This window comes from Lithobates pipiens, unplaced genomic scaffold (genome assembly GCF_037356315.1).
Source record: "Lithobates pipiens isolate NorthernLeopardFrog02 unplaced genomic scaffold, aLitPip1_a1.2 Scaffold_1, whole genome shotgun sequence".
NCBI classification, from domain to species: domain Eukaryota; kingdom Metazoa; phylum Chordata; class Amphibia; order Anura; family Ranidae; genus Lithobates; species Lithobates pipiens.
In genome coordinates, this window is record NW_027507685.1 from 64,643,581 (window position 1) to 64,715,669 (window position 72,089).

Here is a 72,089-nt window from a genome sequence, read left to right on the forward strand (position 1 = left end):
TACAATCATGTTTTTTTCAAAAACTGTCCATTTTGATTTTTGGTCAAGTGCAATCTGAATTTTTGGTTTTGGTCCAGAATTTAAATTTTGGTGCACCACTACTTTAAATAATGTAAACTGTGTATATAGGTGGTTTATATGTGTTTTATTGCACCTTTCCACTTCCCAGAAAAAATAAATGCAGATATTGCTTGTCCAAAATGTGTGCATAAATGCACCTTGGTGCTTCCAAAGTGTAATTAAAGCCATATGTGAAAAGGCAAGCATTTTTAAGTGCAGAAGTACGAATGAATCTTAAGAAGAAACCTCTGCTTTTCTCTCGTTACGCCGGGTTCACATATGTGCAGTGCAATTCCCAGAATGGAGTCCGGTGTGTCCCTGTTCACCAGTTCAGGTACAAATCAGGTCCAAATTTTTGACTGAATTCACACCTGAACCGGACCCAACAACACACAGGACTTTTTTGGAATATGGACCGCGGTCGTCCCAGACCTGTGTGAACCAGCTCCATTGTGAGCGTGGCACACTCGCATGTCATGCAAATTGGATGCAGGAAACCCACATCCAATTTGCAGATATGTGAACCCAGCCTTAGGAAATTCAAGGAAAGAAAAAGAACTCATAACATCCTCTCTGAACTCCAAATTTAACAGAAGAAACCGTTCCCACCCGCAGTTTTGTAGATTAACATTTATTAAGCAGGTACAGTGCTCTATTCTGAGATAATCTAAGTTCTATTTCTGGACTAGAAGCATGAAGATGTGTGCACTAACTATTGGAAACCCATCTGCATGTTTTTGATCATGTGATCATCATAACTGCCAAACCAACCTGCTGGCTTCAGTCGTCACTGAACTCCATTCCAGACAGAGGCATAGTGACAGCATAAACTGGCAGGCTGCAGTGTAATCAAAAATAATGTCCTATTTAAAAAGTTTAAATAATTTGAATAAAGATGCTATATGAAAAAAAAAATCCGTACCCATTTTTTATCTTATAAAATAAAAAAAAATGAGGGGTATTAACCACTTGCTTACTGGGCACTTAAACCCCCCTCCTGCCCAGACCAATTTTCAGCTTTCAGCGCTGATGCATTTTAATGACTTAATTGCGTAGTCATACAACACTGTACCCAAATGAAAACTTTAGCATCTTTTTCCCACAAATAGAGTTTTGTTTTGGTGGTAAACAAACAAAAAAATTGAAAATTTTGAAAAAAAATCATGTTTCATAGTTTGTTATAAAATTTTTGCAAATAGGTAATTTTTCTTCTTATTGATATGCGCTGATGAGGCAGCACTGGTGGGCACTGATAGGCACAGTTAAGGTAGCACTGATAGGCACAGATAAGGCAGCACTGATGGGGACAGATAAGGCGGTACTGATGGGCACAGATAAGGCAGCACTGATGGCCACTGATAAGATGGCAATGATGGGCCCTGATGGGTCGCACTGCTGGCCACTGATAGGTGGCACTGATGAGCACTGGTAGGTGACACTGATGGGCACTGATAGGTGGCACTAATGTGCAGCACTGTTGTTGAGGCACTGATTGTGGGCACTGATAGGTGGCACTCCGGGCACTGATGGGTGGGGCTTGTGGCCACTGGTAGGCAAAACTGTTGCCTACTGCTAGGTGGTACTGTCAGGGGGCACAGGTGGGCACTGAGGAGCTGGTGGCAGCTCGCCGTGATCGGGTCTGATGTCGGGTCAGCCGTCAGTGATCGTCTTTTTTTTTTTCTCACACTGTCAGTGCGAGGATAAAAAATTGCTGATTACCGGCTCTGTTAACATCACTTGATCAGCTTTCATTGGCTGAGAGCTGATCACGTTGTAAGGGGTCATGATACTTTGATCTGTGATCCAGCGAGTCTGATCACAGAGCACGCCGCGTGCTCCCTGCAGGGGGCGCGCAGGCCGCTCGGGTACGGGAGGATGTCAATAGACGTCCTCCCGGCAAACAGGTATGTGCTATAGCCGTCACTTGGCTATAGCGTGGATCTGAAGAAGTTAAAATAATGTAACAAATAAAATGTAATGTTCTTTAAACAGTGTTAAAATTCTTTAGGTGCAGATATTTATCATACAATTATTATTGAAGATAACCAAATGTATACTCATGCTGCTAAATTTGGCCTGGGAAGCTATGCTTTAATGGTTATGAAAGTGTTAAGCAGTTAAGAATGTAGGCAAATTGTTAGTTACAAAAAAAGTTACAGTATTGCACTGGTAACCGACAATTGTAGGGGATTCCCTGTGCACCTGCATAGCATCACATCGTAAAGTGTTTGCAATCTTTTAAACTACATCTAAAAGCAAAAAAAAACTCACTTTGGGATAGAACAAATTTAAAATGTGCTAGTGTTTTATTAATTTGTTTGTTTATTTGTGGTTGACTTTGTCCAGTTGGGGGGATTTCACCTCACTTTTCTCAGACACAAAACAAAGGCAAATTAATCCTTCTGTTGCCCCTCTTATAAGATTTACCATCACTTCCTGTTTTGGGGAACAGTAACATTTTGGATTTCCTATCACTTTCTGTTCAGGTGAAAATGATCACCCAGAAAAACAGAATGCATTAGCAGCAGCAATAAAAACCTCACAGAATCTCTAACCTTTTCCACTTTATTCATAACTAACTAACTAACATTTCTTTTTTTTTGTGATATATTATTAAGCTGTATTTCTTTTCTTTTTAATAACTAAAACAAAATACCACATACTTAATACATTTCTTTTCTGGTTTCTAACATTCTGTGGTCATCAAACTAGAGAAGGTCCATAATATTTAGATTGCTATGTATGTGCTTTGGTGGTTTCCATATCACCTGGAGTACTGAATGTAACCCACTGGTAAATATACTCTCACACATGGGGCTTGGCAACAGAAAAAGGTTGTGGCTTCACGTTGCAGTTCTCTGTACTTCCTTTTTATGTTTTGCTTCTGTTTGTAACTTGTACATTATCTTTCTTACAAACACGATGCACGATGCAGCTCTGACACCTCTGCACTGTAAAGGTAAGGTTTACATTCATTTTTTCATTTTCATGGTCAAATACACTGAAAGGGTACATTTTATGGAAGCTTTTATATCTAGGAACATAAATAGCATTATTATAATTCACACACACAATCTGCAAATTATTGCAAATCAAAAAAATAAAATAAAATGTTTTGTTTTTAAAATATATATTAATTTAAAATCAGATATTCATTTTCACATGCATAGCTCCCAACTGTCCCTGATTTCGAGGGACTGTCCCTGATTTGGAGCAATGCCCCTCGTTCCTCCTCATTTGCCCCTCATTTTGGTCTGATCTATTAGTTGTATATAAAATGCACTTTTTATTTTTCAAAAGGTGTTTCCCAGTGCTAAACCTTTCATACAAATTCTAAATTGCTGCATTTGTAAATATTAAAAGCCAATATAAAGGAAGAGTAGTGGTAAAAAAAAAAGCCCTTGTGGATTTAATGAACCTTTTATTTATTTATTTTTTTGGTTAATTCTCCTTTAAGGTGGTGTGGCAGGGGGCTTGTTCTAAGCCTACATACATTTGTTAGTAGGTGTCCCTCATTCCCATCTCAAAATGTTGGGAGCTATGCACATGGGTTTCAATAATTTGTAGTCTAGCTCTATAAATCTGAATGTTCTTGAAGTTTGTAAATGTACGTTGTAAAGGTTCCCACACATTTACTTCATGGAATTCTGTGACAACTGTGTCCTTTGAGTTGGCACTGCTGTGTCACACCTTTCACAGAGCCTGCCTTCTGTTCTACAGAGGTGCGGAGAGGAGGAAATTCAGGAGGCAGGGTAAGTACAAGATTATTGCAGACATCAAGGTACCATGGGATATGTAGTCCTTAGAAAGTGAAAGTAAGTAGCAGAAGAGAAGCTGCAAAGCATGATGGGAATCCAGGAAATTGTGGAAAGAGATGACCAGCAGACAGGCAGCAGTTATCAAATGTCAGGAGATTTTTCAAGTAAATGAATTCTGGACTGTCTAGTATAACTATTGTTTCAAAGGCTATATGGCCTATAGCAGAATGACAGCTCCATTGTCCTGACTGGACGTTATATGATGTCTTTCAAGACTGGGGGCGCACAGCGTGGCAATCGGTGGTGCAGTGTATCACCCACACACATCGCATCTGTGATCACAGTAAAGAACCTATGACGTAGGCTCTTTACCATGTGATCAGCTGTGTCACATGGTAAAGAGATACATTCAATGAGTTGTCCATACAGGTCTACACTGTTCATTGACCTGTTGCATAATAATTTTCCCTTCTGGTCAGAACGTTTATGTAGCTCACCTATGTAAACTCAGTAGTACAGTCAGCTGGCACAGCAAAAGGAGATGTAAACACAGCTGATGTTCCTCTTTCCTCACCTCCTGAAGGAACAAGTCTCTGGTCTGTTGTAGGTGTTGGAGAGGGCCAGGGAGAGCTTTAGAGAATTTTCCATCATGATTTCAAAGTGGTCCTGTTATTAAAATCCACATATTAATAAGACATGTGTCAGCATTGCCAGTTCAATTTATATCTTGAGCAAAAGCTACCTTTTTTTCCTGTGAAAATAACTACTACAACAAATATTAACCCAAACAACAATCACTAACCCAAAAAGCTAAGCCTAGGTTAAGATCACTTTAGCTAGTACTTTATGAGTGTTTCAAGCCATTAAAGTCTGCAGTAATGCCTGGTACATGCTGACAGCTCCGGATCGGTAATGGTCCAATGTTAGTACAGCAGTCTCCCCCTCTGAGCTGTTGTCTAGGACCCCTTTCACACCACACCGCCCTTTGCGTCGGCGGTAAAACGCCACAACCTGGAAGCTGATTTTGTACTCTCCAGTTTTAGAAAATGAACCCATAAGTTCCCATCAGGTATCCTCATCTTGTGATTAACCACAGGCAGGTGAGATCAGTAGCAATAGACAGTTTGCTATTGGCTATGGAATCTGCCTACTGTCAGCGTCACTGCTGTGAAGCTGACAGCATCCTTGACAAGCAGTAAAACGAGGAGAGGGAGTAGTGGTGGCAAACATGCCACTTTGCTGTAAAGTGTACAGAGATAGGCTTAGAGCTTAACCACTTCAGCCCCAAAAGATTTGGCTGCTGAATGACCGGGCCATTTTTTGCGATTCGGCACTGCGTCGCTTTGACTGACAATTGCGCGATCGTATGACGTTACACCCAAACAAAATTGACGTAATTTTTTTCCCACAAACAGAGCTTTCTTTTGGTGGTATTTGACTGCCACTGCAGTTTTTATTTTTTGCGTTATAAACAAAAAAAGAGTGACAATTTTGAAAAAAACACAATATTTTGTACTTTTTGCTATAATAAATATCCCCATTTATAAAAAAAATTCTCAGTTTAGGTCGATATGTATTCTTCTACATATTTTTGGTAAAAAAAAAAAAAACAACTCAATAAACATATATTGATTGGTTTATGCGCAAAAGTTATAGCATCTACAAAATAGAGGATAGATTTATAGCATTTTTATTATTATTATTTTTTACTAGTAATGGCAGCGATCTGCGATTTATATCAGGACTGTGACATTACAGCAGACATATCAGACACTTTTGACACATTTTTGGGACCATTGGCATTTATACAGTGATCAGTGCTATAAAAATGCACTGATCACTGTAAAAATGTAACTGGCGGGGAAGGGGTTAACACTAGGGGGCGATCAAGGGGTTAACTGTTTTCCCTGCTACATGTTTCTAACAGTAGGGGGAGGGGACTGACTAGAGGAAATGACAGACCGTGGTTCCTAGCTATTAGAAACACACGATCTGCCTCTCTTCACAGAGCAGAACAGGCATTTGTGTGTTTACACACACACTTCCGTGTTCTGCCTCTCATGCCCGCGACTACTCGTGGCCGGCGGTCATGGCGATCGTCGGCCAAGAGCATCGGCACCCCTGCAGTGCAGCGGCACCAGCGCGCCTGCTATCCCGATCCCACGAGCCGACATATAGCTGCGACGGTTCGCGGGATCGTGCCAATCTGCCACAGTAAAATGAGGGCGGCTGGTCGGCAAGCGGTTAAATACCTCCAGTTTTTTTTTTTTCATTTAGACCCCTTTCACACCACACCACACCTTGCGTCGGCGGTAAAACGCCGCTATTTTTAGCGGCGTTTTACCGCCGGATTTGCGGCGCATTTCGGCCGCTAGCGGGGCGCTTTTACCCCCCGCTAGCGGCTGCGAAAGGGTTAAAACCGCCGGCAATACGCCGCAATAGCGGCGTTTTGCCGGTGGCATTACAGCGCTGCCCCATTGATTTCAATGGGCGGCAGCGGTGGAGGAGCGGTAAATACGCCGCTCCTTCACCGCTCCAAAGAAGCTGCTGGCAGGACTTTTTTCTGACGTCCTGCCAGCGCACCGCTGTAGTGTGAAAGCCCTCGGGGCTTTCACACTACACACAATGGTGCAGCTTCTTTAGGGCGTTTTGCAGGCGCTATTTCTAACGCTATAGCGCCTGCAAAACGCCCTGGTGTGAAAGGGGTCTTAGTGTGGCCATAGCACCACTTTGTAAAAGCTGCAGTAACCATTAGAAATTGTTTCTATTTACAAAAATATAAAAACTAACATCTCAGTTGGTATACATAATAACATCTGTTATCCATACATAGATTTTTGGCACGAGGCTCTTCTATAGTAATCCTATTTTATCACACAACAAATGTTGGTTGACAGTTAATACCTAAGAACCACATTCATAGTAACACTTGCGAGTCATAAAACGTATGATGTGCAACTGACAACACAGAGCGAAATTCTCCTTCATGTTAAGATAACAAGATAAGACAGCTTTTGAGGTTAAGACGTTTATTATAACCACAAGCATAATCTGATGACGAAGTTAGAAAAATGTTTTGACTTGACTACGCAATTAGGCTGAAAAATATGTGTTATTTCTCAAAAATGTGCAGATATTTATATTGTATGCATTTAGAAGCAATCTGCTAAGACAGCTGGAACCAGTTCCAGTTAAAGACTACTGAATATTTTTACAGCTTTTGCTTTTTCATATTAAAACATTAAAACTTTTTTCTTCCAGTTGCAAAATGTCCCCTTGTGTACTGCACATAGACAAACTTGTGTGTTGCCCATTCAGGGCCAAGTACAGGTTTGTTTAATAGCCTGCCCCTTTGCTACCTATTTCCTTCTAGACACGTGCACACTGAAATATTTTGTTTTGGAATTTCATTTTCGTCCGAAAAATACATGTAGCTCTGGCTCCTGAAGAGCATGCGCTATGTGTTTTTGTCATTTAACTTTACCCTTGAACCACAGTTTGGTTTTGGGTTTAACCCCTTTCCGCCGAGCGTACGCAGATGTGCGTACTCGGCTTCCGAGGGGTATACCGGGATGATGCCCGCACCTGCAGGCATCATCCCGGTACCATTTTTTTCAGCAGGCGATTGGCTATCCAGCCATAACAACCGATGCGGCTAAAAGCCGCTTGGCTGTTATGCCGGAGGAGCGGAAGGGGACAACCCCCTCCCGCCGCCTTCCGCCGCTGTTACCGGTGCTCCCGCTCGATCGGGAGCACCGATTCCATGTCCGCTGCCTCCAGCTGCTGGGGAGGAACTGGAACGAAGCTGTAATCGGCTTCGTTCCAGTCTCCTCATAGTAAACACGGAAGCGACGTCATGACGTCACTTCCCGTTTACTCGGCTGCCAATGGCGCCGGTTTTAAAAATATATACAGTATTCAGAATCGCCGTTTTCGGCGATCTGAATACATTGAAGTGTAAAGGAGGGGTGGGGGGTCCGATCCCTCCATAAAGAGTACCTGTCACCACCTATTACTGTCACAAGGGATGTTTACATTCCTTGTGACAGCAATAAAAGTGATCAAATTTTTTTTTTTTAAACAATTTAGTCATTTTAAAATAAATAAAACAAAATAAAAATAAAAAACATTTTTTTAACGCGCCCGCCGTCCCCGCGAGCTTGCGAAGCAAAGAAAACGCATATGGAAGTCGCGCCCGCGTATGTAAACTGTGTTCAAATCACACATGTGAGGTATCGCCGCGATCGTCAGAGCGAGAGCAATAATTCTAGCACTAGACTTCCTCTAACCTGGTAACCGTAAAAACAAATTTAAACTGTCGCCTATTGAGATTTTTAGGTACCGTACTTTGTCGTCAATCCACAAGTGCGTGCAATTTGGCTAATTTTACTGTTTTTTTTTTTAATTCATGAAAGTATTCCTTTTCCCAAAAAGTTGCGTTTAAAACACCGCCGCGCAAAATACAGTGTGACATAAAATATTGCAGCAATCGCCGTTTTATTCTCTAGAGTCTCTGCTAAAAAAATATATATAAGGTTTGGGGGATCCAAGTAATTTTCTAGCAAAAAATATGGATTTTAACTTGTAAACACCAAATGCCAAAAATATGCTTAGTCATGAAAGGTTAGTTAATTATCCTAAATTTAGACCTCAGCACCAGTCTAGCTGGACTGCCGGGTCCACTGTGACACTGTGATCATGGCAGGGTGCAGAACACAGTCTAGTTGGGTGCATTAAGGTTATTGTCTCTCGGAACCAGCCCAGTGGGAGTGTCACTCTTGCTGTGCTTAAGGTGCGGATGTCACGTGTTTCGGGGTTCCGGTCCAGAAGTATGTTCTTACTGCTTAGTCCTGGTCCTCCTGACAAACCCCCAGGACTCTCATGGCCTGGGGTGTGGATCCACCCGATCACACATCTCGAGGCTGGCTAGCCCAAGGCAAAGAAACTGAAGGAAGGGTTTGGAGGTGGTCTGGTGCCATCTCAGTTAGTGGAGAGGCCCAACAACTGTGAAGTTATCCAGGGGAGGACTCTTCAGGAGAAGACCACGCAAGGGTTGGCTTCCCAACAAGAGCCTGGACAAGTTGAAAGACCCAAGTGAATCCAATCTCGTGTGGTATCGCTGGACTGGCTGCAAGATACTGGTACCATACTAGGGTTCTACAAACTTTCAGTTTCACTAACGTGTTCTATAGCAATGTCTGTGGCAGAGACTTGTTCTTGATTTAAACACCTTGTTGGCTGTTAGGCCTGGTGAGAGAAGGATTATCCAATAAGGGTGAGGATCCAGTTGTGAATGGCTATTCTCTGGATTTTCTATCAGTGAAAGACTTTCTTTCTATTTAAGTTATAGATAAGAGTACCTGGACTTTCCTACCCAAACCCTCTAACCCTACATTGAGAGACTGTGTTGTTAACTATTTTTCGCAAATAAAAATCCCTTTATGTGGATCTGGCAAAGGTAACGGTAAGCCCAATTAATTCAGCCGCTCCTTCGGGGGTCAGTGCTACATACATTTATTTAGTTACTCCCAAAATTTGTTTTTATTTATTTTTGTTTTTCGTTAAAAATTGCATTAGTCCGAAAATCCTAATTAATTAAGGTTGAATCTGTCATTGAAGGCTCATAGTGTCTGTCGAATGTTCAAAGAAGATTCGACGGAGCAGCTAAACTGTATGACTGTATAGTTTAGCTGCTCCATCGAATCATCTTAGAACTTTCAACAGGCACTATAAGCTAAAGATTCAACGTTTGTATGTTTTTCACTGCTTTGTTAAATTTTTGTCGTTCATGTTGAATGTATATAGTTCAAACAGAAAATGGACTGGTGATAGTGATCACTGATCAGACAGTTAATAAGATAGGGTATATAGAATCTATATAGAATCTCAATCTATACTATAGAACCTATAATAATAAACCCCCCCCCCCCCCCCAAAACACGGGCAGCCTCTGAAGCTATCACAACACTAGTATCACTATCAAGTTCACAACACAACAGCAGCAGATTATTATGAAAAAGTTAAGTTGAACTGTAGCTTCCTTCACTATTGTTCTGCTGCTGTGCTTATACTTAATTGCTAAATAATTCAGGTTCTCTGACAAACGGACCTGCTAAGATTGACTGTTTTCTCAAATGATTCAGTGTGTGTGTCTCTCTCTGCTAGCAATCGTAAGTGAAAGTAAGTTGGCTGTACGTGTGTACTTAGTTCTAGCTATTTTACTGCTCCTCCTCTTTGGTTACAATCAACCAATAACATTCATCATCATCATTATTTTTATTTTACTTCCCCCACCCAATTCCAGCAGCGATCTTTTCTCTCTATGACAAATCTTTTCTCTCTATGTCAAATCTTTTCTCTCTATGTAGAATAATCCTGGACTAATAGAGTTAAGGTTAGGCACATTCGACCACAGGTTAGATAGACACAGATTGTTATTGTCAGCATCATATCGAATCTCCTATCTATATCGAACTGTTGTCACAACGAAAACGAAAATAAAGCCTTTGTTTATGTCGGATCTTTCGTTTTTCGGATTCTGCACTTTTTAACAAACGATAGCCAAAATACCTGAAATTCGGATGAAAATGCATTCGGACGAAAACGAATGCACATGTCTATTTCCTTCCCATAACTCCCATGGGGTCTCATGTGCACACTGGAACCTCATGAAATACACACAATTTTTGAGTATGGTGAGCATATAGGTTTCTTCACTCTAGTCCACAATGCAGTCCTTGCCTTGCAGAATAACAAGGCCATTAGTCAACTGTGAATGTGGGGGTGGTTTGCTTTTGATAGGCATCACATTATGGTATTAAGTCTATGATTTACCAGGATTCCCAAATTCTTCTTCCACGGGCTTCAACAGATCCAAGGCTAAGATTTGGGCAGGGTTAAATATACCATAGTGCCCGCATTCTCCACCAAAAAAAGAAATAAATAAAAAACTATACCATAGGGCACTCACAGGTGAGGATTAGGGGGTTTAGCACCAAGCATCATCATTTACAAAATGTTATTATTTTTTCTCTGTTTCATTGTAATTTTATAATTTTGTGTGTATCTATTTGTGTATATATACCCTTAAATAAAAACAGTAAGAGGAAACAATGGCAGGGGCTGTTGACAGAAAGCAAACATTTCTTAAAACGTAACTTCAGTAATTCATTTAATCTTTCCATCTATTAAATCTTCTGCCCTTGTTGTTTTAACTTTGGATAGTAAAACATTTTTTTTTCTGCCAGTAAATACTTTATACAGGCCACTTCCTGTTTCTTCTCTGGTCATTAGCCTAGGTTTATGACATCATGCACAGCTCTCTCTCACGCTGGCGGGGGGGGGGGGGGGGGGGGTCATACAAGGGCCAATGAGAGCTGCAGAGCTGGAGGAGTGCCTCTGTGTGTCTGTGTAAATCCAGGAAGTGAACAGACAGCAGCTTCAGCTGCCCACAGTTAAAATGGTTGCAGCCAGACTCAGTGGAGGGAGATTTCTGCAGAATATTTGGCACGTAGAGAATCACAGTATATATAAAATAATATGCGAAGTGGTTGGAGGGAAGCTTCTGAATGGCAAAAATTATGTAAGCAGAATGCGGTTCCTGTTTAAAAGAGAAGTATATATATTTTTTTTGCCCATTTATAATTACCTAGGTAGATGCAGTATTGATCTGATGCAGCATCTGTCCCTCTGCGCCTCTGCACTGAGAACTCGAGCGATCGAACATGACCGATGGCTTCGTCCTCACAGATCCCTGAGTGGAGAGCTGCTGACTGTCAATTATCAGCTCTCCTCTCTGCTCCTCTGCTCTCACTGAAACGCTGGGCTGTGGAGGGGCGGGGAGTGGCCATCTCAGTGGCTCACTGAGAGGCAGAGATATGCATTAGTCCAGGCAACTGGTGGATCCAGACTTTATTGTCAGGATGATGCGGTGCCTGGACTGATCTCTGCGAAGTCAGCAGAGAGTGGACTTCAGACTGCTCTCTGCTGAAAATGGGTCACAGAAGTGCAAAATGAATTGCACTCCTGTGACCCATAGGAGAAACCCAGCCAAACAAGCTCAGCCTGGACTTCTCCTTTAAGATTTAGTTCAGGTTACTTAAAATCTTAACTTTTTTTCTTTTTACATTTTATCTACTCTTTTGGGACATGTAGCAAATAGTATTTTCCCTTCAATTAGTACATTCTTGCTTCAGCTTTTGCAAAAACCTAGCGACAGAAGGGGGAGCATGTAAAAAGGCTGTCATATTTCATATGTGTATAGGGTTGTATGATACCTAATTACTGTACATCCTTAGCCTTGGGAACGTCAATGTAATTTTCCTAATGCCGTGTACACACGATCAGAGTTTTGGTTGGAAAAAGCTCTGATGGTTTTTCTGATGGAATTCTGACGGAATTTCGCTCAAGCTGTCTTGCATACACACGGTCACACCAAATTCCGACTGTCAAGAACGCGGTGGCGTACACCACGTACAACGGGACTAGAAAAGGGAAGTTCAATAGCCAGTAGCCAATAGCTTCCGTCTCGTAGTTGAATCTGAGCATGCGTGAGTTTTTGCGCGTCGGAATTGCATACACGCGATCGGAATTTCCGATAGAAACTTTCTCCATCGGAAAAAGTGAGAACCTGCTCTCAATCTTTTGCTGGCGGAAATTCGGCCAGCAAAATTCTGATGGAGCATACACATGGTCGCATTTTCTGACAAAAAGCTCTCATCAGTCTTTTACTGGCTGAAATTCCGACCGTGTGTACGTGGCATTATATGTTTTTTCCTAGGAGCATCGGCGGCATCTAGTTGCCCAGCCACGTAGTGCCACGATCAAACTTTGTTTTCTGTGGGACTAATGCCCCGTACACACGGTTGGAAATTCCGACAGAAAAGGTCAGATCGGATCATATTGTCAGAAAATCCAACCGTGTGTGGGCTCAATCGGACTTTTTCCATCGGTAATTCCGACAGAAAAAAATTGAGAGCAGGATCTCAAATTTTCCAACAACAAAATCCAATCAGACTTTTTCCGATCCTTTGTAGAGAATTCCGATCGGACAAAGTGCCATGCATGCTCAGATCAAAGTATGAGAGCAAAGCTATTGGCTACTAGCCTGAACGTACAAACTTCATCACGTTCCGAACTATTGGATTTTCCGACAACTTTGTCCAACCGTGTGTATGTAATACCAGTTTCGGACAAAATCCGTCAGAAAAAAATCTGACAGACCGTGTGTACGGGGGCTTACTTTGTTCTCTAGAACAATGGTCATCAACCCTGTCCTCAGGGCCAACTAACAGGCCAGGTTTTATGTATTACCTTGGGGAGATGCAGACTAGAATACTGCAATCACTGAGCAGCAAATGATATCACCTGTGATGTATTTCAGTTATCTTGCAAACCTGGCCTGTTAGTGGGCCCTGAGGACAAGGTTGATGACCACTGCTCTAGAACAACTGATATAAGGTTAGGTGTATGACAGCTGGGCAGAATTATGTTTTATTAATATTATTATTATGTATTTATGTAATACCATAATCTGCTGTACTACTGTACGAAGTAATACATATAAAAAGGAGGTTATTCTAGGTAAAAAGGTAAATAAAATGTTGAGTTGGTTGTAGCCCAAACATTTTACATGTCATCAGAAAAAAAAAACAATATTTAGATATTTCCACCATGTAGAGACAGATGGGGTGGCCAGTGGTTGATCATCCCCCCTTTTTTTTTTTAACTGTTTCAAAGCCAGAAAGGCCTTGTGTAATGTGTAAAATCTCTTTGGTTCACAGAATATTGAAAGTTACAAGAGTTTAGAATGGAAACCACCAACCACGAAAGGCTAAGTTTGTGAGAAGGTAAATGTTAAAGCTCCTTTGTACTAATCAACTGATTTGTGTCAACTTTTATTTTCTTTACCAAAGATGTACCCAGCATATCTGGCACCCGGAGCATATCATTTTTAACACCCACCCGTATACATCAAAATGATTTCCAGTAATAATCATGAAATGAATCAGAATGCATGCTGTACAGAAGTATGGATGCAACTTTATGCAAAGATACTGAACTTACCAAATCATTCTGCCCAGTGTTCAGTGGTTGTGTGTAAAGATAATCACCCCAGTATTGATGGTCAGGGCCACTGATAGGGGGGACCACCAGTCCTATTTAGGGGGCCAGAGCACACAGGGGGGCCCACACAGGGAGGGCGATTAATGATTGCAGACAGTGGCATAACTAGAACCTTCAGGGCCCCGATGCAGGAAACCATGGTGGGCCGCGGGCCCCCCCCCCCCGACCTTCGGACAGGGCTCTTTTCTCCAAGCCCAATGGTGGAACACCAGGGCCCAGTCCCAAGTGGGTGGCTGCATATAAAGGAACAGATTTAAAAAACATCAATTACAGCCACTGTGCCCATCAAACGCCACTACTGTGCCCATCAAATGTCACTACTGTGCCCATCAAACTCTGCCGCTGTGCCATCAAACTCTGACGTTGTGCCCATCAAGCTCTGCCGCTGTGCCCATCAAATGCCACCGCTGTGCCCATCAAATGCTGCCAGTGTACCCATCAAATGCCACCACTGTGCCCATCAAATGCCGCTACTGTGCACATCAAATGCTGTTGGTGTGCCCATCAAATGCTGCCACTGTGAATCCCCACCGCCCGCTCGCTGTCTGCCCGCCATTTACCCTGTCTTGGTGGGGCAGTGGGTAATGAGCTCAACCAAAACACAGAAAAGACAATTAAATTAGATGTAACGTTTTTGTTACATATTAGCACTGCTGATCTCTTGCATCCTCCTTCTGTCTACATACATGTACACTTGCAACAGCTGCATGCCATTTTCAGGGTGGGTTTCCTTAGAATGACATAAATAAATCATAACTGTGCAATGTGTGACTGGGTGACAATGTATGTAGGAGCACAACTGGGAGAAAGAAAGAACATTGACTGTAAAACACAAACCAGTTTTATATGGTTCACTTATATAATATAAAGTGTGTGTGTGTATATATATATATATATATATATATATATATATATATATATATATATATATATATAGTATCTCACAAAAGTGAGTAAATCCTACACCCCTCACATCTTTGTAACTAGTTTATTATATATTTTCATGTGACAACACTGAAGAAATTACACTTTGCTACAATGTAAAGTAGTGAGTGTACAGCTTGTATAACAGTGTAAATTTTCTGTCCCCTCAAAATTACTCAACACACAGCTATTAATGTCTAAACCGCTGGCAACAAAAGTGAGTACAAATTGGGCCCAAAGTGTCAATATTTTGTGTGGCCACCATTATTTTCCAGCATTGCCTTAACCCTCTTGGGCATGGAGTTCACCAGAGCTACAGGTTGGGATCCTCTTCCATGATGACATCAGGGAGCTGGTGGATGTTAGAGACCTTGCGCTCCTTCACCTTCCGTTTGAGGATGCCCCACAGATGCATAAAAGGGTTTGGGTCTGGAGACATGCTTAGCCAGTCCATCACCTTTACCAAGGCAGTGGTTTTTACATAGTTAGTAAGGTTGAATAAAGACACAAGTCCATCCAGTTCAGCCTGAGTGAGTGTCTACAATTATCCCTATCCCTGTACATTGCACACTCACATCGGTCCCTACCCTCAAGGAGCCCACAGGCCAAGGTCCCCATTCATATACTAGGCACAATTTTGGACAGAAGCCAATTAACCTACCTGCATGTCTTTGGAGTGAGGGAGGAAACCCACACAAGCACAGGGAGAACATGCAAACTCCAGGCAGGTAGTGTTGTGGTTGGGATTTGAACCAGTGACCCTTCTTACTGCTAGTGCTAACCACTACACCACTGTGCCGTTGTCTTGGAGGTGTGTTTGGGATCGTTATCATGTTGGAATACTGCCCTGCAGCCCAGTCTCTGAAGGGAGGGGATCATGCTCTGCTTCAGTATGTCACAGTACAGGTTGGCATTCATGGTTCCCTCAGTGAATTGTAGCTCCCCAGTGTTGGCAGCTCTCATGCAGCCCCAGACACTCCCTTCACCATGCTTGACTGTAGTCAAGACACACTTGTCTTTGAACTCCTCACCTGGTTGCTGCCACACATGCTTGCCACCATCTGAACCAAATAACCAAATATGTTTATCTTGGTCTCATCAAACCAGAGGACATGGTTCCAGTAAGCCATGTCCTTAGTCTGCTTGTCTTCAGCAAACTGTTTGCAGGCTTTCTTGTGCATCATCTTGAAGAGGCTTCCTTCTAGGACGACAGCCATGCAGACCAATTTGATGCAGTGTACGGTGTATGTTCTGGGCACTGACAGGCTGACCCCCCACCCCTTCCACCTCTGCAGCAATGCTGGCAGCACTCATACATCTATTTCCCAAAGACAACCTCTGGATATGATGTTGAGCACGTGCACTCAATTTTTTTGGTCGACCATGGCGAGGTCTGTTCTGAGTGGAACCTGTCCTGTTAAACCGCTGTATAGTCTTGGCCACCATGCTGCAGCTCAGTTTTAGGTTCTTGGCAATCTTCTTATAGCCTAGGCCAGCTTTATTTAGAGCAACAATTCTTTTTTTCAGATCCTCAGAGTTCTTTGCCACGATGTGCCATGTTGAACTTCCAGTGAACAGTATGAGAGAGTGAGAGTGATAACACCAAATTTATTACACTATATATATATATATATATATATATATATATATATATATATATATATATATAATTGAATAATACGGTACACTCTGAATATGACAATTTCAATAAAAAAGGGGGTGTGTGGGTAGGAAATGGGGAAATAAACAAATTCTCTAGGAAATTAGTCCATGTGAGGTTCAATAATAGACGAATAACTGAAAGGACAACAGAACAGCGCCCTCTAATTGAGCTGTTTGACATGCCCATGGTTTTCCTCTATGTAGGCCGTACAATCAGAACTTTGCGGAAACACTTGGGGAACATCGAAATTTGGTAGAACAGGGCAAAAATAAACATAGTGTTCCCAGACATTTTCTAGAATTTCATGAACAATCACCTGTAGGACTAAGGCCGCGTACACACGGGCGGATTGTCTGCCCAACTAAGTTCGTCAGACAATCCGACAGACAATCCGTTCAAAATTTGCATGAACGGACTTGACCACACACGATGAGCAGACAGTCCGCTGAAAGCGTGCGTGATGACGTGTACAGCACGTACGACGGGACTAGAAAAACGACGTCCTATACACTGCAATGCAACCTTCGGCCGTGTAAATCCTTTCTGAGCATGCGCCATACTTAGTCCGTCCAACTTGCCTACACACGAGCGGACTGTCCGCTGAAACCAAGTTTGGACGGACAAAACCAAGTTTGAACGGACTGTCTTACGGAAATTCCGTAAGACTTTGTTCGTCAGATTGTCCGCTGAAAAAGTCCGCTGAAGCCCACACACGAGCGGATTGTCCGCTGAAAGTTGGACAGACAATCCGCCCGTGTGTACGCGGCCTTAGGGTCTGGATTCTGGAGTACATTCCGAAGAATTTGCCCACAGCCGAACATTATAAAAGATTATGCGAGAGAGGGAACTATTGGATCTACTCTTGGGACACTTTATCGCCTGGAGGCCTAAATGAAAGCATAGAAATAAATACCTTGTTTTGATAACATGTCTATATGCTAATAAATCTACAAGATTTCAATATATTTATAATTTGACTTTAAATATAAAGTTGTACTAAAGTTACATTCCTGTTACCATAATCTCTCGCTAATAACCCTCATGAAACAATCCTTAGGACAGATGCACCCACACGTAGGTGCCAATACATGCCCTGGATGCCATGTATGTGGGTGTTTTCACGTATACACCAACAGGATAATCTAATTCTAAAAATAATTGATTTTTAATTTTTAATTTCCTTATTTTTGGAGAATGTTGTTTGAAATGTATTTTTTTTAAATATTTAAAAAAAATACTTCCTACATATGATATTATCTAAGTGTATATATTTATATTTGTATTTACAATTCATTTTTACCCTCACTCACCGCTATAACATTAGATTGATTCACTTATTGATTAATTATTATCAACCAAAAATGAGCTCCTTACCATGTATTCTTAGTCACCATATATAATTATAGCTGCCATTATCATTCAAAAAAAATTCAATAATTTTATTGAATTATTTTATTAATTTTATTGATTGATTTTTTATTGATTTGATTTTTTGTTGATTGATTTTCAATATCGACCTACCAACACACATACAGATGTGTTCCAACTTATTATCAATTGATTTTTAATCACATTGGTATTATATTAATTGACACTTTTTAGTGATAATTTATTGATATTTTTACCATTTACTTTAAAATTCGACTAGCAAAATATTTTTATGCATCATTATCCTGACTCTATCGGTTTTCAGGAGTTATTATAACAACATTAATTTAATATAACATACTTTAGCCGCTATAGATAGTTCAGATAAACAAGGCCACATTACACTCTCTTATCAAGTATTAAGGCAGTTGATTATAGCTGCAATACCGTATCTCACCCGTATACACGTTTTTTGTGTTTATGATGTTGCTATGGTAATCTCCCATGTGAGCATGACATGCTTGTGTATAAAATTCCCTGACCCAATATAGCTGCCACTGAAGCCTGAGGAAGGAGCACGCATCCTCCGAATGCGAATCGCGGCCCGCTGACCCAACCCGGAAGTGACATTCGTCCTTGTATGCCGATGATCAACAAAATTGAATACACCTACTCCCCATTCACACCTGAGACTTTGTAACACTATCAAGTCACATGACATCAGGGAGGGAAAATGGCCAGTTGGGCCCACTTTGGACATTTTCACTTAGGGGTGTACTCACTTTTGTTGCCAGCGACATTAATGGCTGTGTGTTGAGTTATTTTGAGGGGACAAAAATGTACACCGTTATACAAGCTGTACACTCACTACTTTACATTGTAGCAAAGTGTCACTTCTTTAGTGTTGTCACATGAAAAGATATATAGATAGTTGCATAAAGACATGAGTCCATCCAGTTTCACATCGATCCCTACCCTCAAGGAGCCCACAATCCAAGGTCCCCATTCATGTACTCGGGCCAATTTTGGACAGATGCCAATTAACCTACCTGCATGTCTTTGGAGTGTGGGAGATAACGGAGTACCTGGAGGAAACCCACGCAGTCACAGGGAGAAGATGCAAACTCCAGGCAGGTAGTGTTGTGGTTGGGATTTGAACCAGTGATGCTTTTTACTGAGAGTGCTAACCACAACACCAATCTAAGAGAGAAAGCTGCGCTAAAACTTATAAAATACCAAAATCATAATATGACATAATGTATCCTATTTTTTGCAAAAAATGTCAAAGATTGCAAAATGGTGCAAAAATCAATAAAAAATAAATTTTCAAAATATAAACAGTCCAAGAAAGAGGGGAGAAAGACAGGATGATGAATCTCAGTCTATTTCAGTGACTTCATAAAACACCCTTCAAGTATGTAGCAGGTGCACCCAGAGAAAAGAGGTTTATCCACTACCAGATTCAGTGAGGCTTATCAGCTGCCAAGATCTCTTTTTTAAGGAGATCATACGAGCTTGCAAATAGGACAATCACTCCTGGTCCCTTTAATAGGCTCTGCTGGTCTCTCCAACTCCTGTACCCCCCTTCTCAGAGCGTCTTCTAGATTTTAAGCTCCAACGAGAGAGGTCCTCTAATCCCTCCTGTTGAATTGAATTGTAATTGTATTTTCTTCCCCGATGCGGAAACTGTTGGCGCTATATAAATCCTGTTCCCAAGCTGGCAATCACAGCCCACTGTTCTGTCTCCAAGACCATCTGACCTGTCAGCACGTGGTAATGGCTGCCCTTCTTCCTGCTAACCACAGTGCCAACCACAACACCACTGTGCCACCCAAATATATATATATAGATATATATCTATACACACACACACACACACACACACTATGAATCATTAATAAAAAAAAATTATGTGATATCAGTTGACTGTTGTAGCAGACGAGGTGCATAGGCAGAGCCTGACTGAGCAGACATGCCAACTTAGAGCTCTGCTCCTGAAGTAACATTTCTGCCATATTATACCGTGTCCTGACTATTGTTACTCAGTCTGCTAATAACCCCTGAAACTTAATGTAATGGTTCATGGGAGTTCTCGCCTGAAAATTAAGCCAATAAACAACATAGAAGCCCTGCCTCAGGCTTCAGTCAAAATGACACTAGCTTCATCCCCTCCCCCTGGTACCTCACACTCAGTGAAATCCTCTCAGCACTCTAAGGTATCTGTGGCAACACAGGAGGAATATGACTCAGATTCACCTATATAAACTTCACAAATGACATCTTTTACAGACCCTGCTTATTCTTCTGTTATGAGGCAATTTGAAAAAATGCTTCACAAATCCCTTAAACAGTCATCAGATCACATTACAGACAGTCTAGCTATGGAAATCAGAGAGCTGGGCCAACGCACTGCAAATCTTGAACTGTGGGTTAATGAACTTGAAAATAACACCCAGGCTTATGCAGTTGAATTTGAAAACTTTAAAGAGGAAAACGCAGTCCTTCAATCTTGTTTAGAAGATTACGAAAATAGATCCCGGCGTTCCAATATCTGTATACGTGGAAATACATAAATCTGTCACTGATTTGCCAGCCACTATGCTATCCCTATTTCCAGAACTACAGCCTTCCATACCAAATGGAGATGGACAGGGTTCATAGAGCCCTCACACCTCGCAAAGCCAATGGACCGCCACATTATATTATCGCCAAATTTCACTATTTCCATACCAAGGAACAACTTCTAGCTGCTGCTAGAGCAAAAGATTTGCTGATTTTCTAGGGACATACCTATCAACTTTTTTCTGATCAATCTCAGCTCACCATCTCTAAGCCTTGGGCTTTGAAGACACTTTTTCAAGTTTTACAACGACATCAAATCACCTACAGTATCAACGGGGCTTTCCATTTTCAATTTGCTTCACTTACCAAGGATGTCTGCTGTTCTGCTGAAGAATTCCAATCTTCTTTACAAAAATCCAGCTTCTAGAATGTCCTCTCAACCAAAGCAACGCACAAAGTCGAATGGTTACCCATTCCCTGCAAAAATCAGCTGGTGTTGAAGAAAATAAAAGTCCCCAGGGCCAAGCAAAACATAGTAATTTCTCTTCTCCTACGCCAACTCCTGAGGACTCTATGGACTGACATTTTTCTTTTTGTTTGACTTAATGTCAGGTATTCTTATAACTTTAACTTCCAACTAACTATATGATTCTTTTTTTTTTTTTGTCTTACCAGTTTAGAATTCACTCAATGCAAACTTTTTTCTATTGTTTAACTCCTTACTTTTCTGCTGGTTCATTTTTTTTTTTTTTTTTTTACTGACAGCAGCGAGTTGTTTGTTATATTTCTTTACATAGCTTCAGGCTATTATTTGTTTTTTGAATGTTTTCTGTGATGTTTTTTATTACTTGTATACACCTTAGCCCATCCCTTCCATCCTTCTTCATATGCTTTTGCATTACATATTAATGGGTACGAAACGTTTTGGGACACTGGGACAATGGTATCATTTCTATTTATTTATTACTTTTTATTTTTGGCAGTGTTCCCTTTGGTAGTGTTTTTGGGCCTCCAGTTTGCTACCCTCGGATCCCCATTATTAAGTGGGCTTCTGATGGTAGCTCTTTGGCCTCTGGTGGACCGTTTGTCACTCCCCCAGTACGCTGTTCTGTTGCGCTATTAGCTCTCTTTATCCTCTTCCCGCCGTGCGTACGTAGATATGCGTACTCGGCTTTCGGGGGTTATACCGGGGTGATGCCCCTCCCGCCGCTCTTCTCAGGCCTCCCAGTGGCACAGGAGGGCCGATCGACGATCCGCTGCTTCCGGCGGCTAGTGACAGACTGGAAGTAAGCTGGAAACGGCTTCGCTCCAGTCTCTTTGATGTAAACACTGAAGCCACGTCACGACATCGCTTTCTATTTACCCGGTTGCCAATGGCACCGGATTTTAAAAAATATACAGTATTCAGATACACTTTTAGACCCCCGATTCCTCCTTAACTACTTCCCACCCAGCTAATGTATATATACGGCCGGGTGGGAGCTCTCTACTGCTGACTGGACGTTCCTGAACGTCCTTCAGAATTAGGGGGATCGCGCGCGCGTGCCTGCGCAGCGCCACGATCCCGATGCTCTCGTGTCACCCGGACACGGCGCATCTCGGATCGGCAGGAGGGCTCTGTGATTGGCCATGCTGATCACATGACGGCCGTGTCCAATCACAGCCATCATGTGCTGTAAACAAACAGCCGGGTTGCTTAGCAATCGGCTCTCCTCTCCTCACATGGAAGTCGTCGCTGAGGAGAGGAGAGCAGATCGCTGCAGCCGGATGGTGATCCCCAATAATAAAAACACATGTCCCCCACATATGTCCCACTAAAATCACATGTCCCAATGATTATCTGCACACATATGTCCATGATCACCTGCACACATCTGTACATGATCATTTGCGTACATATGTCTGTGATCACACAAACCAATTATTATACACATAGCCACATTTTTTTTACTAAAGACATGTAGCAGAATAAATTTTGGCTTAAATTTATGACTAAATTCTATTTTATTGGATTTCTTTTAAAATAGAAAGAAGAAAATATTTTTTTTTTTCTAATTTTTACGCAATTTTTTTTTCGCTTATATCGCAAAAAAAAAAAAAAATGGAGTCATGAATAAATACCACCAAAATAAAGCTCTATTTGTGCGAACAAAATGATAAAAATTTCAATTGGGTACAGCGTAGCATGACCGCGCAATTGTCATTGAAATTGCGAGAGCGCTGAAAGCTGAAAATTGGGCTGGGAAGGAAGGGGGCGAAAGTGCCCTGTATTGTAGTGGTTAAAGAGTACCTGTCATCACCTATTACTGTCACAAGGGATATTTACATTCCTTGTGACAGCAATAAAAGTGATGAAATTATTTTTTTAAAACACAATTTAATAATATAAAAACAAATAAAATAAATAAGATTTTTTTTTTTTCAAACCGTCACCGCGAGCTTGCGCAGCAAAGAAAACACATACGGAAGTCGTGCCCGAATATGTAAACGGTATTCAAATCACACACGTGAGGTATCGCCGCGATAGTCAGAATGAGAGAAATAATTCTAGCATTAGACTTCCTCTGTTCCTCTGTAACCTGGTAACCGCAAACAAAATTTAAAGCGTCGCCTATGGAGATTTTTTAGGTACCAAAGTTTGTTTGTCCAAAGGGCGTGCAATTATAAAGCGTGACATGTTTGGTATCTATTTACTCGGCGTAACATCATCTTTCACACTGTACAAAAAAATTGGGATAACTATACTGTTTTGTTTTTTTTTAATTCATGAAATTGTCAATTTTCCCAAAAAAATTCAGTTTAAAACACCGCTATACAAATACCGTGTGACATAAAATATTGCAACAATCGCCATTTTATTCTCTGGATTCTCTGCTAAAATATATATATATATATATATGTATATATACAGTGCCTTGTGAAAGTATTCAGCCCCCTTGAACTTTTCAACCTTTTGTCACATTTCAGGCTTCAAACATAAAGATATAAAATTTTTATTTTTTGTGAAGAATCACCAACAAGTGGGACACAATTGTGAAGTGGAACGAAATCTATTGGATTTTTGAAACTTTTTTAACTAATAAAAAAATGAAAAGTGGGGCGTGCAAAATTATTCGGCCCCCTTGCGTTAATACTTTGTAGAGACACCTTTTGCTACGATTACACTGCAAGTCACTTGGGGTATGTCTTTATCAGTTCTGCACATCGAGAGACTGAAATTCTTGCCCATTCTTCCTTGCAAAACAGCTCGAGCTCAGTGAGGTTGGATGGAGAGCGTTTGTGAACAGCAGTTTTCAGCTCTTTACACAGATTCTTGATTGGATTCAGGTCTGGACTTTGACTTTGCCATTCTAACACCTGGATACATTTATTTGTGAACCATTCCTTTGTAGATTTTGCTGTATGTTTGGGATCATTGTCTTGTTGGAAGATAAATCTCCGTCCCAGTTTCAGGTCTTTTGCAGACTCCAACAGGTTTTCATCCAGAATGGTCCTGTATTTGGCTGCATCCATCTTCCCCTCAATTTTAACCATCTTCCCTGTCCCTGCCGAAGAAAAGCAGGCCCAAACCATGATGCTGCCACCACCATGTTTGACAGTGGGGATGGTGTGTTGAGGGTGATGAGCTGTGTTGCTTTTACGCCAAACATATCGTTTTGCATTGTGGGCAAAAAGTTCGATTTTGGTTTCATCTGACCAGAGCACCTTCTTCCACATGTTTGGTGTCTCCCAGGTGGCTTGTGGCAAACTTTAGATGAGACTTTTTATGGATATCTTTGAGAAATGGCTTTCTTCTTGCCACTCTTCCATAAAGGCCAGATTTGTGCAGTGTACGACTGATTGTTGTCCTATGGACAGACTCTCCCACCTCAGCTGTAGTTCTCTGCAGTTCATCCAGAGTGATCATGGGCCTCTTGGCTGCATCTCTGATCAGTCTTCTCCTTGTCTGAGCTGAAAGTTTAGAGGGACGGCCAGGTCTTGGTAGATTTGCAGTGGTCTGATACTCCTTCCCGTTTCAAAATGATCGCTTGCACAGTGCTCCTTGGGATGTTTAAAGCTTGGGAAATCTTTTTGTATCCAAATCCGGCTTTAAACTTCTCCACAACAGTATTACGGACCTGCCTGGTGTGTTCCTTGGTCTTCATGATGCTCTCTGCGCTTTCAACAGAACCCTGAGACTATCACAGAGCAGGTGCATTTATACAGAGACTTGATTACACACAGGTGGATTCTATTTATCACCATCAGTCATTTAGGACAACATTGGATCATTCAGAGATCCTCGCTGAACTTCTGGAGTGAGTTTGCTGCACTGAAAGTAAAGGGGGCGAATAATTTTGCACGCACCACTTTTCAGTTTTTTATTTGCTAAAAAAGTTTAAAATATCCAATAGATTTCGTTCCACTTCACAATTGTGTCCCACTTGTTGGTGATTCTTCACAAAAAATTAAAATTTTATATCTTTATGTTTGAAGCCTGAAATGTGGCAAAAGGTTGAAAAGTTCAAGGGGGCCGAATACTTTCGCAAGGCACTGTATATATAATATATCTATATATAATGTTTGGGGGTTCTAAGTAATTTTCTAGCAAAAAATAGGGATTTTAACTAGTAAACACAAAATGTCAGAAATAGGCTTAGTCATGAAAGGGATATTATTATTTTACAAATGTTAGTAATATCTGCTCGACGAGAGCCAATTCCTTTCATTTTCTTCTAGCCTTTAATTTTTCCTATCCCCTATACTGAATTGTATGCAGTCGTACTGTCAGAGCTTAACGTTTTTTTTTATGCAACTCCTTATATTAACAATATGGCCCCCTTAAACATTTTCACCCTAAATGGCCAAGGTCTTAATATACCACAAAAACACACAAAATAATTCTGTTTATTTGCCACAGCTAAAATCCACATTCTTTGCTTACAGAAGACCCATTTTAATGAACAATCTACTCCTAATTTTTTTAGCTCCCCTTATCCACAGGTGTATACTGCCTTTGCAGCTACTAAACAGCGAGGTGTTTTTATAGCTATTCACTGTACAACCCCATTTGTACATTCATCTGAAATTAAAGATCCTGAAGGCCACTACCTCATTCTTATTGGGCACATTTATGATGTTGCTGTGACCATTGTATCATGTTATGCTCCTAATTAACATCCATTATCATTTCTTTGCCATCTTTTTCATGTAATTGATTCACATAAGTTAGGTACAGTGATATTATGCGGAGACTCCAACCAAGTTATTTTTCCTTTTTTGGATAAATCTCCCCCTCCTCCCTCCTCTTGTTCTCCTAAGCTTTAATTTCAGCAACTTATCTCTAAGCATAACATTTTAAACTCTTGGAGTAAATGCATATTACTGCCACACAAATCATTCTCTAGGATTGATCATATTTTCCTAAGTGTTGGCATGGCCACGAAGTCCTATCATCAGTTATTACGCCCTTTACTTGATATGATCATAGTTCAGTTTGTACTACTATCTCCCCCCATCCTGAGATCCCAGAATTTGTCTTGGTGCATTAATTACATAGTTACATAGTAGGCGAAGTTGAAAAAAGACACAAGTCCATAAAGTCCAACCTATATTTGTGATTTTATGTCAGTATTAGATTGTATATCCCTGTATGTTGTGGTTGTTCAGGTGCTTATCTAATAGTTTTTTTAATTATCGATGCTCCCTGCTGAAACCACTGCCAGTGGAAGAGAATTCCACATCCTAACCGCTCTTACAGTAAAGAACCCTCTACGCAATTTAAGGTTAAACCGCTTTTATTTTAATTTTAGTGAATGACCGCATGTCTGAATTCCCTGTCGCTGAAACATTTTAGCCCTATTGTGGGGTCACCAGTACGGTATTTGTACATTGAAATCATATCCCCTCTCAAGCGCCTCCTCTCCAGAGAGAACAAGTTCAGTGCTCATAACCTTTCCTCATAACTAATATCCTCCAGACCGTTTTATTCATTTTGTTGCCCTTCTCTGGACTCTCTCCAGTTCCAGCGCATCCTTTCCGAGGACTGGTGCCCAGAACTGGACAGCATACTCTGGGTGCAGTCGGACCAGAGTCTTTGGAGAGTGAGAGAATTATCATTTTATCTCTGGAATTAATCCCCTTTTTAATGCCTGCCAATATTCTGTTTGCTTTGCTTGCAGCAGCTTGGCATTGCATGCCGTTGCTGAGCCTGTCATCTACTAGGACCCCCAGGTCCTTTTCTATCCTAGATTGCCCAACAGGTTCTCCCCCTAGTGAGTAGATTGCATTCATATTTTTGCCACACAAATGCAATATTTTAAATTTTTCTACTTTAGACCTCGTTCGCCATGTAGTTGCCCACCCCATTAATTTGTTCAAATCTTCTTGCAAGGTTTCCACATCCTGTGGAGAAGTTATTGCACTACTTAGTTTAGTATTGTCCTCAAATACAGAGATTGAGCTGTTTATTCCACCCAGGTCATTTATGAATAAATTAAATAGGGTTGTTCCCGGGACAGAGCCCTGGGGACCCCAGTTTCCACCCGCACCATTCCAAGTACTCCCCATTTATCACTACCCTCTGAACTCACCCCTGTAGCTACTTTCAATCCATGTACTCACCATATAATCCATTCCAACGGACCTTACTTTGTACAGTTAAACGTTTATGGGGAACTGTATCAAACGCTTTTGCCAAATCCAGATACACCATTTCTTCGGGCCTTCCTTTATCTAGATGACAGCTCACCTCCTCAAAGAAGGTTAATAGAATGGTTTGGCCAAAACGATTAATCCATGCTGATTACTGCTAATGATACCATTGTCATTACTAAAATCTTGTATATAGTCCCTTATCATTCTCTCCAAGAGCTTTCATACAATTGATGTTAGGCTAACTGGTCTGTAATTCCCAGGGATGTATCTTGGCCCTTTTTTAAATATTGGTGCTACATTGGCTTTTCTCCAATCAGCTGGTACCATTCCAGTCAGTAGACTGTTCGTAAAAATTAGGAACAATGGTCTGGCAATTACTTGACTGAGTTCTTTAAGGACCCTCGGGTGCAACCCATCTGATCCCAGGAAGTTTGACATTTTTCAAGTCTATTTCTAATTCTGTCCTCTGTTAGCCATGAGGGTGCTTCCTGTGAGGTGTTATGAGAATAAACATTGCAGTTTTGGTTACTGAAGTCCCCCGTTTCCCTAGTGAAGACTGAGGAGAATAATCAAATTCAATACCTTCACCATCTCTCCATCCTTAGTAACCAGATTCCCTTGATAATTCTTTATGGGACCAATATGATCTAACCTCCCTTTCTTACTATTTATGTACTTAAAGAATTTCTTGTTTTTTTTTACTCTCCTCCACTATGTGCCTTTCGTGTTCTATCTTAGCCACCCTGATTGCACCCTTACATTTCTTGTTGCATTCTTTGTAAAGTTGGAATGCTGATAATGATCTCTCAGCCTTTGCTTATATATGCATTTTTACATTGGAGTTAAGCCACCCAGTACTTTTATTAGCTCTTTTAAATGTATTTCCCCCTGGGATGCACTGGCTAATGCCCTTATGTAATATGCTCTTAACCACTACAATACCGGACACTTTTGCCCCCTTCCTTCCCAGCCCAATTTTCAGCTTTCAGCGCTCTTGCACTTTCACTGACAATTGCACGGTCATGCTACACTGTACCCAAATGAAATTTTTAGCATTTTGTTTGCACAAATAGAGCTTTATTTTGGTGGTATTTATTCACGACTCCATTTTTTTATTTTTATGATATAAGTGAAAAAAGAGCGGAAATTTAAAAAAAAAACTATATTTTCTTCTTTCTATTTTAAGAGAAATCCAATAAAATCGAATTTTGCCATAAATTTAAGCCAAAATTTATTCTGCTACATGTTTTTGGTAAAAAAAATTCCATTAAGTGTATAATAATTGGTTTGTGTGATCACGGACATATGTACGCAAATGATCATGTACAGATGTGTGCAGGTGATCACGGACATATGTGTGCAGATAATGATTGGGACATGTGATTTTAGTTGGACATGTGTTTTTATTATTTGGGGACATGTGTGTTCTGGGGACATGTGTGTTTTGGGGACATGTGTGGTGAGATGTGTGTTTTATACTAGACTGTTGATCATTGAGTAAAAAGCTGTAAAAAACAGCTCATACTCACTGATCACCAGCTGGCTGCTCTCCTCTCCTCAGCGACAACTTCACGTATTTTTTGGCTCCTACCCATAGAGCAGAGATCAGTGTTCACTAAATGAAAGCCCAGCCCCCCGCAGTTAGTAACACACCCCTAGGAACACTTAACTCCTACACTGCCACCCACTGGTTAACCCCTTCACTGCCATTGTTATTTACACAGGAATCACTGCATTTGTATAGCAGTGATTGCTGTATAAATGACAATGGTCCCAAAAATGTGTCAAAAATGTCTGATGTGTCCGCCATAATGTCGCAGTCACAATAAAAATCGCTGATCGCCGCCATTACTAGTAAAAAAAAAAATTATTAATAAAAATGCCATAAAACTATCCCCTATTTTGTAAACGCTATAACTTTTGTGCAAACCAATCAATAATCGCTTATTGTGGGTTTTTTTTTACCAAAAATATGTAGAAGGATAAACTGAGGGAAAATTTTTTTTTTTAGATATTTTTGGGGGATATTTATTATAACAAAAAGTAAAAAATAATGCGTTTTTTTCCAAAATCGTCGCTCTATTTTTGTTTATAGCGCAAAAAATAAGGTGATCAAATACCACCAAAAGAAAGCTCTATTTGTGGGGAAAAAAGGACGTCAATTTTGTTTGGGAGCCACGTTGCACGACCGCGCAATTGTCAGTTAAAGCGATGCAGTGCCGAATCGCAAAAAGTGGTCTGGTTTTTGGCCAGCAAAATGGTCCGGGGCTGAAGTGGTTAATTGAACAAGCTGGGGTTAGAAGCTCATTGGTTTCTATGCAGAAGTGAGTCTGATTTTGCACTTTTCAGCTTTAGTAAATAAACCCCATTGTGTACTTAAAAGTGAGGTGTGCCTGTACTTAAAGAGAAAGTAAACCCTGATGAGTTTACTTCCTCTTTCATTCCCTGCAAAGGCAAAGCATAATGGACTACTATGCATCGCATAGTAGCCCATTATGTGTCACTTACCTGACACAGGAGCCAGCGAAGTCGCCGCTGTCCCCTGTAGTCCGCCGCATCCATCTTGTTGGTGGGGTCTCGCAGCTCCGCCGCTGTCATTCGGCGAAGCCGCGATGACGTCACTCCCGCGCATGCGCACGGGAGGCGACACGCGCGGCAGCTCCGTCGCTGAGAATGCCGCGCTCAGTGCGCCTGCGCGCCGCTGTCTACGGCGTATGCGCCGTAGACAGCGGTGCCCGTTTTCGGGCAAATATCTCCTAAACCATATAGGTTTAGGAGATATTGCTTGGACCTACAGGTAAGCCTTAATCTAGGCTTACCTGTAGGTCAAAGTGGTTTGTAAGGGTTTACAACCACTTTAATTACTGCATTACTGCATGCATTTAATTATTTATTTCCTTCTGTGAATTGATTTTAACCTTAACCCCTTTTCATGCGGTATTTACTGACAGCTTTAAGCATTTTGCAGAAAATAACACAAAATGGCATTGTGAATTGACAGTTGCAGGATCGCATGCGTAGAAATGTAGGGAGAATGTGTCCGAACACCTACATACCCCACGTGATCTGGTTCTATGAATGGAGCCCACTGTCTTGTCTATTATACCTCTCTTCTTCCTTAATAAAACTGAGGAGAAGGATGTATTTACCACAGTTGCTTTATCCTTGTCACTAGTAACAATCTACCCCTGAGTATCCTTTAATATGCCAATATGCTCTGACTTTGCCTTTTATATTATTAATATATTTTTACAAATGTTGGGGTTCTTTTACTCTCCTCCACTAAGCGTCTCTCGTCTCTTTTCGATGCCCTGATCACGTTCTTACATTTATTATTGCATTCCTTTTAAAGGACAGTTTTTTCTCTATATTATGCCTTTTTATGCTGAAATTTACCCACCCATGTTTAACCTTAGTTCTTTTATAATTGTTGCCCACTGGAATACACTGGTTAATGCCATTATTTTGGATTTTCTTAAAGCACTTCCACTTTTCTTCCATGTTTTTTGGTTCTTGAATATCCTCTCATTTAATGTCGCATGTCTGGATGTGCACCACAACATTTCATGAGGGATTCAAGGCAAAAGGATGATTTTTTTAAGGTTCTGCTTAAAGGAGTTGTAAAGCCAGAAGGTTTTTTTTATCTTAATGCATTCAATGCATTACGATAAAAAGCCTTCTGTGTGTAGCAGCCCCCCTAACACTTACCTGAGCCCATCTAGATCCAGCCATGTTTCAGAAGTGTCTCGGCTGCCTGGGACTCCCCTAATTGGCAGAGACAGCAGCACGGTGCCATTGGCTCCCGCTGCTGTCAATCAAAGTCAGTCAGCCAATGAGGATAGAATGGGGGTGGGCCAAGCCTTGGTTCTGTGTCTGAATGGACACAGGGAGCGTGGCTTGGCTTGGGTGCCCCCATAGCAAGCTGTTTGCTGTGGGGGCACTCAACAGGAGGGAGGGGCCTAGGAGCACCAAAGAGGGACCTGATAAGAGGAGAATCTGGGCTGCTCTGTGCAAAACCACTGCACAGGGCAGGTAAGTATAATATGCTTGTTATGTTTAACTAGAAAAAAAATAGACTTTACAATCACCACAGTAATTCTTACTTCTTACTATAGACTTCCAATAAGACAGAAGATGTTTGAACATAGGTTCTTTTTAAAACCTGACTGTATAAGAAAAAAACCACAGCTGTTGATACTGAATCTAACAGATTAATCTTGTTCATTCACACAGAACATTACAATATCAGAAGATCTTCTAGAAGAAGAAAGGAAAATGCCCAATGGAAACTTTTCAAACTGCCACAGCCCACCAGATTTTCAGCATACCCTATATGCTGTCACTTATATAGCCATCTTCATACCTGGCCTGCTCTCTAACAGTGTTGCTCTTTGGGTTCTCCGAAGCTTTATTAACAAAAAGAACAAGGCCATTATCTTTATGATCAATTTGGCAACTGCTGACCTTGCCCATGTCTTGTCGTTGCCTCTACGGATTTATTACTACATAAATCACTCATGGCCATTTAAACACTTTGCCTGCTTGTTGTGCTTTTATCTTAAATACCTGAACATGTATGCAAGTATCATATTTTTAACACTTATCAGCGTCCAGAGGTATGTCTTCACCGCAAATCCTTTCAAAGCCAAAGACTGGAAAAGAAGGTACGACGTTGGAATCAGCATATGCGTATGGATAGTGGTTGGTACCGCATGCCTGGCATTTCCTATCTACAGAAGCTCTGGAGGAAATAACTCAACCACCAGTTGTTTTGCTGACCTAGGTAAAAATCAGATTAACATGGTCACCATGTCTGGCATGCTGATTTTTGCAGAACTGTTAGGATTTATAATTCCTATGACTGTCATTACTTACAGCTCTCTAAAAACAAGGACACAACTAAAAATGAATTCCCTACAGTGTGTGAACAAGAAAGAAAAAAGCAAAGCTCTTCGACTGGTAATAACATGCGCTTGTGTGTTTTTTATTTGTTTTGCACCATACCACATCAGTTTCTTCTTCTATGTAATGGTCAGTGCAAATGCTATCCAAAACTGCACAGCGCAAAAAATCATCCTGACTTTTCATCCCATTTCTATTAGCCTAGCGAGTATTAATTGTTGCCTGAACCCAATCATGTATTACTTTACAGCATCAGAATTCCAGAGTGAGATGGCTAGACGTGGGACTTCCATCATCCGTGCCCGTTCCACAAGCAGAGAAAGTGCTTCTTCTTTCTGACGCTGCCTATATGGGGTTAATACTTTTTATTTATTGTCATTTTTACTTCAAGGATGTCCATGATTGTATTGCTTGATTATTTCTCAAGATGCTTCCAAGTCTTTAAAGGCCCATTCAACCTTTAACGCTTGTGTTGCAGACTATTGCACTTTGCTTTAAGACAGCCTATCCAATTTGAATGCGCCGCCAATGCACCACAAACATAGTCAAAAATGGGCACAAATCACCTTGTAAAACAACCCATTCATTTTGAAATATAAATGAAAGGCAAAACATTTTGGGTATAGGTATAAAAAACCTTTATAAATAGCTTTTTTTCACAATAAATAAATAATAAATATAAATAATAATACATTTATTGAAAGAGAAAAGACAAATACAAAAATAAAATGGCGTATTTCAAAGTAAAAGTGAATATTGTACATTTCGAGAAGAAAAAAGAAGTGTAGCATTATAACATAGGATTAGATCCTATAGGCATGGGTATGCAATATGACAATACATTTCAAATAATGTTCAGTTTATTCCACAAAGTTGGTGTGGTTAAACATCATCAAAGACCTGAATGTAAGATCAAAAAGTGTACGTGAGTTTGAGTAGATGTGTAGGTTGGGGTATTAGTTCTAACACAAACATGACAAATGAGGGTATATTCATACGGGGGTCAAGGTGAAAATTCCTGAGACCGAACGATAAGGTTTAGCCTGGTAAGGGTAAAATAAAAGATAAGCCCGTTGTGGGGTTATTATGCAGTCATTTTTCTAAAGTTTTCTGAGCTCATGAAGGTGAGCCAAGGTTTCCATCTCTGTTGGAACTGTGTGGTGTTTTCTCTTTTAATAGCAATTATTTCTTCCATATCATGAATTAATTTTATTTTTGTGAACCAGTCTTTGATGGTTGGTGTGTTTGGAGATTTCCAATTTAATGGGATTAAAATTTTGGCAACATTAAGAAGGTGTCTAGTGAGGGATTTTTTGTATGATCTGTATGAAAGATCATTTATATGTAATAAACAACATGCAGCGTTTAGTTCATTTTTATTTCCGGTGATGTGTTTTATCCATTTCTTGACCTGCAACCAAAAAGGTTGAATATTGGCACAATCCCACCAGAGATGGAGGAAGGAGCCTTTTTCTTTATTATACCTCCAGCAAGCATCTGATTCCCCCGGAGGACCATAGTTTCTTTTTAGTCGGTGTGATGTACCATTGGGTGCGGATTTCCATAAGAGGTTTCCTGCATGCGTGTACTCAGGGAACATTTATGGGTTAAAACATTTGCTTTTTCCCATTGCGCATCGGAAAATTGCACTTTGAGATCATCTTCCCATATTTTTTTGTACTTATCCGGGACATCAGACGCTGGCTGCTACAACCACTTGTACATCATGGAGGTGGTTTTCTTAATAGGTTTATGATTGAGGCAAATAAATTCAAAGTTGGTGAGAGATCTAAAAAAGTAATCTTTTTTTTTTATATTCAGAATGTAGTTGTGAATTTGTAAATCCAAAAATTAAGGGATTTTCGGGCTTAGTTCTTGACGTAGGTCTGAGAAAGTCTTTAATTTGTTGTTTTGAAGACGATGGTAGACTAGTATAGGGTCAGTGGAGTTTTCTTTATAAAATTTTTATTGTCTAATCCAGCAGTCGGGGTTTTCTGCTAAAGCAGATAGGGGGCTGGGTATCAAAGAAATGCCTTGTCTAGAAGCAATTTTGTGGAAAATCTTTAGAGTAGTCTTTGCAAAGTCCATGACAATGCCAGTCTATTATTCTGGATAGATGCGTCACAAAGTAATACTTTTTGAAATCCAGTAGACCTATTCCTCCCCTTGGTTTAGGTCGTTGTAGAAGGTTGAGTCGGATTCGTGGTCTTTTTTTTGCCCATAAAAAGTTCCTCTGAATTAGTGCTAGCTGCTTAAAAAAGGAGTCTGGAAGGGTGTGGAACAAATACAATAGTCTCAGCAGGACCGTCATTTTTAGTATGGCGGCCCTACCAAACCACAAAAACTGTTTAGCGTTCCAATTTTTAAGATCCATTTCTATTTTTTTAAATAAGGGTTGCAAGTTGTGCTCAAACAGAGATTCTATCCTAGGGGTTAAGTGGATGCCAAAATATTTCAATGAGGTATTTTCCCACTTAAATGGGCAGTTATTTTGTGTGAGTAGTTCTGTTTTTTTGGAAAGAGTCCTAAAACTTCGCATTTTTTGTGATTGATTTTAAAATTTGAGAGGTATTTGAAGTCGGGGAAAGGCTTTGTTTAAATTGTGGGCTGTGTAATATAAAAGAGCAGGTCATCAGCATATGCTGCTATTTTATATTTTCTTTTATCAAATTCGAAAACCATGAATTGCTTGTTGAAGGTTAATTGTTATAATCAAGGACCCGATAGATAAAATAAATAAAAGGGGTGATAGGGGACAACCTTGTCCATTTTGGATTTCTATTGGGTCAGAGTATGTTTCGTTTTTATTTTGGCGCAGGGGTTGATGTATAGGGATTTTATACAGTCCGCCATTTTAGAGCTAAACCCAACATGTTCGCAAATACTAAACATATAATCCAAGGAGACCCTATTGAAGGCCTTCTCTGCATCGGTTGACAACAGGGGTCCTTCTTTGTCACTCTGTCGGATTCTGTGGATTAGGTTAAGTGTTTAAGTTGTGTTGTCTTTGGCTTCACGGTTTGGCATAAAGCATTACATTGTAGGGATTATATTTTCAGATAATTCTATATTTATTGTACAAATGTTTTGTAACACAATGTATATGTTTCCTTGTATCTACTTTCCGCACTATGTATACTAGAGCTCATGTTTTTAAATAAATAACTATTAAAAATTCTGTTGTATCATAATGGAACTTCAGAAGTGGATTGGTTAATAAACCCAATAATTTTCAACAAGTCATTGGTCCTTCTGTTGATGCTTGACCGCTTAAGGACCGCCTCACGCCAATGTACGTCAGCAGAATGACACGGCTGGGCACAATCACGTACCTGTACGTTGCTCTTTAAGTGCCCAGCCATGGGTCGTGAGTGCGCCGCCGCCGTGAGCTCCGTGACCGTGGCCGTGGGACCCACAGACCCGATTGCCGCCGATGTCCCGCGATCGAGTCACAGAGCTGAAGAACGAGGCGAGGTAAGTGTAAACAAACCTCTCCTTGTGCTTCCTACTGAGCCTGTCACTGATCGTCTGTTCCCTGTTATAGCGAAAGACGATCAGTGACATCAGGCGCCAAGCCACGCCCCTACAGTTAAAAAGAACACACACACACTTAACCCCTACACTGCCCCCTAGTGGTAAAATTTTTACAGGAATCAGTGCATTTTTAATTGCACTGATTGCTGTATTAATGCCAATGGTTTCAAAAATGTGTCAAAATTGTCCAACGTGTCCGCCATAATGTCGCAGTCACAATAAAAATCGTGGATCGCGGCCATTACTAGTAAAAAAAAAATATTAATAAAAATGCCATAAAACTATCCCCTATTTTGTAGACGCTATAACTTTTGCGCAAACCAATCAGTAAACGCTTATTGCGATTTTTTTTACCAAAAATATGTAGAAGAATACGTATCGGCCTAAACTAAGGAAAAAAATAGTTTTTATATATTTTTGGGGGATATTTATTATAGCAAAATGTAAAATATAATGCGTTTTTTTCAAAATTGTCACTCTTTTTTTGTTTATAGCGAATATGGCTACGGGGTGTGCAGCTAGCTCAAAATTTCAGGTGTGTGCCTCTCTTTGCACGGTTTGGCATTGGCATAAAGCCTACCTGTTCTGGACCTATAAGTCTTTCAAGTAGGGGTCTAATTCTGTTGGCCAGGATTTTTGCAAATATTTTTAAGTCCAAATTTAAAAGTGAAATGGGTCTGTAATTTGTGCATTCAGTAGGGTCTTTGTTTGGTTTGGGAATCACCGTTATATATGCTAGCAAGAACTCTCTGGAGGCTTTTTGGCCTGTAGTGATAGCATTTAAGGCTTTTGTCAGTGGTTCGGTCAGGGTAGTTTCATACATTTTGTAATATTGGGAAGTAAACCCATCGAGTCCGGGGCTTTTCCCTGTGTTCAAATCTCTGATGGCTTTCATGACTTCTGACGTGGTAATAGGGTGCTCTACTGAGGCTGTATCTTTCTGAGGAAGGGGTGGCATGTTACAGTTATTCAAATATGATGAGATTGCCTGTTTCCTGTCTCCTAAAGCGTGTGTTGTTTTTTTTTGGGGCGGAATATTGTAAAGTGTTGTGTAGAAGGAGTGGAAGGTTTCCGCTATTTTGGATGAATCGTGTGTCAGGGTGCCGTCCTTAGAACGCATACCATGGATGTTGTTTGATAAGGTTGTTTCTTTTAAAGCTTTTGCTAGAATTTTACCACGTTTGTCTCCATGCTCGTAGTGAATTGATTTCTTGAGAAACAATAATCTCTTTGTTTTACGATCAAGCAGATCCTGCAAGGCTTTTCTAGTTTGTTCTGGTTCTTGGTCTAGTTTTTGAGCAAGGGACTGTTTGTGCGTAAGTTCTAGCTGTGATATTGTGTGTACTAGTTCATGTTTTTCCTTTTCTTTTTTTTTCCTAGAGCCCCATTAGTTCACCAATGATCATGCTTTTGTGCGCTTCTCAAGTTGTCAGCGGTGAGATATCTGGCGTGTTGTTTGTTATGGAATAGTTTGTGAGAGATTTTTGAATCTGGGTTCGGATGTTTAGGTCTACTAATAGTGAGGCGTTGAGTCTCCAACAGTATGTTCGGTGTTGTCTGTTGTTTATGTGGAGTTTAATGGAGGTTGGTGCGTGGACTGATAAATTCATGGAGCCTATCTCCGCTCTTGCAAGATCTGCCAAATCTCTTTGAGTGATAAAGAGGTGGTCGATTCTTGTATAACGTTTGTGAGAATTTGAATAAAAGGTATAGTCCCTACCTGTAGGGTGTAACATTCTCCACGTGTCAATTAAGGTCAGCGGCTTCAGCAAGCTTTTTATTTTTTTCCAGGATTTTGTATGAGATACACGATTTACCCGTTGATGTGTCTCCGCCTAAAATTATACATCACTCAGCAAAACTTTTCAGTTCACCTATTATCAATTGCCAGAAAGTGATATGTGATTTAATCTGGAAGTATACATTTGCTAAAGTCACTGGCCTTCTATTCATTGAGCCTTTTAAGAAGATATATCTACCATCTGGGTCAATTAGTTGGTGTTGTGTAACAAAAGATGATTCTCTGCTCAAAAGAATTGAGACGCCCTTAGTTTTGGCTTGTGGGTTTATGAAATGCCTCAGTGAAATAGTTATTTGTTAGTTTGGGTATTTGGTGTCCTTTAAAATGCATTTCTTGAAGAAAAATTATTTGTAGTTTACTTTTTTTGAGTTCGTATAGTAATTTATTTCTCTTTTCAGGTGTATTTAAAGCGGAGGTCCACCCTAAAGTGGACCTTCCGCTCATTGGAATTCTCCCCCCCTCCGGCGCCACAATTGGCACCTTTCAGGGGGGAGGGGGGTGCAGGTACCTGTACAGAACAGGTATCTGCACCCACTTCCGGGATAGCTCTCTGCAGAAAGGGGCGTAGATTACGCCCCTTTCCGAAAGTCCCCCGCTGCCTACTGGGAAACACACAGATCCCAGAGGCAGCGGGTCCATCCTTATTGCGCAGCGCAACTCGCGCATGCGCAGTAGGGAACTGGGAAATGAAGCCGAAAGGCTCCACTTCCTGATTCCCATACCCAAGATGGCGGCGGCAGCACCCGAGAGACGATCGAGAGATCGGCTTCGGGTGCCGACATCGCGGGCGCGCTGGACAGGTAAGTGTCACTATTTTAAAAACAAGGGTGAACAGCGGCGCTAGATATGGTGATAACATAAAATTATATAACAACTGGTCAGATCTCTCTGTTTCTATTATATAACAAAGCCCATCAGATCTCTCTGTTTCTATTTCCTCTGTAATATAAGACTGCCAGGTTTGCCAGCTAATCATGGTCTGATGAAGAAGCTGTAGCTTCGAAATGCATTACCATTCCTTGCCACTGTGAATAATCACACTTCCTGTTCCTGTGAAGTCACGACCAGCTGCTTCTTGTTTCCTGCCTCCTGGTTCCCAGCATTTTCTGGATCCCTGTAAGATCACACCAGTGCCCCAGGCTGCAAAGGGAAGACATTTATGAGACTCCAGGACTGGCGATTTTCACTGCATACTGAACTCATCTAATTTAACCTGTGAGTTACTACTTGTTTTTATTAAATATATGATTTATACTGCACTCAGTCTGGCGCCCCTCTGTTCCCATCACTATTTTAAAAGTCAGCAGCTGCAGTATTTGTAGCTGCTGGCTTTTAAAAAAAAAAAATGCGGACTCCCGGCGGACTCCCTCTTTAAGACTAGACATGTGCATTCGTTTTCGTCCGAATGCATTTTCGTTCGAATTTCAGGTATTTTCGTTTTCGTTTTGACAAACGATAACGAAAGCACAGAATCTGAAAAACTAAAGATCCGACATAAATAAATGCTTTATTTTCATTTTCCTTGTTACAACAGTTCGATATAGAATAGGAGATTCGACGTGACTCTGACAATAACAATCTGTGTCTATAGAACCTGTGGTCGAATGTGCCTAACCTTACCTCTATTAGTCCAAGATTATATAGAGAATATATTCGACAGAGAAAAAAGATTTGACAGAGAGAAAAGATTCTGCAAGTTCCTGTCCTAAAAAGTGTTTGGGGACCTAAGTCCTGCCGCAGGGGACATGTATCAATGCAAAAAAAAGTTTTAAAAACTGCAGTTTTTTTGGGAGCAGTGATTTTTATAATGATTAAAGTGAAACAATAAAAGTGTAATATTCCTTTAAATTTCGTAGCTGGGGGGTCTCTATAGTATGCCTGTGAAGGGGGCGCATGTTTCTGGTCTTTAGAACTGTCCCTGCACAAAGTGTCATTTATTCAGGAAAAAAAGTCCTTTAAAATCACTCGCAGATATTATGAATTGTCGGCTCCGTAATACAGAGAACACTCATTGAACGTCATTGATAAAATAAATAAATAAATAAAAAAGTGTGGGGGTCCCCCAAATTCAATTACCAGGCCCTTCAGGTCTGGTATGGATATTAAGGGGAACCCTGCGTCAAATTTTGAAAAAAAATTGACGTGGGGTTCCCCCTAAATATCCATACCAGACCCTTCAGGGTCCCGAGGACCCGAGAGCCGAGGAACGGGTCATCCTCAGGCGGCCGACATCGCGGGCGCCCTGGACAGGTAAGTGTGCTTATTAAAAGTCAGCAGCTACAGTGTTTGCAGCTGCTGACTTTAAAAAAATGTTTTTTTTAAAACTGGCCCTCCTCTTTAAGATATTAAGAAGGAAAGATAAATTAGGATGTCTATGAGTCACGTCTGAAGGTGTCAATCGACAACTATCGTCATATGGTTAGTTAGAAAAGGTTATTGAGGTTTAGATTATACTCAGAATAGTTTCTGGGGAAGGTTAGCGGTTAGGCGAGTGAAGCAGTGATAGTGTTATCTGAAGTGTCAGATACAAAATCTGTTGAATATTTAACGTTAGGTCAATCAGGTCTATCAGCGGGGAGGGTAAACTCCATGAGATGTATCAGTTTCAGGAAGTTTACGTGTGAGGAACGATCAATTTTAGTTCTCTGAAGACTATATCATCTTTGATTTTGTCTGGTTGGTGTAGGTCGATATGTGTGTTATCTTAGCGGTTATAATGTATTCCAATTACAAAAATAAATCACTGTAGAGAAAATATAACGTTCAATGGAATTTGTATAAATTCCAGTAACTATATGACCTTATACCTTGTAGTTAGCGTCTAATAACTATTGTCTTGTTTGTATACTGTATACTGCAAGTTGGGTAACAATACTGGTTACAAGTACAATTCTATAAAAAGAAACAGAAAATTCTTACTCGTAAACATTAAACAACAAACAACAAACAGGAGTCATAGTGCTATGTAACAGTGTATAACACAATTGACAGTACAATAATATTCCATAGAGGTAGAGGGAGAGCATTCCAGTATGCAAAAGAGAGAGAGGTGACCCCTCCAGCTAGTATATAAACATGCCGGATTGTTGATGTTTTCTTTGGGCAAGCATGCTAGTAGAATAGAGAACTAGCGTCTCTGAAAGGGCGTAGGATCAGTGAGATAGAGATACCATGGTTTGTGGTAATAAACCTCTCTCTCCTTTGGCTCACCTCCAAGGAACACTTTGCTCTTCCATGTAAATCAGAATTGAGCATTCACTACAGCTAATGAAAATTAACTAGTTAGAACAAAAGGGTACAAAGCGTGTCACTTTGTTAATAGGGTCAGTTCAATAAGCCTTATATTGGATCTTTTATGGCCAAGGTATTGGTCTGTACATTTTGCCAGGAGGTATGCAGATATTGTAAGTCCTACCTTTTGTGGGGGCCTACATAGAGGCCTAAAAGCACGTATTAGCTGACATAAGGCTGCGTAAATTGTAGTTGCCACCTATCAGAGCCACCTATCAGTGCCCATCAGTCCCATCTATCAGTGGTACCTATCAGTGCCCCTTAGTGCCACCCATCCGTGCCACCCATCTGTGCCACCCATCTGTGCCATCTTATCTGTGCCCGTTTTTGCCCATCAGTGCCACCTTATCTGTGCCCATCTGTGCCGCCTTATCTGTGCCTATTAGTGCCGCCTTAACTATGCCTATCAGTGCCCACCAGTGCAGCCTATCAGTGCCCACCAGTGCAGCCTATCAGTGCCGCCTCATCAGCGCACTTCAATGAAGGAGAAAAATGACCTGTTTGCAAAATTTTATAACAAACTATTAAACATGATTTTTTTTTTTTTGCATCTTTTTTTGTTTGTTTAGCAAAAAATAAAACTCCCAGCTGTAATTAAATACCACCAAAAGAAAGCTCTATTTGTGGGAAAAAAATGATAAAAATTTCATTTGGGTACAGTGTTGTATGCCCGGGCAATTGTCATTCAAAGTCCATCAGCGCTGAAAGCTGAAAATTGGTCTGGGACTGAGGGGGGTTTAAGTGCCCAGTAAGCAAGTGGAGATGACACAGAGTTTTAGGTCGAGTTATAAATGTGGGTTTCAGTGCCTGATCTTGAAGGTGTTAATAATCAATTTGGCGTTATTAATAATAAATTCAAAAGAAAACTTGTATAGTTTAGGACAGTGCTTGCACGGGGTGACACAGTGAATGCACAAATAATAGGGTGCCAACGTCCCAGATAAGTAATTTATTTGAAAGTTTAAATGCTAAATAAAGTGTACTTTAAAGGCATGGGGATAATAAATCTAACCAAATACTATAAAATGTATTTTTACTTCTATTATTCAAATATAAAAGGTAGAATAAGATTTATTTTTTGTACAAATATATATAAAAGGTAGAGAGTAGAATTCTTTATCAGTATACCCTACAAACATAAATCATGACACCACATAACAATTTCTATAGTAACATCCATAAATCAGAAGCCAAAAAGAGGGGTCTTAGATGATTTTCCAACAGTAATATGGATATTCAGCAACTGTGGGTCCAAGTATAGATTCTGGTATAGCAGATTATCTTATATTAGCTCGACATGTTTCGCGTGGAAAAAATGCTTCCTCAGGAGCAATAATTTCATGACAAATGGTAGTTGTTGAATGTAATCATACATAAAACAACCCCATCAACAAAAAACAAATTTAGAGTAAAAACCATAGGGGACAAGACATCACATCAATACCAAGCTGAGCCTGGAGTAACCTTCTATGAGAGTAGTAACAATCAAGGCGAATAGGGAGCACCCTGCCTATATTAACCATAGAAAGTTTAGGAGTAAACCAATCCACGGATGGAATGCCTTATATATAACAATCAGCGCTGATGTAGAGCCTCAAATTATCACCCGGGTAGGACTGGCAATTATCATTTATGGTTAGATTTATTTAGATTATGGTTAGATTTATTATCTGCGGGCCTTTAAAGTCCACTTTATTTAGCATTTAAACTTTCAAAAAAGGTATTAATAATAAAGGCCAATGTAAGGAGAGTTTAATCCCTCAGTTTCCATGTCTGATGCGTGGCCTTTAAATAATTTTGCTTCTGTAATGAGCATCCAACCTCACTGTGAAAAAATAACATACAGTGATATTTAAAGTGGTTGTATACTCAAATTTTTAACTTTTACCTACAGGAAAGCCTATAATAAGGCTTACCTGTAGGTAAAAAAAAAATCTCCTAAACCTGTACGGTTTAGGAGATATTCCCCTTGGTATGCGCCGCTGACTGCAGCGGCGCATGCGCACAAGGGGATTCTCGGCCTGAAAATCCGGCAGTGGCCGGCCGGCCAGAATGAAATCTCCCGCGCGCATGCGCGGGAGTGACGATATACCCGGAAGAAACGCAGAGGGAGCATGTCAGCTCCCTCGGCGTGGATCGGGCCAGATGTCGGGGCCTCGTTCTAAGGTAAGTATTTCATAATGAGCTAGTATGCGGTGCATACTAGCTCATTATGCCTTTTGCTTTGCAGGTTTAAAAAAAAAAAAATTGCAGGTTTACTACCGCTTTAAAGGAATAGTCACAAGATGGTGGTAATGTACTGAATATCCCTTTTTTTTAATATAGGTGATCACCTTCCCTCTGTTCTCAGCTGCAAAAGAGCTGGGGAGAGGAAAAGTAGCAGCACAGTGAGCTTCCCAGTGAATGGCTGTGCAGGAGGGGGCGTGTCAGGACAAGTCTGATCATTGGAGGAGAGTAGGCTAAGTTCCCAGCATAGCTATAGAATTGACCACGATGTACTCTCCTGCTTAGTGTGGTCAGTTTTTAATAGGAAAGCAGAGGGACTGGCAGGACCAACAGGGATTTCAAACAAAGGAAGCAATACAAAGAGAACAGGATACTTTTTCATACAAGTACATGGTACAGTGGGTACATATCAAGAATATGAAGTGTTGGGGTAACAAACGCTTTAAGTCACCTATAATTAATCCATTCTTTAAGACCCCAAAGGATGTTTTAAAAAATTCCATTTCTGAACTGCTTTCTTTACAGCTTTTTTCACTTCTTGATTTCTCAAGGTGTAAATGATGGGATTCAGCAAAGGGGTCACTACAGAGGGAATGATAGAAACAGATTTGTTCAAGTGTAAAGCAGCGGTAGGTCGTACAAACATGAGAATATTGGTGACATAAAACAGACAAACCACAATTAGATGAGAAGCACATGTTGAAAACGCTCTACGTCTACCAGTTGATGTAGAAAATGATAGTGTCGTACGGATGATCTGAATGTAAGACATAACAATTAGCAGAAAACAGCCCAAAATTACAAAACATGCAGATATGAAAAATAACATTTCCACACTAGAAGTTTTACTGCACGATAATTTGATTAGGGCTGCAAAGTCACAGTAATAGTGGTCAAGCTCATTCCCATCACAATATGAAAGATTTGAGACCTGTAAACATAGAACAACAATAACAATGAACCCTCCAGCCCAGCAACTAATAAATAGCTTCTTACAAGTCCTTGGACTCATGATCACAAAATAATGTAAAGGATTGCAGATGGCTACATATCGATCATAGGACATTATTGTCAGAAGGAAACTCTCTGTCGTACCTAATGAAAAGTGAAAATAGAACTGAGACATGCAACCAGCAAGAGAAATGTGTTTTTTTCTCATTAGCAAGGCCCAAAGCAGTGTGGGAACTGTGACGGTGGGGTACCAGATCTCTATAAATGAAAGTCCACCAATAAAGAAGTACATGGGCTTGTGAAGATGTCGTTCAGTAACAATGACAAAGATGATGAAGATATTAGCTGTGATTGTCACAAGGTAAACAATGGACACCATGACAAAGAAACACAATCCTACTTCAGTTAACAACGAAAAACCTGAAAGCTGGAATTCTGTAATGAAAGTTGTATTCTTCAATTGCATTGCCAGTGTTGTACCTGTAAGAAAAGTTATCAAAGATAAAAAAAGACCATCGTGTTTAATGTTTAGAAGTACTTAATTAATTAATTGAAGGCTGTACCATCTCCAACTTGTCTTTATTTTATGACGGACCATTCTTTCTTTAGAAAATAACTTCTAGTAGCATCACATAGAAGGATTTTTCTGAACTTAAAGCAGAGTTCCGCCCACTTTTGAGAGGTGGTCTTAAACAAAAGACCACCTCTCCACTCCTCGTTTTTGGATATTAAATTATTTTTTTTCTTCAAACGTACCTTTTTATGAAGTACATAGTGTACTTCTGATCCATCTGGTCCGTGGCGCAGGACGTCATATCCTTTTTGTGCGGCGAGCCCCCCCACTGTCTTCTGGGACCTGTGTGTGTCCCAGAAGACAAGCTGGCCATTCACAAAGCGCTGTGCGACTTGCGCATGTGCAGTAGGAAATGGGCAGTGAAGCCGCAAGACTCCACTGCTGGTTTCCCTTAGTTAGAATGGCGATGCCTGCACCCGATCCGATGAACGGATCAGCTTTGAGGGGCCAACATCACGGGCTCCCTGGACAAGTAAGTGTCCTTATTAAAAGTCAGCAGCTACAGTGTTTTTATCTGCTGATTTAAAAAAAAAAAAACATTTGAGGGTGAAACACCATTTTAAGCGTATGTTTTTAGTTCAACTAGGGCAGAATGCAACTGCAGTAAAACCTTGGATTGCAAGCATAATTCATTCTGGAAATATGCTTGTAATCCAAAGCACTTGTATATCAAAGCAAATTTCCCCATAAGAAATAATGGAAACTCAGATGATTCGTTCCACAACCATTTATTCATAAATCCATCAGTTTATAGTCCATATAAAAAGATTATAGCAATGTGACCAGGCTGTGTAACCATAAAATGTCCATCCACAAATGGCAGCCTCCACAAGGGGATTAGAAGTAAAATCCAGCAGGATCTACAGTGTATAAAGGAGAAGAGAGGCGCCTCTAAGTGTAGCAATATGGTTACATTTAATGAAGGTACAACATTTAGCAACTCACATAGTTAACTATTTAAAAGAGGCACATCTAAGTATGCAGGCATCTGGGGTAAAGCTGTCCACATAAACCATCCTCTGCACCGCCACAACACCAAAGAGTGGAGACTGGAGGGAACAAAAGGAAAGAAAAGAAGAAAAAAAACTTCCTCCTCCACCTTCCTCCTCCCCCCACTCCCCCCCCCCCCCCTCAAGGAACAAGAGTTAAGATTACCCTGGCTGCGGCCTCCACTTTCTCCACTTTTCCTAGGTTCCATAAATCAAGGAAACCTTCTGTCTATGCCCTTTCGACTCTGGAATATATTCCCTCATTTGTGCCACTAGTTGCGTTCTACGAATATTTATCAATGTTGATGTAGTGGATGACATTTTGGCCAACAAGTGGCATCCTGAGAAGTGCTTGGTTACTGAGTTGGGAAGGACATTGACGAATCCACGTTTTTCCAGTACTATCATGGAGACAGAGAACATTTCAGGTACTGAGCAAAAAGGTTCCTGTTCACTTTCAGTTACAACTGACCACGTTCAGAGATTTTTATAAGTTCTGAATCAACGTGCTGATTGCCATGATCTCTGGCTAGAGATCTGTTCAGCCTTGAAGTGCCCAGCTGCGAGTGGCTACTCTCTGGGTGATATTAGAGACTTTTTATGTCTGAGTTCTTCACCCTTGCCCTCTGTCCCTATACGAGACTGTGTTGTTGGATGTTACCCTGCAAAATAAAACCTTTCAAAAGGACTTTATTGGTGTCATCGTCCAAGTTGTTGGGTATCAACCCTGTGAACCCCTAGACGTGGAAGAACAAGCCAAGCGGAAGTAACCAGTAAGCCCAATAAGTCAAGGCCGCCCTACAAAGGGTTATGGCCGCTACATTGATTTACCACTCGCAGCTGGGCACTTCAAGGCTGAACAGATCTCTAGCCAGAGATCATGGCAATCAGCACGTTGATTCAGAACTTATAAAAATCTCTGAACGTGGTCAGTTGTAACTGAAAGGGAACAGGAACCTTTTTGCTCAGTACCTGAAATGTTCTCTGTCTCCTTGATAGTATAAACCCTGTCTGGTCTGTGTGGATTAGGGATGAGCTTCGTGTTCGAGTCGAACATACGTTCGACTCGAACATCGGCTGTTCGCCCGTTCGGCGAAGTCCGAACGTTTTGGTCCGTTCGCGCCAAATTTGTGTGGTGCTCACGGCCCACAATGCACTGCGATGGCGCAGTGCATTGCTGGCTCATGATTGGCCAAGCATGCACTGTGACCCTGCATGCTTGGCCAATCGCAGCGCCAGCAGCGAGGAGAGCCATGATTGACCACAGGCAGGATGCCTGTGGCCAATCATAGCTCAGGCTGTGTAGTGCACGCCCAACACTATATAAGGCCGCCAGCGCGGCGGCCTTGTGTAGTGTGTTGGCGTCTGAAGCAGTGGGTGTTCTGTGTACCTTCAACACAGTACACACCGATCATTTTCGGCCGATTTTCGATTTTGCTGTTGTGTAGTGGTTGTTGTCTGCGTGCCCTGACCGCAGTATACACCGCTATATTCACCTCACCTATATAGCTAGTGATCTATCTTTTATAATAGAGCTTGCAGTCAGTAGTGTTAGGAGCTAGTGCGTGCTGTCTGCGTGCTCTGTACCCAGTAAATACCGCTATATCCACCTACATAGCTCTTCTCTATTTGAGCCCACTTGCCATCTGCAGGAGTTATTGGAAGTTGTGTGTGCCTCCAGTACAGCACAGTATACTTCTGTATATACCCCTTTATCTCTGGTGTTCTATAACAAAGGCATCTGCAGGAGTTAGTGGGTGTTGTGTGCCTCCAGCACAATATACACTACCCAACTGCTTTTTTACCCAACTCCCTTCAGGCCATTACCATGTCTGGAAGGCTAGCAAGGAGAGGCAGACAGGCGCGAGCCGATAAAAGAGGGCAAGCAGGTTTTGTGTCTAGAGACAACAGTGCTGGTCGTGGACGCGGTGCATTGTCATCAGCACGTGGCCATGAGACACGCTTGTCCTTCTTTTCGGCAGCTGGACATGTTGAGCCGCAACATGCCAACGACTTGGTAGAGTGGATGACCAAGCCCTCTTCATCCTCCTCATCCTCTCTCACCCAGTCTCAGGGTACTAGCAAAGCAGCTGCCAACGCATCGTCTTCCCTCCTCTCAATGTCATCATCAGTGACTCCTTCCCTAGACCCACCACGTCCTCCTGAGGAGTCTCCTGAACTCTTTGAGCACAGTGTTGGGTATATGCTCCAGGAGGATGCCCAGTGTTTTGTAGCCTCTAATGATGACACTCAGCTAGAGGAAGGCAGTAGCGTGAATGCAGAGAGAGGGGATGCTCAAGAAGGACAGCAATCTGGCAGTCATGTTCCACAAGCTGCAGCATACTGCCAGGTTTGCTACAGCGATGAAGAGGGAGGGGATGATGAGGGCACTGACTCCACGTGGGTGCCTGGTAGGAGAGAGGAGGAGGAGGCACATGTCCAACGAGGCAGGATGCCCTTCGGGGGCCAGCTTAGGGGCAGCACACCGACTGAATCACACCGCAGAGCTCCGCCTCTGCACGTTATGCTAAAAGTTCTTTGGTGTGGGCCTTTTTTGAGACGAGTGCATCAGATCGCACCGCTGCTAATTGCAACATATGTCTCAAGCGTATCTCGCGTGGCCAAAACATCAGCCGCTTGGGCACCACATGCTTGACCAGACATATGTTGACCTGCCATGCAGCTCGTTGGCAAGCGTACCTCAAAGACCCACACCAAAGAACAAAGCGGCCCTCTCCTTGCTCCTCATCAGCTGGCATCTCCAACCCCACTAGACCTTCAGTCCTCTCTGAAACCTGCTCTGAGAGGAATGAAGGTGTAGAATTAGGTGTGTCACAGCCAAGTGCTTCCGGGCACTCTGCTAGCAGTACACCCACGTCCGATTATAGCAGGCAAATGTCCCTGCCCCAGCTGCTGGACCGGCGAAAGAAGTTCACTCCCAGCCATCCATATGCCCAGCGGTTGAATGCTAGCTTGGCTAAATTGCTAGCACTTCAACTGCTGCCTTTTCAGTTGGTAGACTCGGCCCCCTTCCGTGAGTTTGTACAATGTGCGGTTCCTCAGTGGCAGGTCCCCAAACGCCACTTTTTCTCACGGAAGGCGATTCCGGCTCTTTACCGGCATGTGGAAGGCAATGTCCTTGCCTCGCTGGACAGGGCGGTCAGCGGTAAGGTGCATATTACCGCTGACTCATGGTCCAGCAGGCATGGGCAGGGACGTTACCTGTCTTTCACGGCCCATTGGGTCACTCTTCTGGCAGCTGGGAAGGATGCAGGACAAGGTGCAGTAGTGTTGGAGGTTGTTCCGCCACCACGCCTCCAAAATGCTACTATTGGTTGTGACACACCTCTCTCCACCCCCTCCTCTTCTTCTTCCTCCATGGCCTCTTCCAGTGCTCTGTCCTCAGAAATATGGGAGAGGTTGCAGTGTTATGGGACCAGCACCAGTGCCTAAGGCCCAATTTTTCTGCCCCTGTTTAACAGGGGCGTTTAAGTACAATTTTTGATGCAATGCTTTGCAGCAGGGCTAATTCCTGCAATAAAACTAGAGTATATGGGAGAGGTTGCAGTGTCGTGGCACCAGCACCAGTGCCTAAGGCCCAATTTTTCTGCCCCTGTTTAACAGGGACATGTAATTACAATTCTTGATATAATATTTCACAGGAGGGCCCGTTCCTGTGCCCACCCAGAGTAACTGTGAGGACTTATAGTGTTGTGGCACCAGCACCACAACCACCAAAGGTAAATTTTTCTACCACTGTTCAACAATGGCATGTAATTACAATTCTTGATATAATCGTTCACAGCAGGGCGCTCCAGCGCCCACCAAGAGTCACTTTGAGGGCTTACAATGTTGTGGCAAAACCAACACCTTGTTCCGCCATTTCTGCAGAGCATATAGGGCAGGCCCCTACTTTCAAACATCCAACTTACAAACATCTCCTACTTGCAAACGGAAGGAGACAACAGCAAATGAGATGAAAAAAGATGGACGACAAAACAAATTATACAGGGGTGATGACCCTTCCCTATGTTTTCCAAAAAGCTTAAAAAATGTTTTTTTGACTGGAGCTACACTTTAAAAATGTACCAGTTGAAAATTACAAACAGATTCAACTTAACACAACAAACCTACACAGTCCCTGTCTTGTTTGCACCGTCTGTATACTGCTGTTCTGAGTATATAGGGCCTGGGGGCCACACGCATTTCCTTTTTTTAATATGGGTACGGGGTTCCCCTTAATATGCGTACAAGACCCAAAGGGGCTGGTAATGGGCAGGGAGGGCTACCCATGCCATTTTTCTCAATGATTTTCAACCATATTGCAGGAACCAGATATAACATTAAAACCGCAAGCAGCTTTAAATGACGTTATTTCCGTTAAATGTCATTTTGTGCAGGGACTGTTCTAAACACGGGAAGCATGTGGCACTTCACAGGCATACTACAGACACCCCCCAGGCACCATATTTAAAGGAATATTTCACTTTTTTTTTCCCACTTTAATCGTCATTAAAATCAGTGCTCCCGCCAAAACGGCCGTTTTTAAAAAAAAAATTTGCATTGACCCATGTCCCCTGGGGCAGGAGCCAGGTCCCCAAACCCTTTTTAGGACAGTATCTTGCATATTAGCCGTTAAAATTACCACTTTTCATTTCGAACGTTCGAGTCCCATAGACTTCAATGGGGTTCTAACGTTCGTACGAATTTGGGGTCCGTTCGAAAGTTCTGGTGCGAACCGAACCGGGGGGTGTTCGGCTCATCCCTAGTGTGGATTATAGATGTTATTACAGTGTTTAATCTTCTAGTCAGTATCCTGGCAAGGATTTTGTAATCACAGTTTAACAAGGATATTGGCCTGTAAGAGGTGCATTCATGTGGGTCCTTGTCTGGTTTTAAGATTAATATTACCGTTGCCTCATACATTAAATATAGGACTTCCCCCCTAACAAGGGCCTCTTTATATACCCTAGATAAAATTTTGGCTATCTGATCTATATATATCGACTGTACACTTCCAGGGGTATCCCATCTGGTCCTGGGGATTTACCAGTAGCCAACAATGAGATCGCCTCCCTTACTTCTTCATTCTTATGATTTCCCCGTCCATAAATTTTGCATTTTCTCTTGTTATTTGCAGGTACACTACCTCCTCTAGATACCCCTCTATATCCTCCTCGATGCATGTTAATGAAGTAGCGTACATCTTAACATAAAACTCACAAAAGCATTGATTTCTTCTATTGTACAGGCTAGTATCTCTTGTTCATTTCGTATCTTAGAGATAGCCAAGGTTGTTGTTTGATGTTTGGCAATAAATGCCAGTAAACTGCTAGACTGGTTCCCTTGTTCAAAAAAAATTTACCTCATAAAAGATTGTCTGTTTAGCCTTTATTTCTATTTGTCCCTTTTATATCCTAAGGAGACTTTCTCACCTTGCCTGATTTTCACTTGAGGGATTAGATACAAATTCATCTTCTGCTTGTACACATTGTTTAGCTATTTCCTCCTCTCCTTGCCTACTGGATGGTTTGATGTGGGATATGGTTGACTTCAGTGTCGCCCGCAGATATGGCTTAAATGCATCCCATACCGTACCATCCATTGCATAGTTCTCATGCGTTCCCAACTCTCCACAAGTCAGACCATCCTATCTCACCAAGAAGACTTTTTAACGTTCTCTCTACTCTCCCATTTTAAGATTGCACCCCCATATCTATGTAAAGTTGAGTCAAGTATCATATTGAAATTCCCCATACATATCACGTATGCACCAGGGTATTGAGCCATAAACAGCACTGCATCCTTCACTACCTGCATACCTGCGTGCAGTGGATTATAGATTTCCATAAATACAAATGGTAAAGCGTGTAATATTCCATAGAAAAACACACATCTTCCATCAGCGTCACATCTATAGCTAATGCACTCCCACGACACCGATCAGTGTATCAACATAGACACACCCCCTTGAATAGGACGTATGATATGAATGGTAAATATGATTAACCTAGGGCTTCTTCAAATATTTTAACTTGTCTTTTATCATATGCATTTCCTGCATACTACATACTATTTTTGCCTTGGTCTGTTAAATAATCGTAAATATCTGGCTTCTCTTAGTGGTTGCCCCCATTCCTCTTGCATTCCATGATATAAAGATACATTGTTCACTCATATTTCCCATAATTTGTAAATAGAGGCTATGCCCACACGCCATCCTATCTTCCCTTATGTTTATCTGTTTTAAGTAAAGTAGTGTCGCTGCAGCCATTGATATCCATATTACAGCCATTCTAAGCCTCTTATCCCCCAAAACGTCAAAATATTGTATTAATTCAGGGTGTAAAAAAGAAAAAAAAATAGACATTGGCATTACCTATATTGCAGGCAATTTGAAAAGTGTCCAGCCTGTTTAAGCTAAAGATTGCAGCTATTGTTTTACTTGGGATATATCTATATATCCCAAATAACAAAGAAAAAAAAAAAAGAGGGTAAGGGAATAGTTTGGGAGCTTCAAAAAGAAAATTTGTTTTCCTGCGGTATAACATATATATCCAGGTTCTCTACCCCCTCCCTTCCCCTTTCAGGGGTAGCCCAAGGGTAGTCCCCCTCCCTTCCCATCTCCCACATAAAATATCAAATATCCCCCTGTTGTGCCATTTCTTAAATCCATCTGTAAATAGATTAATAAAGTGCAGATGTACAAAAATTACCCAAACTATCCTATATATAACTGACATCAAAAAATGAAAAAATACAGTAAATAACCAAGCTGTCCTATATATATATAACTGGCATGTGTCCAATAAAGTGCAGATGTGTAATTCAATACATCAAATATATTATATTATTTTGGATACTCCCAACTAATTGAAGCAGTACCATACATCCATTTCTATCTAATATACCATACAAAAAAGGAGAGGTTACATATAAAACAATTAAAGTGTTTTCATTGTGATAGCAATCTGCATTTATATCCGTATATACTAAAAAAAAAAAAAATCACTGCAGAAAAACATGTTTTATATAATAGACGTGCCTTAAAAATAAGCCCCAAACAAAAAAATAAAATAATAACAAAGAAAAAGGGGGGGGTTCAATCAAAAAGGGAAATAATTCAAAAATATATTTCAATATGGATTTCCACTACCCGGAATTCCCTAATCTTTGGGAGGTGTCCTTTTATTAATCCGAAGCCATTCATGGGCCTGTTCAGCTGTGGTGAAAAACAAAACCTTCCCTCTATCCTCCACTCTTAACCGAGCTGGGTAAGCCATTGAAAACACAGTCCCATTTTCTCGTAGCTTCCGTTTGGTTTCATTAAAGCTAGTGCACTGCTTTTGTAGCTCTTGGTAGAAGTCTGGGAATATTGAAATTTTAACATTTTCATATTGTATCACACCCTTTTTTCGAGCTTTACGCAGGACTAGGTCGCGATCTTTACAGTTCAGTAAGCGTGCTAAAAATGGCCTTGGAGGGTAAACCTATGATTCCGATATTGTTTCTGCTCATGCAATTCTCAAATTCATCCAATTTCTGCTGCCACATTGCCACAGTGTCTTCCAGTGCTAACACTCTATTTTCAGTAATCCCGCATACATAGCTAGTAAATCTGAATAAAGGCACCAGTCCATCCAGTTCAACCTGAGTGAGTGCCTACAATTGTCCCTATCCCCCAAATACATTGTGTCCCATTAAGATGCTTATCTATTATATCCTTATTATAGTTTAAGGTACCCATATAGCACCATCAATTTTACACAGCGCTCCACACATACATCCCACACTCACATCAGTCCCTACCCTCAAGGAGTCCACAATCCAAGGTCCCCAACTCACATTCATATACTAGGGCCAATTTTGGACTGAAGCCAATTAACCTACCAGCATGTCTTTAGAGTGTGGGAGGAAACCCACACAGGCACAGGGAGAACATGCAAACTCCAGGCAAGTAGTGTCATGGTTGGGATTTGAACCAGTGACCCTTTTTTACTGCTAGGCAAGAGTGCTACCCACTACACCACTGTGCCACCCGACATTGCATGTCCTGTCTCAAAAAGTCAATATCAGTCTTAATTTCTTCCATTTTACCTGATAAAGCCACGTTGGAGGTTTGTATTGCTGCCAGCAATTGAGCATTCGCCTGTTCCAGTGATAGTTTGCTCTGTCTCTCCACCTTCTCTATCTTTTCTGCAGTTCCTTGCTTAGAAGGGTTTGAGTTAACAGCCGATCCTCTGCTCCAGGTGCTTTGGGGGCTCCGTCCAGCCCCCTGTCTGTCAGAGTGAGCATATTCCTTCAGCTTCTCAGCTGCCGGCTGTCTACTCAAAGCCAGTCTCACACCAGCTGCTAGGTAATGTATGGAAAATCAGCTGCTTGGATCAAATACAGCCAAAGTGCTGCCGGAGGTTCAGGGCTACAACCAAGACTCAGCTAACCCAACATGATGCAGAGAATTCAAGCTCAAGTTCAGAGAGTTCAGGGGTACTCCCGTTCACACTCCCACTCCTACTCACATCAAGTCAGACACAGAGGACTCAAGCAGCTCAGAGGGCTCTGGAGGGCTCTGCTCTATCTCACACTCCTGCTCCTGCTTGCACAGGGTCACACAGGGGTCAGCTCAGAGGGTTCCTCTCACGCTCATACCAGCTTCTATATTGGAGAAAGCCGCTACAAGCCACTACAAGCCGCAGCTAGTTGAGGAATCTGCCGGAGGCTCGGGCATGGACACAAGCTCCGCTACTCACGTCCAGCCATGACTACGGAAGCAACGCCTGTGCCAGCATAGTTAGTGTCTGTTTTAATCATCAACCATGTGAGTTACTAAATGTTGTGCCTTCATTAAATGTAGCCATATTGCTAAGCTTAGAGGTGCCTTTCTTGTATACTCAGTTGTGACATCACACTACTCGTATATCAAGACATTGCTTGTATATCAAGTCACAATTTATTTAAAAAATGTAGCTTGTCTTGCAAAACACTCTCAAACCAAGTTACTCTCAAACCAAGGTTTTACTGTAGTGCAATATAATCATTGCAGTTTGAAGGTAACCCTTTTTTATTTATAAAAATGTTTATTGTAAAAAAGGTTGTCTTGCACAATTGAAGCAACAGTATTAAGCAATGAAGATGTATATGGCTAAAATAAGTATGAATGTGTATATTTGTATACGTACATTGTATTAACACATTTTCTAAACTGGTGTTACTTCACAACAACTAATGTTAAACTTTAAAGAAGAGAAAAAAGAAGAAAACATATATATGGGTAAGTCAATAAAGAATAAATTTTTTCATGACTGAGGGGCCTGCAGAATTCAGAGGCTCTGAGTATCTATAAAACATTAAACATTTGACACATCACCCCTTCCAAAATTACCAGACGACACATTTTATTTGGAGTCAAATGGCCATAGCAGCCTTTTTATTACAAACCATTAAATACAACATTCACAAGAAAACAAGTTTAATGCATATATATGTCAATGCATAACAATAAAAACCAAGGTCTTTGAAGGCCTATATACTCACGATTAACCATTTGTATCTGCCATCCAATCAATGGCCCCCAGCCGCAACTACACCGGATCAGGGACAATTAACCACTTACGTACTACCAGATACAACCGAATTAATACCCTGATGTTACCACCGTATTGTTAGGAAGGGACACCCATACCTCAGATTGGTCCAACCCACAATTTTCCATAATTAATTAACCAGCACTGCCTAATACTACCACCACCCCACTAATACTCTGCCTCTTCTGTAGGCTCCAGTCACGCTGACCCTGCTCCTAGTTCCACTCAACTCCAGGCCATATACTTTCTATTCATCAGTTAATGTTTTATAGATAAACCACAGATCCCATTTTATATCAAAGAATATTTTGGTATTATTTATAGAATGGTGGATATTTTACATAATTTTAATTTCTTTGATTCTTGATAATATTTGTGAAAAGGGTACAACCAATTCCTTCCAATTGAGAGCTGTCATCTAATGTGTAGCCACACGTAATGTATGAATCAATTGTGTAAGGTAGGGGTAAATATGAGAAATGTTTTGGAAAAGTAGACAATTAAGATAAGTTAATTTGATGTCTTTACCAGCCAATTTATTGATAAGAGTAAACACTTCTTTCCATGTAGGGGAGAGCCTATCACAAATCCAAAAAATGTGTAGGAAGTACCCAGGAAGGGTGCACCCTCTAAAACAATTAGAGGAGACATCTGGAAAAATTGTATTTAGATGAGAGGGTATGTAATACCACATGGTGAAAAGTTTCACAGCTGTCTCCCTTATTGTCAGAGATTTAGTGCACTTACATTTTATCCATGTGGAGGCCCAATCTGATGGGGGAAACTGGATGTTTATTTCTGATTCCCACTTCTGCATTTATGAGAGTTTTGAAGGTAACTCTTTTAGTGAAGGCTAGATAAACAGCAAACCTGCAAACCATCCAGCCCCTACAAATTGAATGGGATTTTTTGCACATCCAAAAATTCTCAAATTGCTAAACATATTGTGAAATAATTAGGGCATGAAATTCAGTACAAAACAAGCCACCCAATATTGTCCCCAGATCTGTTTTTGTATTAATATTAATTATAAAAACACCAGTAAAAGGAAAGAGAATATACTGGGGGGAGATTAACTAAAACAGGAGCACACAGAATGTAGTGCATTTGTGCATAATAACCAACCAGCTTCCAGGTTTTATTGTCAAAGTTTAAATTAATAAGCTGAAGCTGATTGGTTACTATGCACAGCTGCATCAGATTCTGAGTGCACCAGTTTAAGTAAATCTCCCCCACTGTATTTTGTTTCTTCTCTAAATGGCGGTTATTGGGCAGAATAACAGGCTTGGGCACAACACAAGACAACTGTTGGGACAGTTGTAGAGCAGAAAGCACTATGAAATTGCTGTGAATGGTAAATGCAGTATAAAAAATAGACAATTTTTGACACTTTTTTTAATTAGGTACTGCTGGGGAATTACAAATGATAATCTACTTACCACAACAATTGAGAACAATACAATCTTGTTGAAGCAGAGAAAACAATGCATCAAATTATTTACAAGGTTCCTTTATAAATACCTGTGGAATACACTACCTCCTTCTGTAGCGTTACAGCCAACTCAAGAGCATTAAATTCCCCTAACAAAATACAATCAAACTAATTACATCAATACCCCTATTATAAAGGAAGAAGCTAATTTCAGTAGGGGAATAAATGAAAAACTAATAAGCGATAATGTATGCTCTTTTTGAAAATATCAGAGATTTGTTTTCCTAAGGTTGCTTTATGTGTATTATAAATGCTATAAAATAACTTTTTTTTTTTGAGAAGATAATGTATTGTGAAAAAAAGAATGGACACTTATACTTAATGAAGATGAATATTACTAAATGCAAAAAAAAAAAAAAAAACTTTAAAATAATACAGTAATTAGGTAGATAACCTATATGTTGTAACTTGTGTAACCTCAGCATTGCACCCTAAAGGAAATGTACAGTAATCTCAATGTATTTTTAGAGGAACATACAAGAGATCAGCTTACTGTAAAAAATCCAATCAATATCCAAGTCCTGTTGCCTTCACATGCGCTTCATTAGGACAATGTACTAGAACACTAGGGATGAGCCGAACACCCCCTACCCCCCCACCCTCAGTTCGGTTCACATGAGAACATGTGAACAGGCAAAAAATTGGTGCGAACATGTGTACCCTATTAAAGTCTATAGGACTTGAACTTGAAAAATCAAAAGTGCTAATTTTAAAGGCTTGTATGCAAGTTATTGCCATAAAAAATGTGTGGGGACCTGGGTACTGCCCCAGGGGACATGTACATTTTCAGGAGCAGTGATTTTAATAATGCTTAAAGTGAAACAATAAAAATCAAATATTCCTTTAACCACTTCAATACAGGGCACTTTCACCCCCTTCCTTCCCAGCCCAATTTTCAGCTTTCAGCGCTCTAGTCAGTGACAATTGCGCGGTCATGCTACACTATACCCAAATGAAATTGTTATCATTTTGTTCGCACAAATAGAGCTTTATTTTGGTGGTATTTATTCACGACTCCGTTTTTTTTTTTTTTGCGATATAAGCGCAAAAAAAGCGGAAATTTGGGAAAAAAACAATATTTTCTTTTTTCTATTTGAAAAGAAATCCAATAAAATCAAATTTTGTCATAAATTTTAGCCAAAATGTATTCTGCTACATGTTTTTGGTAAAAATTCCGTTAAGTGTATAATAATTGGTTTGTGTGATCACGGACATATGTACGCAAATGATCATGTACATATGTGTGCAGGTGATCACGTACATATGTGTGCAGATAATCATTGGGACATGTGATTTTAGTGGGACATATGTGGGGGACATGTTTTTATTATTAGGGACATGTGTTTTTATTATTTGGGGACATGTATGTTTTGGGGACATGTGTGTTTTGGGGACATATGTGGGGACTGTGTTTGTACTGTGTGGTGTGTTGTGTGTTTACACTACACTGATGATCAGTGAGTAAAAAGCTGTAAAAAGCAGCTCATACTCACTGATCATCAGCCGGCTGCAGCGTTCTGCTCTCCTCTCCTCAGCGGTGACTTCCGTGTGAGGAGAGGAGAGCCGATTGCCTAGCAACCGGCTGTTTGTTTACATCACATGACGGCCGTGATTGGACACGGCCGTCATGTGATCAGGAGGGCCAATCACAGAGCCCTCCTGCCGATCTGAGATGTGCCGTGTCCGGGTGACACGAGCACATCGGGATCGCACCGCTGCGCGGGATCCCGCTACTCCTGAAGGACGTTCCTGAACGTCCTATCAGGATTAGACGGCTCCCACCCGGCCGTATATATGCATTGGCCGGGTGGGAAGTGGTTAAATATCATGCCTATGGGGTCCCCTTAGTCTGCCTCTAAAGTTGTGCATCTGTGTGATGTGTATTAGTGCCACAGAAAAATGACATTTCTAAATAAAAAGATGTAATTTAAAAATTGCTTGCAACTGTAATGTATTGCTGGCTCCCAGCAATATAGATACAATCAAGGAAAAAATTGCCGTGGGGCAACACTCCTCCCCCAGTCCATACCAAGCTCTTTGGGTCTGGTATGGATTTTAAGCGGAACTCCACACCAAAATTCTTTTAAAAAACAGCGTGAGGTCCCCCTAAAATCCATACCAGACCCTTATCTGAGCATGCAGCCTGGAGGACAGGATAGGGGGTGCGAGCAAGAGCCCCCCTCCTGAACCCAAAGCACCTTGTTCCCATGTTGATAGAGACAAGGACCTCATCCCCATAACCCTGGCCATTGGTTGGGGGCCTGCAGGCGGGGGGCTTATCGGAATCTGGCTTATACCAGCCCCCCCTATGTGAAAAGATAGGGGTACATTGTACCCCTACCCATTCACCAAAAAAAAGTGTCCAAAAATAAAAACCACAAAAGACAGTTTTTGAAAATTCCTATGTACCCCATACCCATTCACATAGAGGGCGGGATCTGGGGGCCCCTCGCAGGGGCGGACTGACCATTCGGCCACTCGGGCACTGTCCGAGGGCTCCAGGGCACTAGGGGGCCCCACCAGGGTTGCCAACCTCAGTAAAACCAGGGAAAGTATGTAAAAATCTGTGTTTTTTTTACATCTGTCCCTGAAATGTCCCTTACTGACTTCCTTTTGGTCTAAAAATCCTGAGATTATAGCTGCCCCACCTCTCCAGTACCTTCTCAGCCAATAGATACATGTATACTGTGTGTACATGTATGTGTATACTGTGTGATTGTAGACTGTGTGTGTTTATACTGTGTGGCCCCATAATCTCTGATTGCCTGGGGGGCCCATAATCTCCTATTGCCCGGGGGCCCCATGAGTTGTCAGTCTGCCCCGGCCCCTTGCTAAAAGGGGCTTCTAGCTTCCGATAAGCCCCCCACCCGCAGACCCCCACAACCACCAGGCCAGGGTTATGGGGACGGGGCCCTTGCCCTGAGGGCAAGTGGCCTGGTAGGGTCCAGGTGGGGGGTGCTCGTTTGTCCCCCCCCCATCCTGGCCTGCCAGGCTGCTTGCTCGGATAAGGGTTTGGTATGGATTTTGGGGGGACCCCATGCCAATTTTTTTTTTTCATTTTTGGCGTGGAGTTTCCCTTTAAAATCTATGCCAGACCCAAAGGGCATGGACTGGAGGGCGACCCATGCCGTTTTTTTTTCAAAATTTTGTCATAGGGTTCCCCTTAACCACTTCAATACACTATATTATATACTGTACACTGACTGCACCGTGTGTGTGTGTGTGTGTGTGTGTGTGTGTGTGTGTGTGTGTGTGTGTATATATATATATATATATATATATATTAAACTGCCTGCACACCACTAACTAACCTGCCTCTAGCTAACATTCTCTCAATCATAACACTATATATACGGCAGCCTTACATAGTGTGGGGTGTGTACTTAGCCCCCTGAGCCATGATTGGCTAAAGGCACCTTGCCTTTGGCCAATCAGGGCTCTCACAGCAGAGGTCAGGTCAGGTGCATGTTTTGGCCAATCATCAGACGTTGCATCTCGCAGTGCATTATGGGGCGTTCTGTGGTGCTCAAGTTTGCTGCGAACGCCCCATAATGTTCGTTACTTGGTGAAGGGGGCAAATACCCGATGTTCGAATCTAACTTACGTGCAACTCGAACATCAGGCCCATCCATATAGAACACATTAAAAAAACATGCCTGTACCATTTTTCACTTCTAGTGGATATACATGTCTCAATTTATAATAGAAATTACTTTTAGGTTAACTGTTAGGAATCTGTGAAAAAGAGAACTACAAGTCGAAGTCGATTCCAGTATGTAGGGAACCGGTCACTAGAGAAGGAGCCTAAACACCAAGCTCCTTCACTACCAGGGCCTCCGTCACCCTTGCCATGACACCCACTTCCTGACTGACTGTATATTTACTCACACAACACTAGTACTGTAGTCATTAGCAAGGCAATATAGCCTCCTCTGGATAGGTTCTCTGCTCATTAGACATTTGTATAGCATCTTCACTAAATCCTCGTCTCTTTTTTAAGTCCTGTTCTTTGGATACACTATGCATTAACCCCTTTAGTAACTTTTGGTCAGGCAATTTAAGTAAGAACAAAGTTATTTTACTGAAGTAGGTAAACATAACAGATGAATAGTTCTCAAAGACACCTTCCATACACATTCCTATGCAAAGTCCTTTAAATGGCCTTACGTTGTGCCCTTTAGTTGTGCCCCTGATGCTCCCTTTTCTCTATGAGGTAGTCTTACCTTAAATAGGTAAGAAATTCTATCGTCGCAGTAGACGTCCTATGATGAAACGCGTCTGAGTAATCACGCACACCACTTCCGGAGTGTACTGAGCACAGGTGGAACGCAGGGTGGAACACTTATCCTCCTCGCAAGCGTATCGTTTTTTTGCTCCTCGCCGGGACTATCAGCTGAGGTTCGTCCTGGAGGGAGATATCCCCCGATAGGACCAGCGGCTCATGAGTTCTCTTTAGGCTGTCGCGGCCGGGAGCTATTTTTACTGTGACCCTACGGCAGAGATAATTGTATCCAGGAGCTATACCCTGTCTATATTTGTTTCATCTAGAAGCACCTTGGCTCATACAAGCTGACACTTTAGAAAAGGTGGGCAAACTCAATCCCCTTTTTCCTTTTCCTTTTTTTGCTCTTTATTTTTATTTTTTATATACATTTTTTTTGGTTTAAATATTTTTTATAGTGTCAAAAAGGTTTTTTGTGATCACCCTAATCAAAAGATTTTGACTATTTATTTGACCTGGGACTGTATTATTTATGTATATCCCCCTAGGGGTTATGTCATTTTGATTTTTTATTAATAAAGTTTATGTTTTTTTTTAAAAACTACCTTTTTTGAGACCTGGAATCACTACACTATGAGGTCCCCCCTTTTTTCTCTCTGAGGACACTTCAATCTATCAACATTAGCCCTCCTTATACACCAAGAAAGGAGAAGAGAGAGGATAATCACTTCCTTCTGTACCTTCCCTTTGTGGATCAGTTTCTGATGTTTGAGATCTACAGGCCTGACTGCCCTGTGTGGGCTTAAAGTTCTGGTGAGTGGGGAGCCGAGGATGTGAGCACGGAAGTCACCTGAATTTTATCTGCGCACCAATCACTTTTATTTTGCATTTATCTGAAGAATCTGAAGATACATACCTTTTCACCTGTTGTGGACTGCATTCTATAGGACTTTATTTGGAGTATATATGCACTTACCCATGGACTTTATATAAGTTATTATTATTTTTTCTTTTGCTTGGTCCTGTGTTCTTCTTACTTTTTTAATATCTGGTTGTTTGCACAATATTTTGTATTTTTTAGTATATATTTTTTCAGCACACATTTCTGCACATTTTTGCACATTGCACATTTTTTGCATCCATTGCACATGTTTGTTTTTACTTTGCAATTTTTTGCACATTTTTGCATATTTGCACATTTTTTGGTCCTTATTGGTATTTAATGGCCTTCACCACACATATTTGTATATCATAGCATTCCCTGCTAAATACACATTTACTTACATATAAGTTTGCACTTTATACATTTAGGTTTACATATCCGGTGTTGAGTGTTATTTGTGTATTTGTGAATTGGGTACGTGGCTATATAAGTTGATAATAGTGGTATACCTGCGTCTGATACATTTACCCACCTTTGGGCATTTAATATACTATAGTCTGTAACATTCCCCTATCATATACTGAATTTTACCATACACTATTGGAGCACAGTTATAAGATCTTGTTTAGTCGCTCTGTCTACTCCTTTCTTGCAACTATTTATAGTTTGGTGAGGGGTCTCACCCCCAATTTTCTATTGGTAATTTTCTAGCTGGCGGTGCTGTATGTGGGGTTATATCTTTATGTTTTTACACATATTTGTACATATACCTTCTTAGTTACTATAGGTAGCGCCTAGCCCCTCCTAATTTAATTATTTGACCTTTGCCTTTACTTGCAATCTTCTTTAGGACTGCAAGATACAGGGGTGGCGACACCGTTTCCAGTGTTATTTCACACTGTGGCCTGGCAGTACCCCCATAGCGCGGTCTGGTCTCGTGAGACCTGTGTTTATTATTAATATAAGAAATTCTTTAAGTCCATTTAGAAGCAAAATCCATATCCCTTGGAACCCTGACTGAGACTATACAAGGGGTGGTAAAGTAGCAAAGTGGCAATTACATCTTCAGCAGCACTCTCCTTCTCTTCCCACGCAGAGAGTAAAATAGAACCCCAAGGAACCCTTGACCTAAATACAGTTTTTCTATTTATAAGTTAGCCCTTACCTCTCAGGCAGCACCACTTCTACCGTGAAGAAGTGAACCACTTCTAACATTAACTCAGTAGTGCAATACACACAGCAGAAAATACATGTAGCCTTTTTCTAGATTGAGGGCTATTATGCCCACAATCTAGAATCATTTCCTGTGTTATTAATGTGGGGTTGGCTCCCTTTAGTGTTTACTGGACTCTTTGTGTCAATTTCCCTTTTCCGGTGATTGGAGTTAGAACAAAGCATCATGGGATGTGTAGTGCCGAATGCTGAAGTGACTATGCTAGTAGAACTGATATGAGCTACAATTAACAGAATGCTGAGTGGACAGAACAGATTGCTGGGAAAGGATATAAAAGGGGATGGCGCAGCCTATATAAGCCTCCCTGGATGCCATTTTGACTCTGCCAGCAGGAGTTGCTGATGATTTACAGCCTACTCAGTGTTGATCTGGACAGCTATACCCAGAGGCATCTCTGCGGACAGCATCGCGTCTTCTGTGCAGCAGACCTGAGGGTGTTCCAGGTCATCCAGAGATGCTCGCAATTCAGATACCAGTATGGAGCCGCAGACGCAATTACCCAGAGCCAGGATACAGAGATAGAGTTGTCAACTTCATCTGAGTTCCAGAGTGGTGAGCGGGCATACCCTATGTCATAGTTAAGGACACTGCTTTCAGAAATCATTCACACAGTTCAGCCGTTGGTACTTATAGTCCCACATAAGTTAAATCTTATAACGAACACTGAAAGCAGACATCTATGCCCAGTTCACATTACAGATTCTAGTAGCTACTATATATTGGATAGCACCATTGGGATCATAAAGAGGGGAGATATAATACAACAAGGAGAAATCAAGGTCCTGACACATTTGCTACACTCTGTCATCCAGAATTACTTTATTTACAACATAAAGAGGGTAACTGAAGACATCTGGATTTCAAGTAATACCCTTTTACTTTTTTATAATCCTCTTTTTCCTCATCTGCCTTGATTGCATTGGATTGCATTTAAAGGGAGCCGTTCTATATTGTTTTTCCATATTGTGCAGGATTTACTGGCCTGTGAGTTGAGGAAGCAGAAGGGAGAAACCTGACACAGAAGATATAGTGTCAGTTGTCTACCCTTCTGTTAAACTGTTCACATAGGTGTTCTGTGATTGGGTTAATATTTGTGTTCATTTACAACCAAAGGAACTTCACATCATTATATATATATATATATATTTTGATAAGTACCGTATATACTCGAGTATAAGCCGAGATTTTCAGCCTCTTTTTTGAGGCTGAAAGTGCCCCCCTCGGCTTATACTCGAGTCATCGCTGTCTGCCTGCTCGATCAGCGTGTCGAGCAGACAGACAGCGGACATTCTAAAATTCAAAAGCCGCGCCTCCGCCTCCGCCTTCGCCTGTGATAGGCGGAACACTGAATTTCCCAGCAGTCAGTGTTCCGCCTATCACGGACATCCGCTCATCCTCGTACTACGGACGAGGATGAGACGATGTCCGTGATAGGCGGAACACAGGCTGCTGGGAAATTCAGTGTTCCGCCTATCACAGGCGAAGGCGGAGGCGCGGCTTTTGAATTTTAGAATGGCCGCCGAGGCGCCGACGAAGAGCGGCGATCCTGGCAAGGCACGGGACGGAGGCAAGGCAAGGCACGGCACGGCACGGGACGGGACGGAGGCAAGGCACGACACGGGACGGAGGCAAGGAGGCAAGGCACGGCACGGGACGGAGGCAAGGAGGCAAGGCACGGCACGGGACGGAGGCAAGGAGGCAAGGCACGGCACGGGACGGAGGCTCGGGACACAGGTAGGCTGGACACACACACACACACACACACACACACATGGACACACACACACAGGGATGGATGGATGGAGACACACACACACAGGGATGGATGGATACACACACACAAATGGATGGATGGATGGAGACACACACACACAGGGATGGATGGATGGAGACACACACACACAGGGATGGATGGATGGATGGATGGACACACACACACACACAGGGATGGATGGATGGATGGACACACACACACACAGGGATGGATGGATGGATGGACACACACACACACAGGGATGGATGGACGGACACACAGGGATGGACGGACACACAGGGATGGACGGACACACAGGGATGGACGGACACACAGGGATGGACGGACACACACACAGGGATGGACAGGCATGTCTCACCCTCGGCTTATACACGAGTCAATAAGTTTGCCAGTTTTTTTGGGGGTAAATTGGGGGCCTCGGCTTATATTCGGGTCGGCCTATACTCGAGTATATACGGTAAACATAAAATAGTTGTGTGTGTGTGTAGGAGTGATTCTTACTAACTGACAAAGTTGATAAACATATTTGAACTGTTTCTTTAATACTGTGTGAGTCTCTATTTACTACTACAGTTAGTAAGATGACCGAACCCAGGGTGTCAGAGGTAATGGAGGATTTGCAGAGTCAAGGTAATGGGTGGGGTACAGAGTCTATTAGCAGCCCTCAAGGGGTACCACTACCTACACTTAACCCAGACAGATAATTAAAACAGGCAACAACAGCACCTTATTATGCACCTGCTTACAAGTGTTTTTTTGATTTTCACAGAGCTTACTGCTTGTTACTGTAGCAGGGCCCCCTTTGTTCCGGTGACTTTGCAAGAGTCTTCCAATGCTTTCCAATGTAATCTCCATACCTCAAGTGATGGTACAAGATGAAAAAAAAGATCTTATAGATTTTAAAATTATTTAAAGGGATTGTATAGTGTTTTTGTGTGTATGTATATGTGTGTGTATATATATATATATATATAATTTTTTTTTTATTATTATTATAGACAAGACTATAAATATTAATTAAAAAAATACATAAATCAAATGCTTATTTTAGTCAGATAAATATGAAATATTCCATATGAATATTAAAGAAGAGCTCCACCCAAAAGAGGAAGCTCCGCTTGTTCGCACCCTCCACTGCCACATTTGGCACTTTTTGGGGGGGGGGGGGGTAGCAGGTACTTTGTTTTGATATGTACCCACAGTCATTTTCTTGTAAGATCTATGACATTTCTGGTCCCTGCTACTTCCTCCCGCTGCCTTCTGGGACGCACAGAGGTCCCAGAAGACAACAGGATCATTCAGAATGCACAGCACAACTCGCGCATGCACCGTAGGAAACAGGTTGTGAATCCACAAGGTGCCTTCACCCGAAGTTGATCAATCGGCCAAGGGTGCCGACATCATGGGATCCCTGGACAGGTAAGAGTCCTTATATTAAAAGCCAGCAGCTACAGTATATGTCATTTTGATGTGTTACTCATGTGATATAAGTTTTTAGCATCAGTTAGATATACATGCACTTTATGTAGGATTTTTTGTTATATATGTAATATTATTCTTGAGGTATAGTTTATTCCTTATTAGCGTTGCACTTCTTTGATTTACTGTAATTTAGATGATTTGAGTATCTTCAATGTAGCCCTCAAAGCTGCATGAAAAAGGTCCTCTCCCCTTTATTCGTTTTTATTTTTCCACAAAATAAATGGATTGCCACAAAAGGAATGAATGTGATATCACAATTGTCCCTCCCACCATAGACTTCAGTGGGGTTCAGCCGAAAATTCAGATTTTCAAAATTTTGGGAACTTTTAGAAAACTGCCCGTTTTTTTAGGTCATATACAATTAGTAATGTTTTTGTTAAGAGAATGTATAGTGATTTTGTATGTAATTTATTTTTTTTCATAATAGTATCAGGACTATAAAAAGTAGAGTTTAAAAATATTTTAAATATAAAAAATATAACACATTATTATTTTGCATTCTCAAATGCAGACTGAAAAAAATAAAAAATAAACTGCGCTCTCTATTTAGAAAAAAATCATAGTCCATAGTATGGGGAATCCACATTCTGCATTTGATTATTTACAAAACAAATAAAGGCATTTAAAAAATAAAAATAAAATTGATCAAAAACTATTAGGGCCGGTTCACACTGCGAGCCGCGGCGAGGCGTCTCCGACTTCCTCGCCGCGACTTGCAGGGGGGGTCAGGGGCGACTTGCAGAGGACTTCTGCATAGAAGTCAATGCAAGTCGCCCCCGAAGTCGCCCCGAAGTAGTACAGGAACCTTTTTTCTGAGTCGGAGCGACTCGAGTCGCTCCTCTCAGAACGGTTCCATTGTACTCAATGGGGACGACTTGCGGGAGCGAGGCGAGGCGAGCCGTGTCGCCTCGCCTCGCGCCGCAGTGTGAACCGGCCCTTATAGTTTCCCGTAAAATTAAAATTAGTTTGTCTATTGTTAGGGCTACTTTTGCAAAGGCATTCTTTTTTATACATATAGCATGTGGGCGTTATGAGAGCAATGTAAAAAATCTTATCAGTGTGTGTAAATGTGTTAAGAGCTATGGAAGAGCCCTGGGGGCATCAAAAAAAATAATAATTCAGAATTCTGAGTTTGAATCTCAGAATTCTGACTTTGAATCTCAGAATTCTGACTTTAAAACTCAGAATTCTGACTTTAAAACTCAGAATTCTGACTTTGAATCTCAGAATTCTGAGATTCAAAGACAGAATTCTGAGTTTATAGATATAGTAGTCTCTATTAAGAAGATTTTAGGAAAAATGAGCAATAATGTAATAACACCCACAGACCATCATTCTGCAGACATACATGTCTGTTCTGTACATGGATGTGTAAACCTATCTTAGTTATAGCACACAGTATAGGGAAGCAGGCAGTGCTGGGTTCTCTGTTTCCTCTACTGTATTAATAGTTTCTCGGTTTGCTCTGAATTAACAGTTGTTTCACAAACAATTAACCTCCTATTTAACAAAAAAGACAACAAAAATAAGTAATGAGAGTTACTATAGTGGTTAGAGCAGCAGGTTTCAGCAGGTCATGTCAAGGGTTCTAATCCAGGTGACAATATGTTTTTTATATATATTTTTTAAATATGACATAGTGAGGACTTAAATTGTATTTTATCAATATATCCAAATTGATTTCAAGGTATATTAACAAAAGACACACTGATATATTGAGCACACAAAGTTGTAGTATATGCTGGCTACTATAAATTAGAGAGTAGAGATTTAGAAGAAAAAAAGGTGTATATATTAGGTTGATCAGATGGGAGCATTAAGGTGTCATCTTCAGTTTCCCCGGGGGCGGTTCACAATTTCAGGAGACTGGTCATAACAGATCGATCATAGCAATTACTTGTCTGCACTGGTACAGTGGTTTCACTGAGTATTAATCTCATATTAAACTTAAAAAGCACTAATTAGAGGTCTTTAAGTGATAGCATAATGGTTAGCATGACAGGCTTATATTGTTAAAGTTGTTGGTTCTAGTCCCGTTCACAACTTGTTATATATATATTTTCAATATATTGATTTTATATTAAACTTATTTTAAAGTATGAGTTAGTGAGGGCTTAAATTGTATTTTATTGATATATCTAAATTGATTTCAAGGTATATTAACAAAGCCATATTGATAAAATTGTTCTATATGCTGACTACTATAAGACCCCTTTCACACTGGGGCGCTTTGCAGGCGATACAGCGCTAAAAATAGTGCCTGCAAAGCGCCCTGAAAGAGCCGCTGCTGTGTCTCCAATGTGAAAGCCCCGAGGGCTTTCACACTGGAGTGGTGCGCTGGCAGGCCACTACAAAAAGAGTCAATGAGAACTATAGTCATTGCTAGAGACAGAGCTGTCTTTCAAAATCATAGGGTCCTAACAACCCCCCTTCCCCGCTCAGTGTTATTGTTGGTGCTAATGTGTGTGCTATGCAGCCATGATATGTAGACTCCATGCAGAATAGTATGCAGAGATTGTGCAACTGGGGAGGCAATTAGTGACATGCAGTAAGTTTTAGTAGTAAAGATGTACAGGGCCATGCACAGTAACTAGTGTATGTAGTGGCCAGGGCCGTCTTTAGCGCAGGGCAAACAGGGCAGCTGCCCTGGGCCCATTTTCTGCAGGGGGGGCCCAAAGTAGCTGCACTGAAACCCACGCTCCTGCCCGCTAGGTCTTTTTTTAAGCCGGAGTTCCACAACCTGCGCTGGTCATTTGCTGGCTGCTCTGCTTTGTTAGCTGCCGTTCAGAATCCTCTCTACTCTCTACATCTCTACATGAGAGCAGATGAGGGAGAGGGGCGAAGAATCTACACGATCCTCGTGAAGCCAGCAACCTGCATGGACGTTCTGTGTAAGCTATGCTTTTTGTCACAACAGAATCGTGTGACTTCCCTTCCAGTCAGATCCTGCTGCTTTCCAGGAGCAGACCGCGACTGCATGTGGGTGGGATCGGCATTGGGGGGGGGGGGGCAATGATGCCATTCTAACTGCACCTGCAAGAGCCCGGGAGAAAATAAATCCCACATGCTACTTAAGTACTGTGTGTAAATATGGATGGGGGAGTGATTGTGCACACTGTGACAGCCTGATCTGGGTGGGGGGGTTAGATTGTTTTTGTGCACACTGTGATCATCCAGTATGTCCTCTAATATAACCCCCCCAAGTCAGTCTGTCCTCTAGTACAGTCCTCCCATTTCCCAGGTCAGTCTGTCCCCCATTGTAATCCCCCCACGTCGGTATATACCCCAGTATGATCCATCTGACATGGGGGGACTATAATGGAGACAGACTGACCTGGGGGACAGTGGTGGAACTACCAGGGTTACAAAGATCACACTTGCGACCGTCCCTGGTGTTCCGACGCTGTAGGGGGCACCCAGTGGGGTTGCTGACTGGAGGGCTCTGAACAGAGAGCGTCTCTCTCATAGAGCCCAGAGCCTGCACTGACAGTTCCCCCTCCCTCCTCACATGCACGGATGGGAGAGGAGAGAGCTGATATGCTCCTTTCCCTCTTGCCCCGCTCCACCTTTGTGCACCGTGGGAATTGTGAAGCCCAGCAGCTGAATTTGATCATTCCCACTTCCCAGGGTGCACACAGAGGGAGAGGGGCAGAGCTTTGCTTAGTTCTCTCCAATCCATGCAAGTGAGGAGGCAGGGGGAACTGTCATTTCAGGCTCTGGGCTCTATGAGAGAGATGCTCTCAGCTCAGAGTTGGCACTGATAGGTGGCATCCATGAGCACTGATAGGCAGCATTGAGAAGCACCGATAGGTGGCACTGATAGATGGTATTGATGAGCACTGAAAGGCGGCACAGATGGGCACTTATAGGCAAAATTGATGAGCACTGGGCATTGATAAGCCCTGACAGGTGGCACTGATAGGCAGCATTGAGGAACAGTGATAGGGGGCATTGATGAGCACTGATAATTGGCACTGATAAGGGGCGTTGATGAGCACTGATAGGCAGCATTGATGAGTACCGATAGGTGGCACTGATAGGCGGCATTGAGGAGCACTGATAGGTGGCATTGATGAGCAGTGAAAGGTGGCACTGATAGGCTGCACTGATGGACACTCGCGTGCGGCATTGATGGGCACTGATAGGCAGCATTGATGGGCACTGATAGGCAGCATTGATGGGCACTGATAGGCGGAATTGAGGAGCACTGATAGGCAGCACTGATGGGCACTAATGGTGATGCACTGATAATTAGGGCATTGATGATCAGTGCCCTGATTTTTTGTGTAAATAAGGTGCTGACATTCTTGCCACTTAATGGCTCTCCTTTCCTCACACAGACACAGCATGGAAGGAAAGTACTGCCGATAACCAGCAAGTCTGTTTATATGTGATCAGCTGATCACCTGGTAAAGGGCCGCTGTGATTGGCCCTTTACCGTGATCTGTGATCAGCTGTGTCTGAAGGACACAGCAGTTACAGAGTGTGCTGGATGCGTGCCCCAGGGGGCACACAGGAGGCAGGGCTCTGGGAGTTTGTCCATGAACACCCTCCCAGAACTGGAAGCCCGGGGCTTTGGTGCAAAGGGGGGGTCAGGGGGGCCCTTCATGGTTTTTCTCCAGGGCCCTAATGTTTCTAGTTACGCCTCTGCCCTCAATCCTGCACTCTGCCCATAGAGGACCCTTCAACCCTGCACATAGAGAACCCCTCAACCCTGCACTCTTCACATAGCACACCCCTTAAACCTGCACTCTGTACTAAAGGAATCCTCAACCCTGCACTTTGCATATAGTGCACTCCTCAACTCTGCACTCTGTACGTAGCGCACTCCTCAACCCTGCAGTCTGTATATAGTGCACTCCTAAAATCTTGGTATGTAACAATGCCTCACTGTTTAGTGCAGTTTAGCCACACCCACAAGTTGATGCAGAGATAATGATGTGCAGTAACCTCTAGCAACCAATCAGTGATCAGCCATATGACAAGTGTAAGCACGCCAGAAGTCTTAGGAAGACAGTCGGATCCTCCGTCGGCTATAGTAGCAGTGAGCGGTAGGAGACGCTGTATCTATCTGGTTCTTCTGACATATTGTGAACAACGCTATGACATTATCCTTTTTTGTGAGTGTACACTGTGAAGTTATATAAATAGCATTAAAGATGTTTTAAATTAGATTACGCTGTCTGCTGTTCTTCTCTTTCACTGAATTTTGAGGGGGATGAGCGCAGAGGTGGATAAGAAAACAAAGATTGCTGACACTTTTTGATTGTATATTTATACGCCAGATTGAACCTTTTTTCTGGTAAGGGTTGTATCAAGGGGGGTCTCTTCCACACGCCCCCTGTTTCAACCTGTGCACGTGTGAAGGTGGTGTTTGTCGGTGTCAGCATTCTGCATTCATTCCGCTTTATGAATCTGCAATAGAATTTTTTATACAGCGTCTGATAGTGATTTCCATGATCTGATATATGGACTATATGTTTAGCTACACAGAGCATGGATTACAAAAAAGGGACTGATGTTAAAATAATTGCTTTATTGTGGCAGTTATTTGTAATTAGCGCTGCTTGAATCTGTTTTTTATAGATTTGTGTTAATTTAGTAATGATCTGCTGTAATCTCTAGCAAACCATCAGTGAGCAATAATGATGTGCAGTAACCTCTAGCAACTAATCAGTGAGTGTTAAGGATGTGCAGTAACCTCTAGCAACCACTCAGCAAGCATAAATGGTGTGCAGTAACCTCTAGCAACCATTTAATCAGCGGCAATGATGTGCCGCGACCTCTGGCAACCAATCACAATCGCTACCTGATCTGCTGCAGTAAACTGATTCTTGAGTCTAGCTGCTATCTGTTGTATTTCTTAGGTGGGGAGGGGGGGGGGCCCAAGAAAATGTTTGCCTAGAGTCCAATGAATAGTAGAGACAGCCCTGGTAGTGGCAGTGCAGAGCAGGCCATGAGCTGTATGTACTGGCAGTGTCAGGGCAGTCATTAAACACAATGTAGTGACAGGGTAGTGAGCAGTGTGTAATAGCATTTCTGTTCAATCAGCAT

At 41.6% G+C, this 72,089-nt stretch overlaps 2 protein-coding genes across 3 annotated transcripts; one reads left to right on the top strand and one right to left on the bottom strand.

Annotated features, from left to right (window-relative positions):
* Positions 1–2,888: 2,888 nt before the first annotated feature.
* Positions 2,889–35,189, top strand: P2RY10 (P2Y receptor family member 10). 2 transcript variants are annotated; one of them, XM_077450045.1, is made up of 3 exons: positions 2,889–3,019; positions 13,601–13,666; positions 31,330–35,189. In XM_077450045.1, the coding sequence occupies exon 3, from the start codon at positions 31,372–31,374 to the stop codon at positions 32,335–32,337; it is 966 nt and encodes a 321-aa protein (XP_077306171.1). In that variant the 5' UTR covers positions 2,889–3,019; positions 13,601–13,666; positions 31,330–31,371; the 3' UTR covers positions 32,338–35,189. The 2 variants fall into 2 exon arrangements, with proteins under 2 accessions (XP_077306171.1, XP_077306230.1); XM_077450104.1 differs by lacking the exon at positions 13,601–13,666 and having other exon boundaries at positions 2,946–3,019.
* Positions 35,190–41,736: 6,547 nt separating this feature from the next.
* On the bottom strand, positions 41,737–56,520 carry LOC143925699 (olfactory receptor 5V1-like). Its single transcript, XM_077450175.1, has 2 exons — positions 56,388–56,520; positions 41,737–44,281 (listed from the first exon to the last, which is right to left on the bottom strand). The coding sequence occupies exon 2, from the start codon at positions 44,265–44,267 to the stop codon at positions 43,320–43,322; it is 948 nt and encodes a 315-aa protein (XP_077306301.1). The 5' UTR covers positions 44,268–44,281; positions 56,388–56,520; the 3' UTR covers positions 41,737–43,319.
* Positions 56,521–72,089: the final 15,569 nt, after the last annotated feature.

Excerpts from the sequence above, each read along its gene's own strand:
- P2RY10 (XM_077450045.1), top strand. The coding sequence starts at position 31,372 with ATGCCCAATGGAAACTTTTCAAACTGCCACAGCCCACCAGATTTTCAG.
- LOC143925699 (XM_077450175.1), bottom strand. The coding sequence starts at position 44,267 with ATGCAATTGAAGAATACAACTTTCATTACAGAATTCCAGCTTTCAGGT.